A 72,089-nucleotide genomic window follows, 5' to 3' on the forward strand; every position below is an offset into this window, starting at 1 on the left:
CATAGTAGCATTATTTAAACACGTGCTTAGTTCAACATACTTCTTATTTCATGACCAATATTTTGAACAAGAGGACGGTGTCGCTATGGGAAGCCCTCTGTCTCCTGTGGTGGCCAATTATTTTATGGAGGACTTTGAAGAAAAAGCATAACAGTTAGCCACTCTCAAACCCTCAAGTTTTCTGCGTTATGTGGATGATACATTTGTGGTGTGGCCACATGGACTTGATACTCTACCTACGTTTCTTCAGCATCGGAATTGGCTCCATCCGAATACAAATTTCACATTGGAAGTGGAAAAAATGGTACTTTACCTTTCCTTTATGTTTTGGTACGAAGGAAAGCAGATGGAACCTTGGAACACAGCGTCTACCGCAAGTCAACGCATACAGATCTATATCTGCAGGCCACAAGCTGCCATCATCCTGCACAATGCGGTAGTGCATTACGTATGTTAGTTGGCAGAGCTCATGTCGTATCTGATCCTGAAAGCCTATCGAGTGAAATACAACATTTGAAGACAGTGTTCCGACAAAACAGTTATTCTGAGAGACAGATATGTAATGCATTCAGGCCCAGGCGAGTTCAATTTATGGAGCAGAATGAAGATAAGAAGGCACCCACCACTTTGGCTTTTTTGCCATATTTTGGTGCCATGTCGTCAAGAACCGGAAGATTCCTCCGAAGATATGGAATTCATACGGTTAAAATGGCTCTAAACACTATGGACTTAACATCTGAGGTCATCAGTCCCCTAGGCTTAGAACGAATTAAACCTAATCAACCTAATGACATCACACACATCCATGCCCGAGGCAGCATTCGAACTGCGACCGTAGCAGCAGCGCGGTTCCGGACTGAAGCGCCTAGAACCGCTCGGCCACAGCGGCCGGCGAAGTGGAATTAAGTGTGTTTTTCAACCATCTGCAAAATTGAAAAACCTTTTGGGTTCAGTTAAGGATGACCTTGGCCTGAGGAAATGTGGTGTGTACAAGATTCCTTGTCAGTGTGGGGCAGCGTATATAGGTCAGACGTGCCGCACAGTACAAGAACGCTGCGATGAACATCAGTGTCATACACGCCTTCGTCAACCGGAAAAGTCGGCAATTGCGGAACACTGTCTGATTACAGGACATCGCATGATTTATGAAAAGACGGAAGTTTTATCCGCGGCATCATCTTCCTTGCATTGCGCCGGCCGAAGTGGCCGTGCGGTTCTAGGCGCTGCGGTCTGGAGCCGCGAGACCACTACGGTCGAAGGTTCGAATCCTGCCTCGGGCATGGATGTGTGTGATGTCCTTAGGTTAGTTAGGTTTAACTAGTTCTAAGTTCTAGGGGACTAATGACCTCAGAAGTTGGGTCCCATAGTGCTCAAAGCCATTTGAACCATTTGAACCTTGCATTGCGTCATTAAGGAAGCAATACATATCCGTACAGCCGATAATCTCATCAACAAGGATACGGGACTTCAACTGAGCACAGCCTTGAACTCTTCATTGGCTGCTATTAAATCACGAAACGATAATCAAGATTCTTCGATAACAGGCCCGTCATAACATTGGTCTAGTACAGCCGGTGGTGAGTAACGTCTGGCCACAATTTTGGCAAACGTAGCGTACAGCGCACATGCAGGAGTGCCGCTCTGCAATTTTCGGCAGAGGGAGTTTGAATATGATATCATCTACCTGAAATCATTGCGCATGCCAGATTTCCGCGCCTGCGCATTCTTCGCGCGCGTGTTCTAGAAACGGGGCGTCGACGTGCGGATACCGTTAGTCGTACCTAGCCACCAGCAAGGTTGAACCACCTGAAGATGTCGGACAGTTGCTCCGAGGAAATATTGTGGAATTTGCACAACGTGATCCGGCAGCAAACCCGTGAAGACTATTTACAACACATCCACCGGGAAAGCCTGAAGAGTCACGACATGTGTTTACATCATTTATTGAACCCATTCACTATGTAACTGTTATAGAACTTAGAATGACTTTGTTTTCCTCTAATTATTTTTTAGCATAAATATAAGGAAACTTCCATCTTTTGAAACTGCAATTTCAGTAGCAAAAGGCGGAAATTTTTATCTTTATGATAAAATACAATTGAAGTTATCAACTGAAGAAAATTGTTGCAAATACTAGCTACATGTCTTTCCTCTATTAAAGTGCACATATTTAGTGCCATTTCCATCTTGTATATAGTGTCTGCATTAAAGCCCCACATTTTGTTTTGCTAATTCTGACCACTTTCTTTTTGTACTGCTTACTTTTCAAAGTTTATCTGTACTTCAGTCTGATCTTATTAATGTGGGAATTATATAGGATTATTATATGTAGGTGTAGGCAGTAGCCGGCCGAAGTGGCCGTGCGGTTAAAGGCGCTGCAGTCTGGAACCGCGAGACCGCTACGGTCGCAGGTTCGAATCCTGCCTCGGGCATGGATGTTTGTGATGTCCTTAGGTTAGTTAGGTTTAACTAGTTCTAAGTTCTAGGGGACTAATGACCTCAGCAGTTGAGTCCCATAGTGCTCAGAGCTATTTTTGTAGGCAGTAAAATATGACTGTTATGTTATGGAGAATTTGTGAGTAACGGAATTAGAGTTTTTCCATAAGATCCGTCGGTACGTGGTATGACAATTGTTGGATGGTAGCAGGAAGTGAGCATCTGGCTTGTCAAGTTAATTTTGACGCAAATTCAGGGCCATATAGTTTCCTGATTCAGAAGTGGATTTTTATTTGCTCTAAGGGGCACAGTTGCATTCTCCAGTGACAGAGGGCTGCCGCAACCAGAATGGGAGCATATGCCCAAAAAATGGAGGAGTGTGGAAACAGGTGCAGTCAGGGCGAGAGCTGACAGGCAAGAGGCCGTCCCAATGGTATCGTGGCGCTCTTGCCAGTCCGCTCCGAGTCCCGATGTGACAATTTCCAGCCCTTCCATTGATATGAAAGTGGTATCTGTTCTTTCGGACATGTCCAAAAGAACAGATACCATCGGCTACCGTGCAGCTCTCTAGAATGAAATGATAATTAAATCAAGACCTTAAGCTGTCGACAGGCGTTGATATACATCAACGGGGAAAGTTGTAAATGTGTGCCCCGACCGGGACTCGAAACCGGGATCTCCTGCTTAAATGGCAGACGCTCTATCCCTCTGAGCCACCGAGGGCACGGAGGATAGTGCGACTACAGGGATTTATCCCTTGCACGCTCCCCGTGAGACCCACATTCCCAACTTAATGTCCACTCATTACATTCGTAGTGCCCCTGCCCATTACACTCATTACTCGCGGCAGACAATCTTACCGAGTCCCGTAAGAGTTCGGGCAATGCGTGTGCATCCAGCACAGAAGAAGAAGGTCAATGGCCGGTTAGCCTTAAAGATATGAAGATGGTATCTGTTCTTTCGGAAAGAATTGGGAAATGAGGTTTACAAACGTATTTTTTTCGCATATAGTCTAATGTAGTAAAAGACCTCCAACCCATCATTTTTTATAAGTACGCGAACATGTGATCAGTCTCTGTTAGTGAATGACGACATCTTGTATTCGCCATTCGTATCAATATTTTATCCATATACCAATAGTGTGTTTAAAGTAATTGCTTGCACATCGTCAATGGCCAGTTTCTTTCAAGTCGCAGTTTATAGCTTTCCTTCATGGCAAGTGCTTTCGCAAAAAAAATATATTTTACGTTCGAACCTTACTCCGGGTGAAGGCAGGGCATCCTAAATTAGTGATAAGTACTGTCACAAAATAGGAGCGATAGAGCCACGGTTATGGCACGTGAAGTGGTGTGGCAGTCATTACAACACAGGCCTTTTTCGTTGCGGCAGGATTTTCTCATGAAATTTCAGTCACAAAGTTTCTCCTCAGAGTGTGAGAACATTTTGTTGACGCCTATCTGCGAAGGGGGAATTATCATTATAATAACATAAGAGAAATTCGAGCTCGCACAGTAAGATTTAAATGTTCGTTTTTCTTACGCGCTGTTCGAGAGTTGTTCGGTAGAGAAATGAACCCTCTGCTAGACACATAACAGTGAATTGGATAGTAACTCTGTAGATGTCCCAGATAAGGATGTCAGATCATAAATTGTCTGTGTCAGAATTGCCTTTGCTCCGTACTGACCACACTAAGGTAGTGTCACAAAATATTCTGCATCATCTCACTCACTGATGGCGATGAAGCCACGTATTTCTACTATCTGCTTTGCGCTTTTGCCTCGGGCTCATAGCGACAAGCCCAGACCTCCTTCGTGGAAATTAAATATGTCTGGCCTGACACAGCTGCAAACTGCCGCTGCTGTGTCGGCCTGGCAGACTGTTTGAATAGGTGAGAGTGGTCGGAAAACCCACCGGATGGCGACCTTTGTCTTGTCCAGAGTGTCATGTAAGATGTGAAAACTGATCCATGATTGTTTTCCTCTTTTTCCAAGTATCACCTCTTCGTTCTACGACATTCAGAATCGTTTACCACACTCTAAAAGTCTACACTGTCTAACCACTGTGTCATGTGATGGTACATTGTCGCCGTACTCCTCCTCCAGCTTAGCATGGACTGTTGCACCGTTGTAACCCTTCAAATGCAGCAAAGACAAATTACCGCTCGATGCTCCACTTCATCGGTTGGCTGTGTCATGATGCTGAGGCCTTTCTAGCGATGTACTACGGTACTATGTCGCGGGGATTTCAATCGATATCAGGACTGCAGGTGAAAAAAAAGGTTACGTACCTTTTTTTGAGATTATACTTAAAACTACCCTCGTTTGTTATACACAAATAAGGAATTGTGCGACATAAATGAAAGTTGAAAGTTAATGGTTGTGTTTCTACATCTAAAAGATGCTGTTTATTCAAATTTCACACTAGTCACGTGAGAATGATGCTAATAGCGCCGCTATGATCAAGCACATCAGGTTTTTATTAAATACGGGTTGTAACAGTCCTCAGCGATAGTTACCTTTGAGATTCGACGTGGTGAGTTGATATTAGTCATGAACGTCTTTACGGCTACAAAGACGCCATAATCAAGACTTCACTTTGTACGAGGTCGTATAATTGGGCTTGATGTTCCCTCTGCGATACTGTAGAAAGACTTGCCAGGATTATAGCCAGTATACATTATTGCTAGCAGCGGTGGTCACGAGAATGTGTGGTCTGGACGACCACGAAGCACTACCGGAAGGGAAGACCATCGTGTTCGGCGTGTGGTGGTATCACATCGTAGTGATCTGCAACAGCAATATGACCAGCAATTGGCACCTCATTGAGACAACAGACTGTTACAAATCGGTTACTTCAAGCACAGCTCAAAGCCAGACAAGCTGTTGCGTACATTCCACTATGCCCGAACCACGCCATTTGCGACTTCAGTGGTGTCAAGGGAGAACCCATTGGAGGGCAAGGTGGAGGTCTGTTGTGTCTTCGGATGAAAGCTGGTTCTGTCTCGGTGCCAGTGATGGCAATGGACCTTCACGTGGAGTTATGGTGTACGATGCGATATCGTATGACAGCAGGATCACTCTCGTGGTTATCCCACGCTCTCTGACTGCAGATCTATATGTCTGTCAGGTGATTAGACCTGTTGCTGCCATTTATGAACAGCATTGCATGAACAGTTTTCCAACAGGATAACCCTCGCTCACATACCAACCCAAAATGCTCTACGGAGTGTCGACTTGTTGTCTTGGCCTGCTCGATCACGAGATCTGTGTACAATCTAACACTCATGGGAAATAATCGGACAGCACTCCAGCGTCACCAACAAAGAGAAAAAAAAATGGTTCAAATGGCTCTGAGCACTATGGGACTTAACATCTGAGGTCATCAGTCCCCTAGAACTTAGAACTACTTAAACCTAACTAACCTAAGGACATCACGCACATCCATGCCCGAGGCAGGATTCGAAACTGCGACCGTAGCGGTCGCGCGGTTCCAGACTGAAGCGCCTAGAACCGCTCGGCCACTCGGGCCGGCAACAAAGAGCATTAACCGTCCATGCAGTGACCAACAAGCGCAACAGGCATGGACCTCCATCCCACAAGCTGATATCCGGCACCTGTAGAACAAAATGCATCCACATCTGCAAGCTTGCTTTCAATATTCTGGCTGTTACAGCTTTATTAATGTAACACCATTTCGCGCTAACACTAACCTGTTATCTTGTAATGTTAATCATTTAAATGTGTTACCTAGACAAACGTTTTTCGGAATTTCATTACGCTCCATTAATTACTTTTCTGATGTTGCGACTTTTTTTCGTCATTGTAACTAGCCCTCTTATATTGTATTTTCCAAAGCTTGAGTGGGTGGTAAGCATTTCAGGCAAGAAGAAAATAGCAGCTTTTGGAATGTGGCACTGCAAAAGAATGCAGAAGATATAAATAGGTAGACCGCAAAGCAGAATCTAATTGGGCAAAACAGAATTTGTGACACAAAAGCAGGGATCGGTTGACAGGACACGTCCTGAGATAATAAGCAATAGTCAGTTTCGGAACTGAGGATGTTTCTTTATTTTGGGTGGGGGGGGGGGGGGAATTAAAATTGTAGAGGGAGACTAACAAGGAGACGGCACGACCGTGGGGTCGGGGATTTGTCCGAAATTTTGTGTGGTGAAAGAGGACCCCTAACACCTCACGTGGTTAATGTATTAGGACGCACTACTCGGAAAATCCCGAGAAAAAGTGATCCAAAGTTTCTTAGGTGCCGTATGAATATAAAATGTTAGTCCATTCCCGAGTCGCCGTTTGGCCTACATGGATAGCGCTCGGACCCTTACGCCAGAGGTCTCGGGTTCGATTTCTCCTCCGGCACTTTTTTTTCCTTCTGTTTCTTGCAAAATTGCAGCGCATTGTTACATGAAAATCGTGAAATTAATTCCCGTGGAGATTGTATAAAAATTCGTTCTATAATTCACCATCAATTATCGTCACCAATATTCCGAGACACGATTCAATATTCCTGGTTTGCCTCAAAATTATCAGAAACTCAAAACATTTTCGTAAATGTTAATGAGGCATGTTCTTGTAGAGATTTATTGCAACCGCCCTGTGATTGTGAAAAATCCGCTTTTATATGTTGCGCAAGATGTCACAAAAAATTATTGCTTTGTTTGTTTTTACGATAATTACCACTGCGGTTCTTGTTTATAATTATTATATGAATAAAAATTGAATGTTTCCCAATCGACTTTGTTATTCTGATTAAAAACCAATGTTTTTTCCTCATATACTTTACAATGATAAATGGAAAACCCAACGCCATGAATTGTGTTGTTGGACAAAAAGAAAATAATTTTTATTCAATAGTGTAACTAATTTGTTAAAGATAATGTAGGTTTGGGAAAATTTCTGAATAACTGGTGGGATAACAAAAGAAAATGAAACAGAAGGGAAAAAAGTACCGGAAGAGGAATCGAACCCGAGACCTCTGGCGTAAGAGTCCGAGCCCTAAACATCTACGACAGACATCGGCTCGGCAATGCACTAACATTTTATACTCATATGGCACCTAAGAAACTTTCGATCGATTTTTCTCGGGATTTTCCGGATAGTGCGTCCTAATATTTTAACCACGTGATGTTTAGGGGTCCTCTTTCACCACACAAAATTTCGGACAAATCCCCGACCCCACGGTCGTGCCGTCTCCTTGTAAGACATGAATAGCATAAGCAGGTTCAAAAGAAACTTCCGACTGAACATCACAATTAAAAACAACAGTAAGTACCCTGATTTGCAAACTTCATATTCGGACCGTTTTTTGCTGATACAAGGAGAGTTGTATTACGATTTCGCCACCAGTGGGTAGTTAGCACTGAGATTAAATGCAGACGTACTGACGCTGTTGCTGTCTGACACGATGTCTATCACGTCTGTCAGAAAACCCAAACGGCGTACGGCGGAATGTGAGGCGGGCGGTCGGGTGCGGCAAGTGGCTGCGCTGCGGCGCCCTCGGCTGGCGCGGAGTGGCGACGCCTTCGGCCGTCACCTGGCGGCCGCTCCTCAGTGACGGGCCGGCCACGTGCCGTATTGATCGGCGTTGTAGCGCCAGTTTGATTTGACAGCGGCGTGGGTGGGTCGAGCCAGCCAGCCCGCCCGGCCGCCGGCTCGGCGCGCCTCACACGGCCGGCGCCGGGGCTGCCCTCAGCGCCGAGGCTCACGTTTCGCCGCCCCCACGCCTCCAGCGGAGGCCGCTGGGGCCGCCGAGTGCTCTACAGGGTCTTTGCAACACCTAGAAACTGCGTAACACACGGCTAAATTTCCGAGTGGCTGTATACCATCTGAGCTGTCTGTCTGTGTTTCACGTGAAAACACCAGTTCACCAATATCGGACTAGTATTACGTGCAAAAACACAATCCTTTAAAGACCTTTCCCCAAACACTGTTAGCCTTTTTTTTGTCATCATCAGTAGGGCTTTAATATACTTCATATTGTGGTGAAAACAACGGTGTTGAAGAATTAAAATTAACGCATTATTTATTCACGACGCTCGTTTCGCCATATACAAGGCATCTTCAGATTGACCTACATTAATTACAGTTATATTACAAAGGCTTGATCCTAATTTACAACTGGAAACATTACAAATTTCTCTTGTTTTTTTTTTAATTAAAAACTTACCAGTTTAGTGTTGATAAGCGGGTTTTTGGTGCCACGATTAATGCATCATCAAAAATATGCTGCCCTCGCCACACACAGTAAAATAAATCGAAGCAAGTACGTGCTCGTGTCATGTATTAATAACGTAACACACGAAAACCTATGGATAATCAAAATAAATCAAAACATAGGAAAAAATTATATCGGATGGTATTATAATAAGGCTTAGAAACAACAGCCGTAACACTACGCTACTGAACTGACGGTGCACCAACGCCATCTGCTGTGAAAAACGGACACTAGCAACAGGAACAATGTGTCACGGTGCTTTGCAGAGTGCATCACAGCGGAGAACGGAGAACGCTGCCTCCAGCGTATTGACGGTGTGACGGATGATGTAGAGGCCTGATTCTGTCTTGAATCCACTGGTCTAAGGCACACAGACCTACAAAGTAATCAATTTACATCTTCTTCCGTTTTCTTACAGGTACGAACCATAGCCATCGTAAAACCGCCCGCTATTAATTTTCAATAAAACTTTTTTTTGTATATTTATAGACGCAATCACATTCTTATGACATAGTCATAACCGATTTCTACCATACAATGACCATCTTTACCTTCTATAACAATACAAAAGAAAATTTATATTACAACCTAAAAATAAGTGCAATATTTAACCAGGCTTGTTAATAATCTACCTGAATTTGTGCGACATAGTTATAGTTCATACCTTTAAGTGGGAGGAGCGTGCCATTCACCTGCAGCAGAGTACTACACTTGTCATCCTGCCCATGTCGTCCCTGCCGTAATAATGGACAACGGCCGGCCGTTGTGGCCGAGTGGTTCTAGGCGCTTGAGTCCGCAACCGCGCGACCGCTACGGTCGCACGTTCGAATCCTGCCTCGGGCATGGATATGTGTGATGTCCTTTGGTTGGTTAGGTTTAAGTAGTTCTAAGTTCTAGGCGACTGATGACCTCAGAAGTTAAGTCCCATAGTGCTCAGAGCCATTTGAACCATTTTTGAATGGACAACGGCATAAACAGGCAATATCTTGAAATATAGCGCCATCGGGCGTCAGAAATACATTCTAAAAGTGCTATTACTATTTTCATCTATAGCAATGTTTTCGCCTTGTTCTGAAATGTTATTTCACTGATTTAACGATTTATTCTGTAACTTTGAATTTTATATACATTTGACCTAAATATTAATAGTAAATTTGTCATATTTTAGGCTTTTGAAAAATAAAGACTATCTTATAGAGGACGAGCGCATCCAGCCCAAAGAGGGGGTACAAAATCTAACAATTTTTTATATCTATATAAGACTGGTGTTTTGCATTTTATAGCTAATTTGAAAACGCATGAACCTGTGTTCAGTGTATGCCGCCTTTAGGTATGAACTATAAGTATTTCGCACTAATTCAGGTAGATTACTAATAAGCCTGGTTAAATATTGCACTTATTTTTAGGTTTTAATATAAATTTTCTTTTGTATTGTTATAGAATCTGAAGATGGTCATTGTATGACCGAAACCGGATATGACTGTGTCATAAGAATGTGATTGCGTCTATAAATAAACAAAAAATTTTTACAAAATGATCAATCACTCACCCCATTGACAAAATATTGTTTCTTCCAAAATTAATTTTCAGTATTTTAATTTATTTATTTGTGCATAGATTTTTGGGTGTTGCTCTCTTAATATATTACGTGAGAATATACTTGCTTCGATTTCTTGTACTATATATGCCAGGACGATCTATTTTTGCCGACGCTCTGATCGTGCCACCCAAAACCCAACTGCCAACACAATACTGTTAACTTAAAAAAAAGGAGTCTTTACAGTTCTAAGTTGGGATCAAGCCTTTCTAATAAAATTGTAATTAATGTAGGTCAATCTGAAGATATCTTAAATTTGGTGAAACGCACATTATGGATAAATGAAGCAATAAAATCAATTTTGCAACCAAGACTGCAGTTTTCACCATATTCTGCATACTAGTTGCCATTAAGTGGAAATCCTTTCCTGTATTTCATATTGTCTGATTACCTGTCGTTGGCCAGTTACTTACTTATCTCAATCTTTAGGAAAATGTATGAATGAAATCTGTGTACGGTGTAAAAATCTTTGTTGAGTTGTGGTTAAAAGTGTACATATAAAATAAGTTACAAATTAAAATATATACAAATTCGTTGGAGTAATATTCGTAGTTTTAAATTAATTAAGCGTCAGCCCCTTCTCATCCCCACAACTACAGCACTCCCAGTAATAAAATGTCATAGGAACAGTCACCAATCACATCGACTCTGAAAACAGTTCAACTGACATTGATCACACTTCTTACGGAATATTTTCGCCTGTCATTCCGTACCCATTCATACACACAGCCTGAGAGGTAAAATGTCAGCAGCACCGTTACCCGTAACTTAAACAACGCCGACAACAACAAACTCGACATTGTTAACAAGTTCTCCAGTAATTTTGACACAGCACCTTCCTTGTAATCTCACACCAGCTGTTTACTGTGCTAGGGGCCTGCTATTTTTACCGAATTGCGCTATCTGATTAAAAACATCCGGGTCCCTATTAGTGGACATTAATATGGAGTGTGTCCATCCTTCGCCTCTGTGATGGTTTGAACTCTGCTGGAGACACTTTCAATGAGGCGCCTGAATGTCTGCCATTCTTCCTAAAGAGCCGAAGCGAAGTCAACGTCCTAACCCATCCCCAAGGTGTTACAGTGGATTCAGATCGGGGCTGTGGATAGCCCAGCCCATTTCAGGAATGTTGTTATCCACAAACCATTGTCCCACAGATGCTTCCTTACGACAGGGTGCATTTTCGTGCTGATAAAATCAACCACTGTCTCCGAACTGTTGCTCTGCTGTACGTAGTACACAATGCTGTAAAATTTGTTTACATCGTCTCGTATTCAGTGTTTACTTAAACAATAGCTGGACCACGTCCTGACCACGAAAAGTACTCCCTTTGCATACTTCACTGTTGGCACGGCACGTGATGACAGGTAACGTTTTCTAGGCATCCGCCGAACCAGAACCCTTCCATCGGATGTCCACAGGAAAGAGCGTGATTCATCACTCCAAATTACTCGTTTCTTATCATCCACTGTCCAGGGGAAACTGCACGATTTGTCGGGTGTTCGAGGAGTGCTGTGGTGAGTGTCTTCAACACGTAGCGAAACGTGGAACCTCGTCGAAACGTCGTGGGGTTTCACGGTCATCCCTCATTAGAGATGTCGGACGGACGTCGTACGTTGGGCAGACTGGCAAAACAGGACAGGCGGCAAACTGTGGCGGGACTAACGTCTGACTTTAATGCTGGGTGTAGTACTGAACTCAGTGCACCAAACACTTCTAACGATGGGCCTCCACAGCCAGCGACCCATGCATGTGTCAATGTTAACACCACGACACGGGCAACTACGACTGAAATGGGCACATGATCATCGGCACTGGACGTTGGCGCAGTGGCAGGACGTTACATGGTTTTATGAACCCCGAAATGTTCTTCATCAATCCGACGGGAGGGCACGAATCCGTCGTCTTCCATAGGAACAGCTCCTTGGCACCTGTACTGCGGGATGGAGACAAACTGGCGGCGGCCCTATTACAGTCTGGGGAACATTCACGTGAGCATCCATGGGTCCAGTAGAGCTCGTGCAAGGTACCGTGACGACCAAGACCTATCGTACACTGGTTGCAGACCACGTTCACCAGTTCATGACGATCATGTTTCCGGACGGCTGTGGCGTTTTCAAGAAGATAATACGCCATCTCACAAGTCCAGGAGTGTGGTGGAGTGGTTCAAGGAACACAGTGGCGAGTTCCAATTGACGTGGTGCCCCCCCCCCCCCCCCAACTCGCCATGTCTGAATCCGATCGAACACACCTTGGATGTGATTGAACGTGGCGTCAGAGCACATGGCCCCCTTCTCCGGAATATGCGGGAATTACTAATGATCCATTGTAGGCGCGGAACAACGGCTGGTCAACTATTTAACAAGGAAATGAGCCAAACAGCTGCGAAATTTGAAAGATTATTTTATTCTATTTTCACAACCAGTTTCGCCAATTCAGTATTCCATCTTCATGCACCTTATGGACCTCGTGTAAAGACATTCAAACATGTCGATATTGGCATACTGGAGCCATCAGTATTTGGATGTCGTGTATTCATATTTCAAGTGTGTCCTTCCAAGACTTTGCAACAAGTGCATACTGGAGCCGTCAGTGTCTAGATGTCGTGAATTCGTATTATAACGTTTCCTTTGAAGACTTGACAACAAGTTATTGTCAGATCTTTGAAGGCAACAATTGAAACACGAATTCACGACATCCAGATACCGATGGCTCCAATATGCCAATGCTGCAAGTTTGAATGTCTATACAAGAGATGCATATGAGGCCTAAAGATGGATGCCGAGACTGGTTGTGAAAATAAAATAAAATGACGTCCCAAATCGTACGGCTGTTCGACGATTTTCCTTGTTAAAAACTGTAATTAGGTGACTTTTGTGTGCAGATGTGGTGCCAACTCCCTCCAGCGACCTGCCAAAACATCACTGTTTCCATGCCACGACAAGTCGCCGCTGTTATCCGTGGCAAAGGTGGATATAACGGCTGATAGGTAGGTGGTCACAGTGTTCCAGGCTGATCAGTGTCTTTACTGGATGTATTCCAATCTCTGTATTCCTCTACAATTTTTACCTTCTACAGCTACCTCTAATATCATGATAGTTATTCCCAGATGTCTTAACAAATGTCCTACCATCCAGTCCCTTCTTCTTGTCAGTGTTTTCCATGTATTCCTTTCCTCGCTGATTCTCCGGTACATCCCCTGATTTCTTACCTTATCAGTCCACCTTATTTTCAACATTCTCCTGTAGCACCACATTTCAAATGCTTCAGTTCCTTTTTGTTCCGGTTTCCCTCAGTCCGTATGCAACTACCAAAGAATGCTGTGCTCCAAACGTTCATTCACAGAAATTTCTTCCTCAAATTAAGGCCAATGTTTGATACTAATAGACTTCTTTTGGCCATGAATACCCTTTGTACCAGCGCTAATCTGTTCTCCTTCCTCCGTGCGTCATTAGCTATTTTGCTGTCTAGCAGAATTCCTTAACTTCATCTACTTGGTGATCACCAATTTTGGTGATAGAGGTTGTCACTGTTCTCATTTCTGCTACTTCTCCTTACTTTTGGTCTTCGATTTATTCTCAATCCATATTCTGAACTCATTAGACTGTCCATTCCATTCAGAAAAACTTGTATTCTTCCTCACTTTCACAGAGGACAGCAATGTCATCAGCGAATCTCATAGTTGATATCCTTCCACCTTGAATTTTAATTCCACTCTTGAACCTTTCTTTTATTTCTGTCATTGCTTCTTCGATCCATGGAATGAACATTAGGGGCGAAACACTATTTCCCTGTCTCACAACATTTTTTATCGGATCACTTCGTTCTGGGACTTCTCTTATTGTTCACTCACTTATGATTAACTACACAAATATGTGACTTATGAGAGGCTAGTCGACCTTTGTACCCCATTATCTTTAACCCCCATTGCGCAGCCATGCTAGCTGGACTGCTGTAGAACCCGATGCAGAGGGCCAATGTGGAGACTGCCCGCCTTGAGTGAGTGGACAGGTAAACGCTCCTTCAGCATGATCCGAGCTGGCACACGGTGGGAGCTAGTTACTGGGAGCTCCAGTGTTAGGTGCGTTTTGGAGCTCTTTAGCCAGATAGCGTTCAGTGCTGGAAAGAAAGCCAATATCCACTCGGTATTTCCGCGGGGAGCCTCATCTGAGATGTTGAGGCGGCCTTGTCTGTGGCTATCGAGCGTGCAGGGTTCTGAGGAGATCCCCAATTCGTAAAGGCGGCTGGTGGAGGTGGTGAAAACTGCTGGCCTCGCGCGCGGGGTGCATGCAGGGCTCGCAATTTGCAGCATTCTTTCCGGAGTTGATTGGGGCCCTTTGGTTTGGAACCGACTGGAGCGCCTCAACCAAAAGGTTTCGTCGACTCTGTGACGGTCTTGGCTGCAGCTTTCTAGATTTTCTCTGTGGAGGGCACAGGAAGATTATTTTAGGCTAGAAGGAACTGTAAGGTGCTTTGATGAACACTCGCCGTCGATTCAAAGCAAGGGAGGTCAAACAGCGTTCAGAGTAAAGACATTTCGACTGTCACAATTTTATCAGTAAATTGTCGGATTATTCGTAAGGAAGTTTCTGAATTTACTGCCCTCCAGGAAAGTTCTAGCGCTCAAGTAACTCTTGGGACCGATAGCTGGCTGAAACCCGAAGTACAATCCTCTGAACTATTTAGCGAGTCTTGGAAAGTATATCGGAAAGAAAGATTAGAGGCCATATGAGGGTGAGTGTTAACTGCAGTTGACAAAAATATTGTCTCCATTGAGGCCGCAGTTGAGAGTGACAGTGAAGTTATCTGGTCGCGTTTAACAGGTGTAGGTGGAACAACGTAATTTAATTGTTGGATTTTTTTAACGGCCACCTAATTCTGCTGTGACAGTTCTAGAGTCATTCAAAGGGAGTCCACGGTCAATAGCGCATAAATACGCAGATCATGCAATACTAGTTGGAGGCGACTTTAACCTACCAAGTATAGACTTGCATGCGAAATACGTTTGAACATGTTTTCCGAAAATTGTCTTCAGCATCTAACTCCGCAGCCCACACGCAGTCGAAATATCTTCGACCTTGTAGCTAAAAATCGGACGGAGCTTATCTAAAATGTCAGTACAGAAACGGGGAGTAGCGGTTATGATATCAATATACCAACTGTGATTACGAAAGTTAATAAATCAATCAAGAAGGCTAGGATAGTGTTTTTGCTAGATAGAGCAGATAAGCAGTTATTAACATCTCACTCAGAGAATTAATGGGCATTAATTAGTTCCAGTAAGATGGATGTAGAAGAATTTTGGACAAAGTTTAAGCAGACTGTAAATCGTGAACTGGAGAATTACGTGCCCAACTAGTGAATGGAAAAAATCACAACTGTTTAATAACGAAATTCGGCAGATGCTGAAGAAGCGGAGGCTGTTGGAATCTCTGTTCAAAAATTAGTAGAGATTAGTGCGTCTGTGAAAAGGTCTATGAGTGAAGCATAGAAGAACTACCACCGCCGCATCTTCAGCAGAAGATCTGGCAGAGAACTCGAGAAAAATCTGGTCGTATGTAAAATCGCTAAGCGGGTCTAAGGATTCCATTCAGTCCCTTGTTGATCAGACTGGTGTGGCAGAGCAAAACAAAAGCCGAACGTTTAAATTACATGTTCAAGAAATCGTTCACTTAGGAGACTCGCAAAAAACATACCCTCGTTTGATCATTGGAAAGACTTCCGTATGGACGACATGGTAATAAGCATACTTGGAGTAGGGAAAGAACTGAAAGATATCAAAGCAAATAAATCACCAGGTCCGGATGGAATCCCAGTTAGAGTTTACAAAGGGTGGTCTACGGCATTGGTCCCGTACCTAACTTACATTTGCCGTGAATCTGTCCCCAAACACAAAGTCACAAGTGACCGCAAAAAGGCGCAGTTGACTCCAGTGTAGAAGAAAGGTAAAAGAACGGTCCCGCAAAATTACAGACCAATACCACTAAATTCTGTTTGCTGCAGACTGCTTGAACATATTCGCATTCAAATATTACGAAACTTTCTTGAGACTGAGAAGCTTATGTCCACGATTCAGAATGGTTTTAGAAAGCATCGCTTGTGCGAAACTCAGCTTGCCCTTCTCTCACATGATATACTGAAAACTATGGATAAAGGGCAACAGGCACATTCCACATTTCTAGAGTTCCGGAAAGCATTTGACACGGTGCCCCATTGCAGGCTGTTAACGAGGGTACGAGCATAGGGGATAAGTTCACAGATACGTGAGTGTTTCGAAGACTTCTTAAATAATAGAACCCAGTAGGTTGTCCTCGACGGCGAGTGTTCATCACAGACAATGGTTTCATCAGCTGTGCCCCAGGGGAGTGTTATAGAATCGATGTTGTTCTCTATACACATAAATGATTTGACGGACCGGATTGGCAGCAATTTGCGGTTGTTTGTTGATGATGCCGTGGTGTACTGTAAGGTGTCGAAGTTGAATGACTGTAGGAAGATACTAGACGAGTTAGACAAAATTTCCAGTTGGCGCCTTGAATGGCAGCTAGCTCTACATGCGGTTGAGCGGAAAAACAAACCCGTAATGTTCAGTTACAGCATCAGCAGTGTCCCCCTTGACTCAGTCATGTCGTCTAAATGTCTGGGCGTAACGTTGCAAAGCGATATAAAATGGAACGAGACTTTGAGGATTGTAGTAGGAAAGACGAATGGTCGATTTAGGTTTACTGGGAGAATTCTAGGAACTTGTGGTTCATCTGTAAAGAAGACAGCACACACGACGCTAGTACGATCTACTCTTGAGTATTACTCGAGTGTTTGGGATCCGTACCTGATCGAATTAAAGGAAGACATGGAAGCAGTTCAGAGGCGGGCTGCTAAATTTGATATCGGTAAGTTAGAATAACACGTAAGTGTTACGGAGATGCCTCGGGAACTCAAGTGGGAATCCGTGAAGGAAAGGCGACGTTCTTTTCGAGAAACATTGTTGAGAAAATTTGAAGCTGACTGCCGAATGATTCTACTGCCATCAACATTCATTGAGTGTAAGGATAACTGAGATAAGATACGAGAAATTAGAGCTCACATGGAGGCGTACAGACAATCGTTGTTCCCTCGCTCTGTTTGCGAGCGGAACAGGAGGTGACAAGTAGTGGTACAGGGTACCCTCCGCCACGCAACATACGGTGGCTTGCGGATTATCTATGTAGATGTAGAACTATGGCAGTCAGGGCTGATTCTTTCCTCTGATTCATGTGATTTTTTACAACTACTCTTCGGAGTGCTTGAGGAGCCCTGTCCTTCATTAAATGAGGTCTGTGTCTGGCCTTGGTTTAGCTGCCACTGTTGCCAATCGTTTCCTCTTCTCAGTCACATCACTAATAGTCGACTTGGACAGCTTTAGAAAGGCTGAAATTTCCAAGAAATAAGTTCACGATTGCGAATATGATTGGACGGTAACTGCACAATGTACGAAGTGCGACAATAAAGTAATGAAACTGTCGTGAAAAAAATGTTGCTTACCGTTTTAGTCAAGTTTAGTGTTGTCTCCTTCAAAGTCGTTCCCTTCTGATAGCACACACTTTTTCCAGCGGTTCTGCCATTGATGGCAACTTTTCTGGAACTCATCTTTTGTAATATCATCCAAGACCCTCGTCACAGCTTTTTGGACATGTTGTGTTGTTTGAAAATGGGGTCCCGTTTTGACTCTTGGAAGTAGAAAGTCGCACGGAGCGGTATCTGGTGATTAAGGTGGCTGTGGTAGTACTGAAATTTGCTTTGAGGTTAAAAATTGCTGTACTGACAGAGCAGTGTGGGATGGGACATTATCGGGATGCATATCTTCAGGTATTATTAGACGAACCGTTTCTCGATTGATGTCCAGTTCTTCTGCAATCATTTTCACGGATAATCTTCGATCAGATTGTACGAGTTCACGCACCCTGGCCAAGTTGACATCCGTCCGTGAGGTTGATGGTTGTACACTACGGTCTTCATCGTCAACATTCGTCCTGCCTTCACTAAACATTTTATGCCAACGAAAAACTTGAGCTCTTCACATAACGTCCTCTCCAAAAGCCTTCTGAAGCTTACTGTGAGTTGTCGCGTTTTCACCCAATTTGACGCAAAAAGAAATGGCATACCGTTGCGCAATATTATGCGGTTCCATTTCCGTGACAAGTGACAGTAACACGTGTTAACTTATTACAGCACAACTCACGACTGAGCAGTTGCATCGATGTGTCACTTGGACGAGAAGCAGCTTATAGACCAAGGTCAAAGATATTGTGCCTACGCAAGCCTGCAGGGTAATACTGGCGGATCCACCTCTCGTGACATCGTAGTCAGTTCGGCATTACGTAGGCACGTCTGGACACTGTTGTGCATTGTGTATTGAACTGGGGACCTAGAAACGACGGAGAGGCTTCGTCCCGCCGTAACCCTCAGTGGTTCACAACCCCAAAAACAGCCCACAGCAGTCCATCCACCTCACCGCCGCCCCACACCGAACTCAGCGTTATTGTGCGGTTCGACCCCCTGTGAACGTCTCATACCAGAAGAGTGTGATCCCAATGCTTGCGTGGTAGAGTAATTATGGTGTACGCGTACGTGGAGACAGTGTTAGCGCAACATCGCCGACATAGTGTAACTGAGGTGGAATAACGGGAACCAGCCAGGATTGGCCGAGGGAGATGGAAAGCCGCCTTAAACATAATCCACATGCTGGCCGGCACTCCGGACCTCGACACTAATCCGCCGGGCGGATTCGTGCCAAGGACCGGCACGTCTTCCCGCTCGGGAAGCAGCGCGTTAGACCGCGCGGCTAGCCACTTGGGCCTCTGAATATTGTTGACCAGACAGTGTAGTAAGTGGCACGTGTACTAAATTTGATTCCAGTTTCTCCAGGATATCTTGCAAGCCGCCTCTTTTTACCATCACGCTCACCACTAATCGTTAAATATCATTAGGAGCGCCACGAATCCATCTACAGACCCGACACTGATGTATCTGACTTTCTTTTTTTACACCCATATTTCCACATTTACGAGAGTTCTGGGTGTCTTACCCCCAGCTATTAGTGCAAAGTCACTTGTGTGTTAAGTCCGGTCGAAACTGTTCTAGCGGTTGAGATACGCACTATCACCGTCTCCCCACCACTCACCCCCACTCATCCCCTCCACCCCCCACCCAGCCCACTCCAACACACATATCGATTTCTAAATATTATGGTGTTTATCGCGTGAAAACGCGATGCCCCCTACCCGCCAGAATTCTTTTTATCAATAGAACTCGAAATCGTTAATGTCTTTTATGCATTACCATTCGTGTGTACTACTCGCGTGATCGTAGTAAATAAAGTAAGGTCGTTATGACCAGTGCCCACTATGACGTTGAATACCTCTTGATGGTGTTGTGTGCACTTGAGGCGCAAAGAAAGACATGTAACCTGAGACGAAAGGGGAATTATTGTATCGAAGATACGGGCACTGAAATAAGTGACTTTCAGAACGGGCAGACCGTTACGGCCAGGCGCCTGGAAATGTCTCCCTCGGCAACGGCGAAGCAGTTGGTCTGTTCACGTGCTTCTGTGGAGTTTGCTACCTGGAGTGGCCCGTAAGTTTTCCGTTTATCCGCATTCATACACGCTTTGAATATTACACCATGTCTTGCACATTACTTCTTGCAAATTATTTGTCCCTTCGAGTTAATGACGGAGATACATTTGTACTATCCTCAACAGCGAACATAGCGTCAGCTTGTGATGCCTTATCCGCTTGTCAAAACACTCAAGCCGAGTACCTGTAATGTTAGGTTTAAAAGTTAGTGTGATCAAATATTTTTTCCATTATTATTCCACCCGGTGCGACCCAACAATCCAAGCAATTACGGGTCTTAGGGCCATTAATTTCATATTCCGCTGACGAGGAGTGCTGGCTCACATCTTACTGGCCTATACCTACACAAAGAGAAAAATAGTTATGTTCTCGGGGACAGGCAGAGAGAATGAAGTAGGAAGCTCCTTACGATCTAGTGCAATGTAGTGGAACGGCGCACCATTGTACGATCTGAAAAAGAAAACTTCTAAGAATTACAAGTCTCAAAAAAGTTGAAGTAGATACACGGTGAAGTGCAACAGCATTTAGTGGAAAATTCTGTCGCAAGATTATTTACAACTTTCTATGAACTAAACTCGTTGTCTAGGAGTAGCGTCTTTGATTGGCAATCAATACGTCCTCCGTCCCGGATTCGAGACCCATCATCGCTTAAATTTTGATTAATAAGACTTTCGGCATAAGAAGTCACCCTCATTCGGCCAACGGCCTTGTCAAAGAAGGCGGAGGACCGGACGGAGGTTCAGAGCACTCTTGCCCTGAGGTGGGAAACTGCCTCTAAAGGCGGAATAATTAGAAATTATCAACGGCATGAGGATGCAGAAGGCAATGGAAACCCCTACATTAAAGACACATAACGTGTATCCACAGGTCAGGTGGCCTGTAATTGAAACAGTGTAATGATGATCGCTCCATTGGCAAAAGATTATTTCGGAATAGTCCCCATTCGGATTTCTGGGAGGGGCCTGCTAAGGGGGAATGACCTGAGAATGGAAAGGGGCAGGATGATAGGACATCTGTTAAGACATCAGGGGATAACTTCCATGGTACTAGAGGGAGCTGTGGAGCGCAAAAATTGTAGAGGTTGGCACAGGAGAGGGATTCGTGATGGGTCGCATCAAAGCAGTCAGAAGATTATAATGAGGACATAATCCACGTAACAGAGGGATGTGGACTATGTTATTCAGAGAAAGGAGAGAAAGGAATTGCCCGAGAGGAAGTTTTTCAGTTCAGTCTTAAACGGCACCTCATTCCCCATAAGACAGCAGATTGGTAAAGAAAAGTGTAACCACGTGTTTCACTACTTTCTGTAATAATGTTAAGATCTTGAAATCTTGTTAGAGATTGCTTTGGTCTTAATATTAGGGTTATCTTAATGTTCTGAACCGTTTGTTGAGCAAAGAGAAATACTGTTAAAGGAAACGAGATGTATGGTGAAACAATTCTTTGGTGCTTCTCTGCAGAATGTTGTAGAAATAACAGCAGTTAATTCTTATATCATGCGTCTGTAGGTGACATGTCAAGTCACAAAGCATTGTCAGTGGTAATAATGTCTGGTTCACTGACTTTTGTAAATCATGTGGAAAGATAACTGCAGCCTTCGTAGCTGGAAGGTTTTTCTCTGAAAATCAAATGTTTAACAGCTGAGATTGTGTGAACTTTTACAACTGATATTCTTCTTCTTCACAAATTAGGTTAATGAAGAATAAAGAAAGAGCAAATGTGAACGGAACTGCACTTAAAGTGGTATTAAAAGTTTCGGTGGTCCTTACAGACGCACACATCGCTGACAAAAATACGAGGCATCAACACTTTGCTTGTTCTGTAATTAACCTATTACGGCAGGTGCGCTCACTGCTGTTGCATGTGGGGTGTAATTACAAACGTTGCCATTAGAGATGGTCAGGTGATGCGGTTGACCTGTAGCGAAATTGGAGATCTCGACCAGTGAGATGTACTAACGTGGGTGAAGAAATGAGGAAACCGGAGCACAGCCAGAGAGACTCGTGGATACAGCAAAGACAACGGACGCACTTCGTCACATGACAGGCTGGGCTATGGCGGGTAAAAGCACCTTGAAGAGTCAAGTTAGACTTTATGTGAGTATGCGCAGCTCTTTGTAAGAATACTCTGTAGTCAGCTGAACGGAATGGGTAGTGCCTTAGAAAGAGATTATAAGATTACCATCCACAACAAAACAAGGATAATGGAATACCTGTACTAATATATAAAGACAAGTTGTAGTTTAACGTAGTTACGAAAAATCTCAAAAAGTTCTCGACCGAGCTGTTTTAAATTTTTACGCGATAGTCAATGACCGTTCGGATGAACTTAGACTACACGTTTTTGTGTATATGGTTTGTAAATATGTATGTATATGTTGTATGAAAGGGAAAAGTGCTTAGCAAAATTCTCGTAAAGTTCTTGAGCGATTTACTTCAGATTTATCCCGGATAATCAAATAAACGTCCGGACAGACAGAGGATACATATTTTTAAATATAGCAGAGGAGTTATTGTTTGAATAGTTCTTGAGCGGTTTACTTTACATTTTTACGTAATACTCTAATAAACGCTCTGACGGACATAGGCTGCATATTTTTCAATTGATATGGAATATTAACGTAAGTACGTACTACATCAAGAGGAAACGTTTTTTAGTCAAAGTGTCGAAAAGCTCTTAACCGATTTGGTTCAAATATTTACACAAAGCTCTAACACGTTTGGAAGGACGTAGGCTACTTATTTCTTTAGTACATTTGATATATAAATGTATATATAATACACTCCTGGAAATTGAAATAAGAACACCGTGAATTCATTGTCCCAGGAAGGGGAAACTTTATTGACACATTCCTGGGGTCAGATACATCACATGATCGCACTGACAGAACCACAGGCACATAGACACAGGCAACAGAGCATGCACAATGTCGGCACTAGTACAGTGTATATCCACCTTTCGCAGCAATGCAGGCTGCTATTCTCCCATGGAGACGATCGTAGAGATGCTGGATGTAGTCCTGTGGAACGGCTTGCCATGCCATTTCCACCTGGCGCCTCAGTTGGACCAGCGTTCGTGCTGGACGTGCAGACCGCGTGAGACGACGCTTCATCCAGTCCCAAACATGCACAATAGGGAACAGATCCGGAGATCTTGCTGGCCAGGGTCGTTGACTTACACCTTCTAGAGCACGTTGGGTGGCACGGGATACATGCGGACGTGCATTGTCCTGTTGGAACAGCAAGTTCCCTTGCCGGTCTAGGAATGGTAGAACGATGGGTTCGATGACGGTTTGGATGTACCGTGCACTATTCAGTGTCCCCTCGACGATCACCAGTGGTGTACGGCCAGTGTAGGAGATCGCTCCCCACACCATGATGCCGGGTGTTGGCCCTGTGTGCCTCGGTCGTATGCAGTCCTGATTGTGGCGCTCACCTGCACGGCGCCAAACACGCATACGACCATCATTGGCACCAAGGCAGAAGCGACTCTCATCGCTGAAGACGACACGTCTCCATTCGTCCCTCCATTCACGCCTGTCGCGACACCACTGGAGGCGGGCTGCACGATTTTGGGGCGTGAGCGGAAGACGGCCTAACGGTGTGCGGGACCGTAGCCCAGCTTCATGGAGACGGTTGCGAATGGTCCTCGCCGATACCCCAGGAGCAACAGTGTCCCTAATTTGCTGGGAAGTGGCGGTGCGGTCCCCTACGGCACTGCGTAGGATCCTACGGTCTTGGCGTGCATCTGTGCGTCGCTGCGGTCCGGTCCCAGGTCGACGGGCACGTGCACCTTCCGCCGACCACTGGCGACAACATCGATGTACTGTGGAGACCTCACGCCCCACGTGTTCAGCAATTCGGCGGTACGTCCACCCGGCCTCCTGCATGCCCACTATACGCCCTCGCTCAAAGTCCGTCAACTGCACATACGGTTCACGTCCACGCTGTCGCGGCATGCTACCAGTGTTGAAGACTGCGATGGAGCTCCGTATGCCACGGCAAACGGGCTGACACTGACGGCGGCGGTGCACAAATGCTGCGCAGCTAGCGCCATTCGACGGCCAACACCGCGGTTCCTGGTGTGTCCGCTGTGCCGTGCGTGTGATCATTGCTTGTACAGCCCTCTCGCAGTGTCCGGAGCAAGTATGGTGGGTCTGACACACCGGTGTCAATGTGTTGTTTTTTCCATTTCCAGGAGTGTACATACAGAGGAAACTTTGTTAGTAAAAGACTCTTCAAAATGAATGTCATTGGATTTATATGTTTTAAATGCATGTGATACGTATATTTAATATATAAAGGGGAACCGTTGTGAGCAAAACACCCTAAAAGTTCTTGATTGTTTCTATGTCAAATTATTACAAAATGCTCTTGTCACATTCACACGGACATTGAATGTATATTGTTTTCAACAACAGTGTACAGATTTTCTATTGAAATTGACTGCGAGAAAGAAAATGCTGTGCTGCGAAAAAGCTTTAGTCCGGTTTCTTTCTCAAAGTCAGTTTTAACTTAGATATCCGGACATTTAAACCACGATACAAATGCTTCTTCCACATATAATTCTCCCTACATATAATTTTAAACTGAAATTGTGTCCACAACAGTGTGCTGTTTTGATTTCTTCCTCGCCGTCAGTTTTAAGAGGAAAGTTGTACTTATGGCGCCGGCCGCTGTGGCCGAGCGGTTCTAGGCCCTTCAGTCCGGAACCGCGCGACTGCTACGGTCGCGGGTTCGAATCCTGCCTCGGGCATGGGTGTGTGTGATGTCCTTAGGTTAGTTAGGTTTAAGTAGTTCTAAGTTCTAGGGGACTGATGACCTCAGATGTTTAGTCCCATGTGCTTAGAGCCATTTGAACCATATGAATTTATGGCATATCAGATTGTGATTAGAATGCTACTATGGAATGTGGATCATCCGAAACTTTGCAATCCTACCTGTTCATTAATTAAAACTATGAGAAAGACTATTGCTGAAGCTACTATCCTCACAGACACAGTAGCTTATATTAATAATCCCTACCCATTTATTTGCAGTGACTTCGTTTCCAAATCAAGGTTCCTGTTGCAGTAACAATAAACGAGGCTCAGGGTGAGAGATAGAGGGTAAGAGGAGATGTGCAAAGACAGAAAGAGAGAGAGATAGAGAGAGAGAGAGAGAGAGAGAGAGAGAGAGAGAGAGAGTTCAAATGGCTCTGAGCACTATGGGACTCAACTGCTGAGGTCATTAGTCCCCTAGAACTTAGAACTAGTTAAACCTAACTAACCTAAGAGCATCACAAATATCCATGCCCGAGGCAGGATTCGAACTTGCGACCGTAGCGGTCTTGCGGATCCAGACTGCAGCGCCTTTAACCGCACGGCCACTTCGGCCGGCAGAGAGAGAGAGAGAGAGAGAGAGAGAGAGAGAGAGAGAGAGAGAGAGGGGGGGGGGGGGGGAGGAGAAAATGGAGATAAACTGGGGTGAGGAGGAGATGGACAGAGAGAAGAGGGAGAAGCAGATTAGGATATATGTACCATTCCAGTACATATTTATAAATTACGAAGCATTTTCGGGCTCGCTTGTGATCAAATAAAATTAAGCGATGCAGAAGCGGTTACATCATGAAATGAGACACTAATATTAATAAACGAGTTCTACGATTTGCAAAGCAAAATTGCTGTCCATCGCAGAAATAGATAGGAAATGAAGTGCAGATTGGTAATCCCAGGAAAAGAATTTCTGAAAAAGAGAAATTTGTTAATATCGAATATAAATTTAAGTGATAGGAAATCTTTTATGCACGTATTTGTATGTATGTACCTTGCTCGAAAGTGAAATGTGGACCATAGATCAGGCAAGAAGAGAACGTAAGCATTTGAAATGTAGTGTTAGAGAAGAATTCTGAAGATTAAGTGGATTGATAGAATAAGTAATAAGGAGCTAGTGAATCTCATTGCGTAGAAAAAGAATTGTGGCACAACTTAACTAAATGTTGGGATGGGCTGATAACGCACATTCTGACGCATCAAGGTATTGTCAATTTGGTAATGAAGGGAAATGGGGATGGGGTGAGGGAGGGGGCAAAAATTGTAGATTGATGCCTACGCTAGACTACAATAAGCAGGCTAAAGTGATTGTAGGTTGCTGTAGATATGTAGAGATGAAGGGTCTCGCACTGAGTAGACTAGCGTAGAGAAGTGCATCAGACCACTCGGCTTGAAGGCCACGATAGGAACACCCTAGAAGTGTTTTCGTTAAAATAAATGACTATTGGGTGTCCCATAATGGCTGTGTAGCGTAGATTTTTCTAACCGTGTGACTGAAACTTAAATTTCACACTAGTAATGACTACCGCAGAATGCCACTGAAAGGCTGAGTGACATTCCTGCATGGTACTTGTGCCATAGCGGCCTTCCGAGGTGCCTCAGCACTCTGTCATATGCCTTCTCAAGATCGATAAAGGTCACATGCAGTTCGGCTTGTACTTCTCTGTGGCTTGCCATCAGTTGCTTAGCGCAAATATTTGTTCCTCTTTCCGGCATAAACGCAATCTGTTCCTCACATACTGCGTCTAGAAACTGATGTATGCGAAGAACAGTTTGGGTTTATGCGGGGAAGAGGAACAACCGACGCAATATTTGCACTAAGGCAACTGATGGCGAGGCACAGAGAAGTATAAGCCGAACTTCAGATGACGTTTATCGACCTTGAGAAGCCATATGACAGAGTGCCGAGGCAAGAGATATGGAGATACCTGAGAAGTAAATGACTGTCAGAAAAATATATCAGTGTGGTCGAAGACTTGTATGAAGGTGCAATGACACAAGTCAGGAGCAGTACAGGTGCAACAAAGGCATTTCCAGTGAGAGTAGGACTACATCAGAGATCTGCTCTCAGCCCATATCTCTTTGACCTTGTCATGAGTGGACTAGTCAAAGATGTGAAAAAGGAGGCACCTTGGTGCATGATGTTTGCCGATGATGTTGTAATTTATGAACCCATCGAGGAGGCACTTCAAGACAAGCTTGAACAATGGAGAAAAGCTCTAGAGGAAAGGGGAATGAGAATTAGCGGGGTGAAAACAGAGCATATGAGTACAAAGCATGCCTGCAAGGAGAACAACTGACGCTGGTCAAGAAATTTAAATACGTAGGCTCTTACATGCAAAGTGATGGAGGACTGGAGGCCGAAATACAGCACAGGATAAATAGTGGATGGATGAACTGGAGGAAACTGAGCGGAGTACTGTGTGCTAAGAAGGTTAGCTGCAGAATGAAAGGAAAGCTTTACAAGTCTTTGGTGAGGCCTGCGATGCTGTATAGCGCAGGAACGTGGTCAATTACGAAAGCCCAAGAGAAAAAGGTGGAGGTGGCAGAAATGTGAATGTTAAGGTGGATGGGTGGGATGACACGAAAGGATAGACTAAGGAATGAGTACATCAGGGGAACAGTGAAAGTGGGGCCCATAGGGAGGAAGGTCCAAGAAAGTGGGCTAAGATGGTATGGACATGTGCAGAGAAGAGGGGAGTACTACTGGGGAGAGGAATTGAAGACCTAGAAATCGATGGACCAAGGAGAAGAGGAAGACCGAAATGAGATGAAGGACAAGGCAGCAGGAGACCTACAGGAGAAAGGATGGCTCAGAGAAGAAGCACTGGATAGACATTTATGGAAGAGAAGAATCCAGCAAAGCAACACCGACCCCACATGACGTGGGAAAAGGCTGAGATGATGATGATGATGATGATGATGATGATGATGATGAATGAAGTAAAGTTGTGGTATTTTTGCGTTGTCGTTGTTTCTGGTCAAATGCAATTACAAGGACAAGTCCTCTCCCGGGAAGTAAAGGTAGAAAATCGATTTTTTTACGGTAGCCAGCTTTTCTCCTATTTTTTTTAATGAATAGATTGAATTCCGGAAGAGCCAGTCTGTATTGTCTGCACAACATCCAGCTATGGGTATGGTGTCATCACTAGTATCGAAATATTTTTCAGCCCAAGCTTTATATAGATGTGGAAATAGGTGGAATTCAGAGAACACTGAATGTAATGAATAAGAGAGATGTTTTATTAATTCCTAATTGAAATCCACCAGATTTCTCCTTGCCGAGGCACATTTCATTCTTCTAAAAACTCTGCCTTGGAAAACGAGATGAGCTTGAAGTTCGGCAAGTCCGATGTTTACAGTTGCCAATAAAGAATGAGTAATATGGACGGAACCGAGCGAGGCGGCGCAGTGGTTAACACACTCGACTCGCATTCGGGAGGACGACGGTTCCATCCCGCTTCTGGCCATCCTGATTTAGGTTTTCCGTGATTTCCCTAAATCGCTTCAGGCAAATGCTGGATGGTTCCTTTGAAAGGGCACAGCCGACTTCCTTCCCCATCCTTCCTCAATCCAATGAGACCGATGACCTCGCTGTTTGTTCTCTTCCACCAAATCAATCCAACCCAACATGGACGAAATTGGTAAACGGTACAAATAATAATATACAGTTTTCAGAATTGACTATATGGTCATTAATGTAAATTAGCTTTCAGTAGATTAACACGGAATTGGATCGCTACTAGGTTATGGGAGGAGAAGTGAAGCATTATGAAGTATATCCAGTTCCTTCGTCTATTTGTGGACATTTAAAAGAACACAGTGAAATGTAATACAAAGAATTCAATATCTCAGGTGTCCAAATATTTCAACGAGACTATGCTCTAATAAATATGGATAGATTACTATTATTGAAGAATGAGTGCCATAATAGCTCTCCAACTGTCTTAAGACACCATTTCAGTCACTCGACTTAAACTCACACAACATCTCTGAGCGGTACTGGAGAGAAAAGTAGTCGTGCATAAACCAAATAGCACGGTGAGGAGAACTATAACCCTCAGCTCACACGTGCAAACGTCTTGTTTAGCAAATCCAGCGTTGGTACTGGTGTGTCCCGTTCTAGGGAGACATCCAAAAAAGAAGGCAAGTAATCAGAGTAACGCAAACTTATTGATAAACACAGTTTCAAAACTTCTAAAGTTCCTGTGAGTCTGAATAGAACAGAAGTCTTCAGAAACAAAATAAATGAAAATTCTTCATCAGTGAAATTAGTTCAAAGTTGCAAGTTCACAGAACAAATAATTAAGTTCCACAGTACATGAAACAGTTCATCACTTTAAAAAACCAACAAACAGAGAAAAGGCTTTCCTCAGCTCGGTTTTAGTAAAATAGTCTGCAGATAAGCTCAGTTTATAGGGAGAACAAACACTTCACGAAATCTTATGTAAGTACTTCACTTGCTGTATTATCAAGAGTACAACAGTAAAGAAAAGTAAATGTCAGTACGACAAGTATAGAAAACTTTAAGCCTAACATATCTTGTAAGTCAGTAGAACAATAGAACAAATGATGCAAAGTCCCAGCGGGCACGTCACCAAATACTTTAGAGTCCCAGGGCAGTGGATGGTGCTGAGACGCTGGCGAGATGTAGGCGAAGGTCTTCCACTTGCTGGCTGCGACGGAACTGCTGTCTGGATCTCGTTCACCGGCCTAAATGCCCGCCTTACGGATGGATGCTTCAGGGCCTATTTTCAGCACGTGACGCGGTGGATGCATGAAGAGGTGCAGTTTCTCAACGACCTCGATTGCCACTGTGTGCGCCTCCTGGCCGGAGCGCTGCTCACGCCGTCTGCTGGCCTGGCTGCTGAGCTCCGGGGTTCCGAAGGGGTGGAGCTTGCTGCAACCCGCACAACGTATACGTTGCGCGTAGTGTTGTTGGCGCCTACTGTCTAGGTCGCCAGGACAGGTTCCACATATTCAATGATGAAAATATGTAACCTTCTCCTCATTGTGATCTGCAAGGACTAAACAGTCTGGCCCAGTGCTTGGTCTTGCCGGTTCTCTCCTGCCCGTAAGTCGGTATCTACAACCTTTGAGACAGAGACGACGATATACAGTCAGTTCCGCAAGTAAGAGTACGCCGTTATCTGCATGAAATAAAAGGCACTATTATAATATATGTTTATACAAAAATACGTTATATTACTAACTGCACAATTACCTAATAGTTAATCCAGTCCCCGCCATCATCGCTTATAGCTTGGAACCTTAGCCCTCTCTCCGATAAATCATTCACGTTTACAACCTCTAAATATCGTTTGACCCACATAGCAACGAATGTCTCTGACTTTCTAAGAATATTAGCGGCATCTCCATATGAAAGTTTCACTCCCTTTGGATGATTTACAAGGAACGCTGCCTCGTGAAGCTTCAAATACCGACAGTACGAAACATTCAACTCTTTCATTTTTTAGCTATTCACTGTCCAAAAGCGCATTGATTACAGATTCTTCGAGACCACTACCAGGGACGTAGCTGCAGATTTTACATTTAAGATAATAGCGTACACTTTCTTGTGAAACTGACTGTAAAAGTCACATAATCACTTCTTACATTACCCTTTACAAATGAACATAGTTATTTGTGTGTCTTTATTCTTAGAATATCGCTCAGCCTGTAGACGAAACATCATTCCAGAAGACCGAATTTTTGCAGTTTGTTTTCATAAGTGTCTTTGTTTCTCAATAGTACAATGCTTGTGTCATTGTTTAGTACTGCACTGTTCCGAAAATTTGACAGAAAATTACCGGTTTTTATCATGGTATCACCATCGCTATTTTCACGTAATGTCCATTCTAGATACTTGAATTCTGTCTTTTGTATAGCAGCATACAGACGATTACCCTGGAAGGAAATTACTTGTTTTTTATGGGTAAGTTCAAGAAAATTATAACTGTGCAGATGTGGGTATCCCACTGAAACAAAATATTCGTACATCCACAAATCAACGACTTCTATCTCTTGAGCTTTCAGTTTGTTGTCTGTTGTGGATATTCGGGTCCATGACAGTTTTTCAAGTTTTGGATGTTGGTTTCTTGTTGTGTGACTTGTTTATTTCTCATTTCCAAACATGTGTAATCTGTAACACGACATATTACCAGAATCTTTCCAACATAAAATCTCTGCCATGTGTAACGCCTGTGGCAATCATAAGGCCTCACCCTGTCGTGACATGTACTACCTACATTCAGTTGAGATATCTTCTTTTATTCTGACACCTACATCAGTTATTAATTAATACGATGTTAATTTAGGTGAAGACTATTTTACTGTTTGGTTTAGCACTCCATAATAAAAAATAGGACTCTTCCACAAGTTCCAGTGCTATAAGTAGGAAAATCATGTGTGTAAGACACTGACTCAATCGGATTCATGTATTCGTAAGGATACACTATATGACCAGTAGCATCCAGAGACCCCTATGTAATGCGGAATTGACACTAGATATCACGAGAGCTGCACCCGGCAGTATAAAAGGAGACGGGGAGTATTTTGGTATCAGTAGAGAAATAATAACTATACAATGAATGTGTCAGGACAGTTCTGTGACTTCGAATGTGGACTAGTGTTACGATATCGGGGCACTATTCGTATTAGGATGTGGTCTCTTTATTGCGCTTAAGAAAATGCTAAATGCGGTAAGATGTGAGCAGATTCCACCGTACTGTGCACAGTCCCGTAGCGAAAATTATGGAATGATTTGATATGAGTCAGAATGTTGACTTCGCTCCAGACCCCAGCGTCCAACATAAATATCTTTGCTGTTTTCTGCTGTTGAGGAAGAATGGGTTGTCATTGCTCCACACAGACAGACAACTCGTTGAAAGTGTCCGCAGTAGAATTCAAGCCGTTATAAAGGCGATGAGGGACACACCCTGTATTAGTGACTTCTAACAAGTGTCCTATTACTTTTGGTCAGATAGGGTTCAAGTGCTGAAAACACAAAGAAGAAATTGTACCGTAACATTATCCAAATGAAAATTGAATGGAATGTTGTAGCATGGGATCTAATGGTATAATCAAGACAAAATGAAACTGGAATCAGACTTTGCCTAGGCAATGTGCATGAGCAGTAATTTATGTTTTCATGGTGACGTTCTAATTTACTTACATTCATTTAAATGTGATCTTTTGTAGGAAACTAGGTATCTTAGTTGAGGTATTTTTAACCTTCTGTTTCGATTCAGGTAGGTCAGTTACTTCAAAAGATGGTGTATAAAATACATCTAAAACCAAATAGGTTTGGCGAAATTACCGCCTGGAAGCTGTCTCCACAAAAACTCTTACCTCACTGCAAATAAAAGGTACTACTGAGCACCAATGAGTGTGAAAACCGTTAGCCATAATTTATGAGAAGCGAACCAAAAACATAAAAGTTAGTCATATGATAATTAATGGATTAAATATGTGCAAAAAGTTGTATTTTGAGATAGGAGATTAATTTCATCCATCTCTCCACTTTCTGTTTGTTTCTCTTAATCATTGAATACAACGATGTATTTCCCCCTTGCTTTCAGCCGTGTCACGGTGCCAACGTAGCAAGACCATGATGGCTAATACTATATGGAAGGTTCACTCAATTCACTAGATTGTAGACTCTTATATCCTTGTAGCTACTGAAAGCTGCACAGTAGGTATGACTATCTGAACTGTTCAAGGACCCAAACCTCACCTCCAGGTGAGATACATGGTTCATGGCGTCGATTTGAATTGCGGCATGAAAGAGAGAGATAATTTTGACCCATATTAAGTAGCACCAGAAAGTGTGTATTATGTTATAACTTTAACTGTGTGAAAATGTAGAGAACCAATGAACTTCTTCTGTGAAACAGTCGGTCAGTTATCGTTCGAGAGTTTGTTAAAGATTTTTTAATGTTGACACCAGTGGGTGCATGAGGATTACATCACAGCATGATGCACTTTCGTGGGAATCACAGAATGCAGGAACAGGACAGGCGAATTGAATTTTCAGCCGCAGTCCTCCTGAATGAGACTTCATGGACTAAACTACCACTGTATACCTCTTGGTGTCTGGCAGGTAGGCACTTATATCAGTTACGTATCGCGTGATAATTGATTTTCTTAACAACGTTGCGGGCTTTTAAAAATAAATGATGAAAGGATGTGAGGTGGTGATGTTGGAATGAGGTGGCCCTCAGAGTTGCAATATTAAAATTTTTAGCTGGTTTCTTTGCCTAGGGACTGGGATACGTAGTTGCCGCATTACAGGCCAAATACTGCTGAGTCTACAGTATACGATAAGAATCCACAAATGAATCGGATGGTCGAAGGTTTCTATCACTCGGCAATTGTGAATTCTGAATGTAACATATAAATTTATAAATGAAAGATTGCAATTAGATAAAACCTGCAGGTACTACCTTAACGACTTTAAATGGTGAGTACGATAAGTAGTACTTTTGAGAATGAGGTATATTTCTGCAAAACACTTTTTGGTGTCGATGGTCCAGCAATTAAATAAAATATTAGTTGAATAACAGGAAAACAATAGATTCCTACTTCACGTAATTAGTTATGAACAACAAGATAGCTCACGAGATATTCACTTCTGAACGCATACTATGTCTTCACTGCAGAAGCCACGGAAAGCACACAGGAGCACAGGACGGCACTCCGAAATATTTCTATCCTCCACGACCACGCGCGAACTGCTCCACTGTCCAAGTCTTTCCGCCGACTGTCCCTCTGTCGCGCCGTCACGTCCAGGACCTCCCGTGTCCTGTGCCGTACTGTCCCGAACTGCCGCACTGCCCAGAACTCCCTCGTGTCTCCAGAAACGATGCTCCTCCCCAGCCTCCATACGTCTCTCTTAGTAATGAGCGCTGTGATTGGCTAGAGCGCTCTCTCCAAGTCTCCAAGCCAACGTGCACTCACAAACATATTGAAACACATAAGAAATACTAGATTTAAATTTAAATAACTTGAAATTATATAAACATTCCTACGGATGGACCATAAACACGCTCTAACACACATTATTAAATATATAAACAAATTAAATAAACATATATCAAAGGAATAGCAACAAAAGGTATGCCAGTAGCCTAATGTCTCTGTGCTTTCTAAAACACAGTAAATATTTAACCAATTTCTTCATGAATAGTTTATATCGGATACAAACAAAGACCCAGCTGAATAAATATATTTATAAGCATGCTGCTACCGTTTTTTAGTGTGACTGTGGAGTACTTATGGCATGACGCGATCGATAGTAATCGGCCACTTTGACCTCCAATAACTAATGTACTATTTACGTTATGTGCCTGTAATTCATACCAGTTTAGGCTTAAATTAATAACTTTCTAAACACCCGTAGATCGACGAAATCGGACGAACTGTTTAGATTCTGGAAATTCGTTGCTGGGTGTTACTTGTATAATTTATCGTCAGATACTAAACTTTAAACTTATAAATATATTGAAAATCTGATTACACCATCAGAATCGTCGTGCAAATAATGGTAATGTACATGTTTCTTTTTGAGGTATCATGATTCATCTGGCTACTATTAATTTCTATACGAACTGTGAAATGTCTGCCATTAAGGTTTCACAAAGTCCGCCATCATTGGCACTCCCAGCGTGTCTCTTTCATCGACACAGCGTCACAATGGAATTCCCAGCCACGTGGATGGACCGTGCGCTGGGGCTACCCCTCTCGTCCGGCTAACGTTCTGCACCACGTGTTTTCTGCCGGGGCCCGGCTTGCCGAGCGGCCCGTGCGGCCACACCAACTCCGAATGAGACAGAGATTGAGAAACTAGATATTAAACCGCAAAACATTTCCAGGATCAGATGTTGACCCTGACTACAATTTCCTTGTTATGAACTCGAAATTAAATCTGAAGAAATTGCAAAAAGGTTGAATATTATGGAGATGGGACCTAAATACGTTGAAAGAACCAGAGGTTTTTGAGAGGTACATAGGAAGCGTTAGGTAAAGATTGACTAAAACAAGCAAAAAGAATGCAGTAGATACTGGGTATCTTTGACAGATGTAATAGTCAACGCAGCAGAGGAGCAAATAGATAAAAAGACAAGACCTAGTAGAAATCTTGGATACCACAAGGGATTTGAATTTAACTGATGAAAGAAGAAAATATAAAAATACAGCAAGAGAAGCAGACGAAAGGGAATACAGACGTTTGAAAAGGAGATTGACAAGAAATGTAGAGTGGCTAGATGATAAATGTAAGGATTTAGAACCATATATCAATGGAGGCAAGATATATCTACAATTAGAAAGGCCTTTGAAGAACAGAGGAGCAGTTGTAGGAATATCAAGAGCTCAGATGGAAAACCAGGTCTAAGTGAAGAAGGAAAACCTTTAAGCTGGAGGGGTATGTAGAGGGTCTATGCGAGGAGATGAAGTGGTAGGCAGTATTATAGAAAGGGAAGACAACTTAGATCAAAATGAGATTGGAAATACGACACTGTGAAAAGAATTTAACAGACACCTAAGCCGAAAGAAGGCCTCTAGACAAGGCGACGTTCCATCAGAACTACTGATCCCTCGGGAGTGCCAGCCAGAACTAAACTATTATATCTGGCATTCAAAATGTACGAGACAGGCGAAATAAACACAGACTCCAAGAAGGATGTAATAATTCCAATTCTAGAAAGCAGGTGGTGGCAGGTGTAAATATTACCGAAGTGCCAATTTAAAAATTACGGTTGAATAATACCGACGCGAATTTTTTACAGAAGGATGGGTAAAAACTGGTAGAAGCCGACCTCTGGCAAATGTAGGATGCACGAGGCAGTTCTGACCCTACGACTTAGAAGAAGAAAAGCTAAGAAAAGGCAGATCTCCATTTATAGGATTTGCAGACTTAGAGAAAGCGTTTCACAGTGTTAACTGGAAAACTCTCTTCGAAATTATGAAGTATCATGGGTAAAGTAGAGGGTGCGAAAGGCTATCTACAGCTTACACAGAAACCAGACAGCAGTAATAAGAGTCGAGGGGCATGAAAGGGAGGCAGTGGTTAAGAAGGGAGTGAGACAGTATCGTAGCCCATACTCGATGTTATTCAGTCTGTACATTGAGCCATGTATGTAAGTGAAGAAAATCAAAGAAAAATTTGGAATGGGAATTAAAGTTCAGCTAGAAGAAATAAAAACTTTGAGGTTTGCCAATGAGAATGTAATTGTATCAAAGGCAGCGAAGTTCTTGGAAGAGCAGCTGAACGGAATGGACAGTATCTTTAAAGGAGTATAGAACATGAATAACGAGAAAACCAAGACAAGTATAAAGGAGTGTAGTGGAATTGAATCAGGTCATGCCGAGGGAATTAGATTAAGAGACGAAACACTTAAAGTAGTAGATGAGTTTTGCTATTTGGGCTTCAAAATGACTGATGTCGGGTGAAGTAGACACAGTATAAAATGAAGACTGACAATGACAAGAAAAGCGCTTCTGAAGAAGAGAAATTTGTTAACATCGAATATAGATTTAAATGGTAGGAATGTTTTTCTGAATGTATTTGTCTGGAGTGTAGCCATGTATGTAAGTGAAAACTGGACGGTAAGCAGTTCAGGCCAGAGGAGAATAGAGGCTTTTTATATGGGTTGCTATAGCAGAATGCTGAAAATTAGGTGGGTAGATCAGTTAAGTAATGGGAGAAAAGAAATTTGTGGCACAACTTGACTAAATTAAGGGATTGGTTGAGAGGTCACATTCTGAAACATCAAAGGACGACGAATTTGGTGTTGGAGGGACGTGTGAATGGGTAAAAATCGTAGAGGGGGACCAAGAGATGAAACCAGTAAGCAGGTTCAGAACGATGTAGGCTGTAGTAGCTATTGTGAGACGAAGAGGCTTGCACAGAATAGAGTAACATGGAAAGAGGCATCAAACCAGTCGTCGGACTAAAGACAAGCACAGCAATAACAACAACAACAACAACAACAACAAGTACAACTACTGCTTCTACTTCTTTGCACAGCGATATGAAATCCAATGAGTACGCAAGGTCGGTAGTCGGGAGACAAAAGGCTGATTTCGTTTTACTGGGAGAATATGAAGAAAGTGCGCTCATTTATAAACAGTATCGCGTGTACAGCATTACAGCAATCCATTCGTGAGGACTGCTCGAGTGTTTGCTGTCATCCATTCTTGAGCATTGCTCGAGTGTTTGCGATCCCCGTAAGATGGGATTAAAGAAAGACATCGAAGTAATTCGGAGGCGTGCTGCAAGATTTCTCATCGGTAGGTTCGAGTAACTCGCGGGTGTTATTTAGGTGCTTCTTGAAGTCAAATGAGAAACTCTAGAGGCAATGCGGCTATCTTATCACGAAGTACTACTGAGAAAGTTTAGAGAATAGGCATCTGCAGCTGACTGCAGAGTGATTCTACTGTGACTAGCATAGCTTTCACATAAGGACCACGAAGACAAGATAGGAAAAATCACCACTCGTACGGAGGCATGTAGACAGTAGTTTCTCCTTCGCTGCATTGGCGAGTAGGGGAGGATAGGAAATGACCTGTAGTGCTACAAGATACCCTCCGCCATAAACCGTATGGTGGCTTGCGAAGATATATGTAGCTGTAGATGGAGACAAAACTTAATTCATCCGCGAAAGGAGTGGCTCGCAACATATTCCTTTGATCAGTGCTTGAGTATTGTCGGTCAGCTTGGACCTTTACCAGTTAGAACTCATAAAAGAGGTAGAAAATAGCCAACGAAGAGCGTCGCGTTTCATCGCGGGATCGTTTGGCCTGTGCAAGACCATAATGGAGTTGCTCAAAAACTCCAGTTGCAGACGCTAAAAGAGAGTAGAGTACGTTTAAAGGATAGTAGGGAAACATGTACTGAGGAGACAAAGAAACTGGTTTACCTGCCTAATGTCTTGTAGCGTCCTATCGAGCAAGCAGAAGTGCCGCATCACGACGTGGCATGGAATCGACTAATGTCTGAAGTAGTAACAGAGGGAACTGACACCATGAATCCTGCAGGGCTGTCTATAAATCCGTATGAGTATGAGGTGGTTGGAGATCTCTTCTGAACAGCACGTTGCAAGGCATCCCACATATGCTCAATAATGTTCATGTCTGGGGAGTTTGGTGGCCAGCGGAAGTGTTGAAACTTAGAAGAGTGGTCCCGGAGCCACTCTATAGCAATTCTGGACGTGTGTCGTATTGTCCTGCTGGAATTGCCCAAATTCCTCGGAATCCCGAATGCACAGTGGACATGAAGGCATGCAGGTGATCAGACTATCTAGACGTATCAGGGGTCCCCTATCACTTCACTACACACGCCCCACACCATTACAGAGCCTCCACGAGCTTGAACAGTCCCCTGCTGACATGCAGGGTCCGTGGATTCATGAGGTTGTCTCCATACCCGTTCATGTCCATACATGCGATACAATTTGAAACGAGACTCTTCCGACAAGGCAAATTGTTTCCAGTCATCAGCAGTTCAATATCGATGTTGATGGGCCCTGGTGAGGCGTAAAACTTCGTGTCGTGAAGTCATCAAGGGTACACGAGTGGGTCTTCGGCTCCGAAAGCACATATAAATGATATTTCGTTGTACGGTTCGTGCGCTGACACTTGTTGATGGTCTAGCATTGAAATCTGCAGCAATTTGCCGTAAGGTAGCACTTCTGTCACGTTGAACGATTCTCTTCAGTCGTCGTTGGTCCCGTTCTTGCAGGATCTTTTTCTGTCCGCAGCGATATCGGAGATTTGATGTTTTACCGGATTCCTGATAATTACGATACACCTGTGAAATGGTCGTGCGCCGACTGTAACACCACTTTCAGACTTACTTAAATCTTTATCACCTACCATTGTTGCAGCGGTAACCGATCTAACAATGCGCCAGACACTTGTTGTCTTACATAGGCGTTGCCGACCGCAGCGCCGTATTCTGCCAGTTTACATATCTCTGTATTTGAATACGCGTGCCTATACCAGTTTCTTTGGCGCTTAAGTGTATTACTTACACACGCGTTGATGAATAAAACACGACAGAAAATCAGAAACATTTGAGAACGTATGCAGATTTACTGAGAGTCAGTCTTCACACGCACCAGCCCCAAAGGCCTTAGCAAAGAAGGGGATTGATAGAGGTGTTGAAAGTGCCCTCCGCTACTCACCGTAAGGGGCTTGGGAGGTATAGATGTAGAAGTAAACGTATGACAGGGACGAACTTGCTAAATGGGATGCAAGCTGCAACAATCTTAGTATGAAGGGGAGATGACTGCGTGGATTCTCGAGGACGGAGGTAGTCATCTGACCTGCAGGCGGTGGATCAGTAGCTGATCCTCTCCTCCTGTCCGCCTCCCACACTTTCAGCACGCCGCCTTTCCTCCGCTATTTCCGAGGCTGCTGGCTGCTCCGTTAAGTAAGCCGGAGCTTATAAATGAAGGCCCGGCCACAGTACATCCACCGACGCGGACCTCAAACCGCTGTCCGACCTCGGCGGCCCGAAACAACACGCAGACGAGCTGCGGGCGGACACGGGCCCACTCTCTCTACTGCGGATTTTAATAATATATTTTGCTTGCATTCGTACATGAGGGAAATCACAGAGCCCGCATTAAAAGTTTCATTTCGCCGTGCGGAATCATGTTTTGGATAATTAAAATGTTTCGTTTCGCCTTTCTGGCCGGGACCCGTCTCTCTCTCTCTCTCTCTCTCTCTCTCTCTCTCTCTCTCTTTCTTTCTCCCCCCCCCCTCCTTTTTCCCTTCTCTTTTTTTCTCGACTTCCCGTTCTTCATCTCGGTGCTTCCGGTGCGATTCTGCGGAGACCACAGCCGGCAGGCAAGGTTGCAGCGCGAGCGGCATTAAAGAGGATGGTCGAAGCGGAAGCATCACAGGTACTGGCGAAACTACCTGCCACTCCTCGCGGAAAGTGTATGACACGTCGCCCCACTGCAGACTGCTAACGGCAGTCCGAGCATAAGTATTAGGTTCCACGATACGTGACTGGCTTGAAGAGTTCCTAAGAAATAGAACTCCGTACGTTATCCTCGACGGCTAGTGTTCATAAATGACAAGGGTATCGTCAGGAATGCCCCAGGGACGTGTGGTAGGAGTGCTCTTATTCTCTATGTGCATGAATGATCTGAGCGATAGGGTGAACAGCAACCTATAGTTACCTAGTGATTGTGGTGTGGTGTACAGGAAGGTTCCTCGTTAAAAGACTTTCGGGGGGTAGCAAATGACCTACAAGAGGACCGAAGGGCAATCTGAAGTTCGGAATTTTTTATATGTTGTTGTTGTTGTGGTCTTCAGTCCTGAGACTGGTTTGATGCAGCTCTCCATGCTACTCTATCCTGTGCAAGCCTCTTCATCTCCCAGTACCTACTGCAGCCTACATCCTTCTGAATCTGCTTAGTGTATTCATCTCTTGGTCTCCCTCTACGATTTTTACCATCCACGCTGCCCTCCAGTTCTAAATTTGTGATCCCTTGATGCCTCAGAACATGTCCTAACAACCGATCCCTTCTTCTAGTCAAGTTGTGCCACAAACTCCTCTTCTCTCCAATTCTATTCAATAACTCCTCATTAGTTATGTGATCAACCCATCTAATCTTCAGCATTCTTCTGTAGCACCACATTTCGAAAGCTTCTATTCTCCTCTTGTCTAAACTATTTATCGTCCACGTTTCACTTCCATACATGGCTACTCTCCATACAAATACTTTCAGAAATGACTTCCTGACACTTAAATCTACACTAGATGTTAACAAATTTCTCTTGTTCAGAAACGCTTTCCTTGCCATTGCCAGTCACAATTTTATATACTCTCTACTTCGACCACCATCAGTTATTTTACTCCCCAAATAGCAAAACTCCTTTACTATTTTAAGTGTCTCATTTCCTAATCTAATTCCCGCAGCATCACGCGACTTAATGCTACTACATTCCATTATCCTCGTTTTGCTTTTGTTGATATTCATCTTCCCTCCTTTCAAGACACTGTCCATTCCGTTCAACTGCTCTTCCAAGTCCTCTGACAGAATTACAATGTCATACACTGTCCGTAGTGGGCATATGTATAGTACGTGAAGTTCAGATCTCAAATATTAATCCCCAGGTAAAGTTCGATGCTGCCATAAAAAATGTTCACGAGAAAATCGGCTTTGAAGTTTACAGACCGTCTTCAATAATATCTTAAAGGAAGGTCAATTTTTCTCGGTAGGCTGTCAGACCGTGTGACAGAACGCTCGTCTGCCACCTATGGGTTTTAGGTTCGATTCCTGGCTAATGCAAATGGTTAAACGGAGGTGCCTGACCTGATAACAGGTCCGTGAAGTTTAAAATACATAAAGATGCAAAAACATCAGGAGTGCTCGAGACTGGTAATGCTGCTTTCAGTCTAGTTTTTGTCATTTTTTTCGTCTCGGTTTCATTCAGTTCGAATATCTACGTTATTTAAATATAAAAATCATTAATTATATTCTGACAGATAACTAAGATCTATATGTGGTGTCTGTTCTTTCAGACATGTTCGAATGAAAGGACATGGAAGAACTAATGACATTGGCTGTGAGTGGGCATTGATTTAAATCATTGGGGGAAGTTGAAAATTTCTGCCGGGCTGGGATTCGAATCCGGGTCTCGTGGTCAGATCACAGTGTAGGACCAACGAGTTGTTAAACTTTCAGATGGCCTTTTATTGTTGTAAATGTCGAGGTCATACCTCAAGAGAACAGTTTGTTAAACTGTGCATCAAGTGGTGCTTTCATTATCAATGAATTTGTAAATTATCAAGCAATCCTGTGGTAAATAACTGTGTCAAAGTTAAGTAAATCTTTTATTGATGTATGTAGTAAAGTAAACTAATATTTCAAACGTTTAATGGGCTTTCTCCCACAGCAGTCAAATAACACACAGCTATGGCCGAACGAAACTAGTTCTTCCGGTCACAGCAATAATAATGAATGTATTTCCTCGACCGTACTGCCGTTTGTCCTTCGTTAAGTGCGAATAATGTGTCGTAAACGTAACTGTTTCCTTCTCTTCTCTTCTATCATGGGTTTGAGCGGATTTAAAAGCGGATCGTTTGAAATTCAGTCCACCATAGAGCTTCAGTTCTTTTTAGACAAATGCTAATTTATTGCTGTCCATTGTCAGAAAGAGATAGATAGATAGATAGATAGAGAGAGAGAGAGAGAGAGAGAGAGAGAGAGAGAAGAGGAGGACTCGAAAAATGAGACCCAGAACCAGTAAGTAAGCTGTTCCTCTTAAATAGGACGAAAGACGCTGGTAAGTTAAACGTCTCCATCCGACAGCTGGCTTATCACCTACAGTGGTTAATGATTCACTCTGAGAGCCACTACTAAAAGGTTTAGTGTTTAATAGAGGATTTTCCTTGCTGATGGATTAACGTTGAACTTCTCACAGCCCAGTTTCGTAAGTCGGGAGGATGGAAGGAAGAAAGGAAGGAAGGAAACAAGGAATAAGGTAATAAAGATGAGGGTTTAGCGTCCCGTCGATGAGTTCCTTAAAGAAGAATGAGCACAGACTCGGAGCGCAGAAATTTAAACGTTTAACTGTTCCTGACAAGCTCACTGGATTGCAGCTTAGGTTCATTGTTAAGCTCACTGACTGGTCAATGCGAACACATTAGGAACTCGGTGGACTAATTACGCCTCTTGCAGGCGTTGTGAATATTTTTTAATGACAACTGAAAATTTGTGCCACGCCATGACTCGGAAACAGATAACCTGCTTTCCTCGAGTGATCACCTCACCTCCAGTCCTGACAGGTTCAACATTTATAACCGATTTGAAATGAAGAATTTCATATCATCGCATCTTCACTGATTTTATCGTCTGCGACCTATTCATTTCATTTCAGTGCGTTTAATTGATTTACTCGTAATTAGTAGGCTATGACGTTATTTTTCGCTTTACCCGAATCGCTCTGACTGAGTCGCTGATTTTAAATGAGAGTAAAACTTGGCGAATCACTAGCAAATTAGGAAATACTTACTGGATGAAAGGCCGGATGTCAGCACAAATTATGATGTCAACGTGGTCGCTTGCCAATAAATATAATGCATATTGGACGCATGAAATAACGCCAGGAGAAGCTGAAGAATTACACTAAGAAATTTGTTTCTCCATGTATTGACCTCCACTCTTCTGTCTTGCAGTCAGCTATTTGAACACGCTTACGGTGTGACAACAACCTTGTCTCCCATAGTCGTCCATATTTTTATGGATTATGTTGTTGAATGGTAGCTTTAGTCTTCGAATTTAAAATTTTAGAGTTTCTGGAAATACATCGATAACGCATTTGTGATATGGCCTTCAAGTAGTGAGACTTGTAAAGATTTTCGACCATTCTAAACACCCTCCATCTTTGTATTAGATTCGTTAAAGGAGCTGAGAAAGATGGATGTCTCCTCTTGATCGAGGTGGACGTACGTTGGGGGCATGGCATGTATGGGATTGTCTCACACACGTATCTGTGACTTCATGACAGCAGTTGCCAGCACCCCATAATACGGAAAGGAGTGCTCCGTACGTTGAAGCACAGGGCTAATACTATCTCTGACCTTCAAACTCTGCCGAGTTGGCCAAACTTAAGAGCACCTTCTGGCAGGACGTTCACACTGAACGACAGCTATGAAGCGCTTCGTATTATCGGCCCAGTGAAATTCTAAAGATGAAACGGTGTAGGAGGAAGCTTGTAAGTAGGCTGTTTATGTTTTCTCTATGTAAGTAGGCTGTTTATGTTTTCTTATTGGCAATGTTACGTAGCGCTCAATATGAAAATCACTGGCTGTGCTGTGTGCAGTCTGTGGCTGCTTTGCATTGTTGTCTGCCATTGTTGTGTTGGGCAGCGGCAGCTGGATGTGAACAGCGCGTAGCGTTGCGCAGTTGGAGGTGAGCCGCCAGCAGTGGTGGATGTGGGGAGAGAGATGGCGGAGATCTGTAATTTGTCATGAACTGCTATATTTATACATGATGATATCAAGGTAAATACATTGTTTGTTCTCTATTAATATCTTTTATTTGCTAACTATCCCTATCAGTAGTTAGTGCCTTCAGTAGTTTGAATCTTTCATTTAGCTGGCAGTAGTGGCGCTCCTGTATTGCAGTAGCTTGAGCAGCGAAGATTTTTGTGAGGTAAGTGATTTGTGAAAGGTATAGTTTAATGTTAGTCAGGGCCATTCTTTTGTAGGGATTTTTGAAAGTCAGATTGCGTTGCGCTAAAAAAAAAAAAAAAATATTGTGTGTCAGTTTAAGCACAGTCATGTAAAATTGTTCTAAGGGGACGTTTCATATGTCGACCCTTAGCCTAGGATACCTCACTGGAATCTTCTGATTTTTTCTTGTAGTTTGTGTATTTAGTGTAGCTTTTGTTTATTGCTAGCGCGTAATTGTAGAGAGAATCCCCTTTGTAGTTGTAGCCTTTCATTGTTGTACAGTAAAACAGTTGTGGCATGCATATAGATTTGCACCAAGTATTTCGCAGCTACGCTTGCAATTAACTAGATATTATTTTCAGTGCTATGTTAATGTGTTCTCCTATTTTTACACTTCAAATTGTGCTTTTCTGTGTTATCGTGTGAAATATTGTGACAATTATGGCGTGTGAAAAACGTAACACTAGGCTCCAGAGTAAATTGAGAAATGATAGTGACGACGAGCGTACCTTGCCAGCATCACTGGGTAATGAATTAACTAATGTTCAAAGTAGTAATTTGGTAATTGCGCATAGGGAAATGGAGCGGGCGGCAAACAATGGTGTAGACAGTGAAACAGGTAGTGAACAGGGAAGCGTTATCGATAGATTGGTCGGCAACAGCTCGCCTCAGGAATCGGGAATGACAGAACACAATATTGCAAATACTGCAGACTCAGGTTTTGGGTTCTCACCGTTTTCTCAAATGAGTCAAGACACATTTTCCGCTTGTCAAAATGTGAATGTTGCCGGTGCAAATTCACTGCCGAAAAGCACTGAGGAACATGTTTCAGACACCAGTGCATTGTTATTACAATTAATGCAACAAATGGGACAAAAGCTTGAAAAGTTAGACACAATGGAACAACACCAGAGACAAACACAGCAACAGTTAGACGCAATGGGACAAAATCTTCAAAAGTTAGACACCACACTTGAACAAACACGTGAAGATTTAACTAGTGAGTTACATAACATTGAATCGAAATGTCAAAAAGTCTGTAATGACATAAAAACACAAATTTGTGAGCATTTTCAACCCATTTTTTCGCGGCATGTAAATGTTTTACAGAATCACGAAGCAGCCATAAAAGAACTGCAAACCATTGTTCATGAAAATCACAAGACCTTGCAAGCTAAAATTGACTCAGTTGCATCTACCGATTCGGTTACGCAACTTGCAAAAACTCAAGAAAACTTAAAGGACACAGTAGATACGATTTCAACACAAATGGACACTCTGAAACTTGGTTCAGAAAAACACTCTGAGGAAATGTGTTCACTATCGGAGAAAGTAGCCGAACTTTCGGATAAGGTCACTAACTTATCTACAAAGGTAGATGATGATCTGAATGACACAAGACCTGTAGCCTTCACTGACACAGAAGAGTATGAACAAATTAGAAAATTCAAACAGAATCAAAATCAAATCAATACACAGTACAAAAGAGAAATCCGAGAAGTACAAGATCAGCTGACACAGGTAATACAAGAATTACGTATTTCAGAGGATACTCGCGCCCCAATACGGGAAGAGGGACACAGAAATACGGAACAGCCACAAAATAATAACACAGGGCATTTCGGAAGTTATGAAAGAAATTGGCAATGTGCACCGAATTTTGAGATGGAACGGCCGACACGACCTAACAGTGACCGATATGCGACTCGCCGACATGATGATTTTGACTATAAGCTGTTCATTACTACACGTAAATTCAAAACATTTAAGAATTCTGGCAACGACATTCATCCACAAGCATGGCTTCATCAATTCTCGCATTTTTTTCCTCCCAACTGGTCGTTAGAACACAGATTAGAATTTATGTGTGGCTACTTGGAGAATGAACCAGCTGTAAGAATGCGATCGGTAATTCACGATTGCCACAGTGAAGGAGAGTTTTACCATGCCTTCCTCTCAGCATATTGGTCTCAAGCCACACAAGATCGAGTAAAACATAGCATCATAATGATGAAACGTTTCGAACAATCTGAATTTTCCAGTCTTATGAAATATTTTGAAGACATGTTGCACAAGAATCAGTACCTGTCAAACCCATACAGCCCCTCAGAACTCATCCGCATTTGCTTAATCAAATTGCCTGAACATTTACGACACATTATTTTGGCAGGACGTTGCAAAGACGACATTGAAGCATTTCAGGGACTTTTACAAGAATTTGAAATTGACACTGACAATCGCGGAACGCGAAACCGGGAACACAACAATTACAGGTCATATCCGTCGCAATTCCGCGATGAAAGAAGTAATAACTTGACACGACAAGGCTATTCTTACAACGCAAATCGTGACCAATACAGACACCACCCATATGACAACCACTGGCAGAGTAATAATAGTTACAGAGAAAGATCGCATTTCTGTAGTAATGAATATGACAGAGATAACCACAGAAACAGACAATATGGGAACCAAAACAATTATTACCAGGGGAGACAGAATAACTTCAGACGCAACAGTTCAGCGCGGAGTTACGATTCAGGGAGAAATTCTCCGCCACGTGTACGACAAGGAAGAAACTACGGAATCTACCGACATGACGACAGACGATATGATCATAACGACAGACGTCAATTTCATCAGAACTGGCGGGGTTCTAACACGGCTGGGCCCTCTCGTCACGGTGAATTTGTAGAAGTTAAGTCTCCAAATCCCAATAACGACGCGCGCCAATAAAGAGACAGACAATGACTCGCACCGCCGGCAGCCGCGTGCGCCGGCTGGCTCAGAGAAAAATAACAAAGACGCGAACCTTGAGAAAAGATTTAGCATTCCTTACCGACGTGTAAAACATGACAATTGCTTTGCAGTTGAAAGTCTGCGTACCAGGAAGAGTAAAGGTTTACACGACATTTCACATGTAAAACCGTTTATTGAAAGATAATCTGCTTTTTAACTTTGTCATTGCCTTAAAACTTTTCACTTTACATTACTAGTATGCTTGTCAGACTTAGAATCTGTTAACATGCAACAATGTTTGAAGTTAAATATCCAGTCAAGAACCAAGAGAACTTATTGAAACAGAAATGACGAATGCATTGTTATAGTGAACAAACGTCACAGTGTTATTGTGTGTGTACATTCTTGCTTGTTAGTTGAACGATTATGGAACGACTATAAGGCTTACATACTTAGAACATTTACCAGTACTGCTAATGAGATTTTAATGCAACATTTTGGTTTACTTGAAAATATATTCAGGATTTAAAGTACTTTCAGTGAGATACCAGATGGCACAGTGGTTAGTTTATGTGACAGCTACACGATTTTAACACGACGCTACTAATGAGTGACAATTTACAATGTTGCTTTTGCAGTGTTTCTATTTTATATCTGCACAGTTTTCTGTTTTATTCTGGAAAGTAAAACAGGTTTTAGTAGTAACTTTTGTGGTATAGCTACAATGAAACTGCCTTTTCCGTAGCACAACAATACGTTACAGCACAGTACTTTCCTCATCACGGCAATAAGCGTAATAACTAAGACATTTATACGCAAAGCATTTCACTTTTGTGTATTATGAGGTAAGTACATTGACTTCTGCAGAACTTAGCTTTCGGAGGACGATAACTACGACACTTCCACACAGATTATGTTGCAACAAGACGCACATTTAGCGCTACAGTACACGTATTTGAGTGATTAATTTTGTACTTAAAACATTTATTTTTAAAGGTTTTTGAATTACAAAGAAAGTTTTCCGTGATACATTTCATTCCATTGCTGTAATCTGTAACACCTGAGGGTATAATTACATTAATCCTCAGGGGGGTTCACGCTTACTTTGTGTACCATGTGTGTGGCAACCACAAGGAACCCTAGCTAATATGGTATTTGCTTATACAACTTTACACATCGGTACCATATTTCTCTAACACACAAATTACACAGCTATCTGATCATGTAACTGAGAGATAAACTTTTTTTTATTACATCAGTGACAGATGTTTACGCAATTACACAGTTGGATAACTTCACACTTATGAAATTGTATTTTGTCTGTACTTTGTGAAATGCTCATATTTTTTCGGAACCATTGTGATACTATGAGAGCTTTGAATGATATATTTGGTAAGGGAGCATGATTTTAAAGTACGTTTGAGGTAGATGACACTATTGAAATGAGCAGAGAATTTTTTTTAGGTTTTGAAATTATTGCAGAAAGATACGACGTTTTTGAGATTTGACTGAGGTGTTATGATGTTATTATTACGACGACGATGTGTACTAGCCTGTTGAGATATGTTTATGATCAATAACATGATGCTACCGTATATGAGGAATAAGAAGTATGTTGAAAACCAAGAATCGTACTTTAAGAGTTATGAAATGTGCGTAAATGCGTGACTGTATCACAATGCTGACGAATATTTTATTTGGACACTTATATTTATAGGATTTTCTTTCTACAGATTTGCAACGCTAATTCTTGACCTGTGAAATATTTTTATGTGAGACTGTCACTGTAGCGGAAACTGTTGTCGTAAATATTTCCGTAAGAAAGTTAAGTGACCACCTGCACGTAATGCGTCGCGGGCACCCACCTGGGCGACAGCCGCCCGAAAAATAGCCATTAGCCTTTCAGCGGCACAGGTAGAAAAAAAAAGGGGGAGGCCATTATCCTCGCTATTGACATTTCCTTGTTGAAAGCATACTGTGGAGCTCGTAATTTATGATATTTACTGAAATGCCTAATGAAATGACGAGAAATATTTTTACATCTGCACACCTGATTACGACAAGCATCTTTCTACGAGAGTTGAGAGAATTTCTACTAACTTATGAAATGTCACATGACTATTGAATGATATTTTTATGCTTTGGTTTGCGTAATTGCTTATTTCATTTGATACCTGTTTTCCAGCTGTGTTACAGCATTAGTTTTATAAAATAAACTTAGATGCATTTGCTAATGTGAACACTTTCTGTCAACAGATCTATTAAATGATAATTTTGTAATCCACATTCTTTTAAAAAAAGGAGCACTTGGAAAGGAAAGAACAATAAGAAGGGACTAGTAACAGTAACTGGACACATAATTTTCTTTTCAAGTACATGGTAATATTTTTTTTACAATAAGTTGTTGTGGTGCACCACTTTAATTTACATAGACATTAAGATGTGAATATACACTTCCCTTATCTGCATTGTTGTTTTTACTGTAATATCTTTTCTGCTTGAGCTTTGTCATGTATAGATATAAGTTTTATATTTTTTATATTTTTTATATTTGCTGCTGCTGTTTGCCAGGCATAGTGCTACTGAATTTTAAATTGTGTTACTCTGTTAAGCTAGTTTTACTACTGACTTATTTTTCTTGCTACTGTACATTGGCTCATATTAGTTGTAATGTTGCATTGCTTGGTAATTTATATTTACTGTAGCTTGCTTTGCAATTTTCCATTTTTTTGCATTGCTGTTTGTGTTAATTTGTTATGTGCTGCTGCATTGCCTCGTCCCTTAGTTTAGCATCTGAGCTCAGTAGATTTAAGTTAGCTGAAGAGGGGTAGACTATATAAGAAACTGACTATGGAGAGTAGGTAAAGAATGCGTTGCGAAGTTATATGAAACAGACTTGGGCCAAAATGAGTATTGTGCACTGAGAAATAATTATATTAAAAAAAATATGAATAGAATACAGAAAGCAGGTATAGATAGGACTTTTGGGAATAATGATGAATGAAGGGAGATCTCCAAGAAGCAAAGAAAGTTTTGTTTGCAATATACTGCAATGAAACAAACCCTGTCCTTTCCTTTTGTGTTATCCCACTATATGTTTGTGTTCCCTTGTGTATTTGTGTTTTTCCTGTCGTTATGTGTGTAGCTAATACGATTTATGTTGTAGAATTTTTCTAGTACTAAGCTATATTCACTATGATGAGGAATACTGTTATCCTCGAATATAATTGGCATTAATTATATGTTATTTACCTTATAAATATGCTTACACATTATTAATTCTGTTTTGTTTCAATGTTCATGTGTGAAATTAATGTTTCAAAAACTATTCTCATTATTTTATATATTTACTTATGTCATAATTCCTCTAACACTGACGTATATGTTTATTTCTATTCTTTTGTAAAGCCCCTATTACTACAAATGTTATCTGTATTATTATGTTTTTAATGATGTATTTTGTACCATTGTTATTTTATTCTTATTTTATAAAACTGAAATTGACACCAGTTCATGTTATTATTAACTTGTAAGTTACATTTCACTGCACACGTTTCTGTTGGTCATAGTATATGGACAATATGTGAGAAGTAGGGACTGTTAGTGTTTGCACGTGTGTTAATAATTCAGCAAGGGACTGGATAACAGCATTGCTGGTTCTAAGGACAATTCCAAAAACTTTGTGAGTGCACAAGTGGTGGTTATGGACTTGCTATATCATCCGCAAGACTCTTCAATGGTGATTGTGCACCTGCACAGTCACAACAGATGGCTGCTGGCTATCTCTACAAGGACTACAGTGGGTCTGCATCTTTGATGACCCACCAATACCATTATCTCTACAAGGACTACAGTGGGTCTGCACCTCTGGTGGCCCACCAATACCACAATCTCTACCAGGACTCCAGTGGGTCTGCTCTGTGATGACCTAACTACCAATATTCTTCAAAACGTCGACTGACTCTGCTGTGGGTTTACTCTGTTGTGGCCCATTACCTGTCTGCATGTCGAGTCAGCACTGTCTTTCTGTTGGAAGGACAACACTACTTCTTCAAGACTGCATGGAAATCCACTACTTCTGTGTGCATTTTCTTTTACTGCTCAGACTTTGAGAAAAACTCTGCATTTTTACTGTGATGAACAATCTGGACTGTCTTTATGGACTGTGAGAAATTTTTAGCTTTTGACCAACATTGTATCAATAAGTGTGTGCATTTGATATCTTTGTTATTGCAATTATGAAAAATTTTTTCAAATCTGTATTGGCCACTGCCCAACCCAATTTGTAAAATTTTTTGTGGGGAGCATGGGGGCTATGTGAGTAGGCTGTTTATGTTTTCTCTATGTAAGTAGGCTGTTTAGGTTTTCTTATTGGCAATGTTACGTAGCGCTCAATATGAAAATCACTGGCTGTGCTGTGTGCAGTCTGTGGCTGCTTTGCATTGTTGTCTGCCATTGTTGTGTTGGGCAGCGGCAGCTGGATGTGAACAGCGCGTAGCGTTGCGCAGTTGGAGGTGAGCCGCCAGCAGTGGTGGATGTGGGGAGAGAGATGGCGGAGATTTGTAATTTGTCATGAACTGCTATATTTATACATGATGATATCAAGGTAAATACATTGTTTGTTCTCTATTAATATCTTTTATTTGCTAACTATCCCTATCAGTAGTTAGTGCCTTCAGTAGTTTGAATCTTTCATTTAGCTGGCAGTAGTGGCGCTCCTGTATTGCAGTAGCTTGAGCAGCGAAGATTTTTGTGAGGTAAGTGATTTGTGAAAGGTATAGTTTAATGTTAGTCAGGGCCATTCTTCTGTAGGGATTTTTGAAAGTCAGATTGCGTGCGCTAAAAAAAAAAATATTGTGTGTCAGTTTAAGCACAGTCATGTAAAATTGTTCTAAGGGGACGTTTCAAGCTTCCAAGACACTTGGAATGGAATTGATACTCAAGAAACGATAAGAACCAGTTTCTTTTAAACGATGCCCTAGAGCAAGTGGAAATACACACTTTTTCAATTCATTTATAAGTCATGTTTCTGATTGACTGATCGTCTCCTGTCACGCCTAACATTAAGTAGTCATTAACAGAACAAGTAAGCCTCTGAATAAATGCTTCTGATATCATTTCTTGTCAGTAACAGCGTGTTGTCCCTGTACATCCAGAGAATAACCTCAGATGGCTTACAAGAAACGGTAAGAAGCAAGCATAATTTCAGGAAGTTTAAGAAAAATGGAAACGTTGCCATCTACTGCTATAAAGCTCATAGTAGTAAAGTAATCTGTTTTGACATTAGAATCTCATTCATTCAGAATAACCGCAGTCCTATGCTCTTTTCCCACCGGTTTTCTTCGGCCAAGATCTACCCATGTGACTTGCTAAATATGCAACCAGCCTTGTTGCTGTAGTTGGAACCCTTTCAACTCTCTCTCCGTTGATTCATTGACAGAAGGAAAATCTGTGGTGCAGACACTTAGATACTCTTGGACTGACAGCTTGACTTAACACAGACCTCGTCCTGCGTATTTTACAGACTTTCTAAAATTCATCGAATCACTTTGTCACTTCTATCCTTGTCAAATGTGAGTTAGCTCTCCATTCGGAGTCATCTCGCTTCCGTCGGAACTTGCACATCTCATCTTTCCATCGCTCTGACAACAAATTCAGCACTTACATTAAGCCAAAATTCCGGCGTTTATATTTGTTCAACTTTCAAAGATGACGATTTTTCATGACGATGACTTGAATGTCGCGATATGGTTTCTAAAAGAGGGAGTGGAACTTTTTAACGCCAAAATATTACAATTGATAAATCTGGTATAAGTGGTTGATGAAACCTGGTTATTACGACAAAAGAGGAAGACCAAGAGGAAGAGGAGGAGGTGGAGAACTAGAGGAAGAGGGGAAGAGAAGAAGAGAGGAAAAGAGGAAGACTAGAGTTTGTTTCGTCGACGATGCAGGCATTAATGACAGGACACAACCTCGGATTTGGGAGAGTGGGAAAGACTGTACACCATATCCTTCTCCATGATCTCGGCATTTACCACCAGAGGTTTAAAGAAACCTTAGCTAATCTAAATCTGAATGGCCACACAGAGATGTGAACGAAGATCCTCCCAAATGTAAATCCAAGTCACAGTCTCAGTGCGACCTCGCTAATTGTGGATATCTGATACAAGCAGTAAGTAAGACAAAACAACTTTTTGACCTAGACTCTACAGGGTGTTACAAAAAGGTACGGCCAAACTTTCAGGAAACATTGCTCACACACAAATAAAGAAAAGATGTTATGTGGACATGTGTCCGGAAACGCTTAATTTCCATGTTAGAGCTCATTTTAGTTTCGTCAGTATGTACTGTACTTCCTCGATTCACCGCCAGTTGGCCGAATTGAAGGAAGGTAATGTTGACTTCGGTGCTTGTGTTGACATGCGACTCATTGCTCTACAGTACTAGCATCAAACACATCAGTACGCAGTATCAACAGGTTAGTGTTCATCACGAACGTAGTTTTGCAGTCAGTGCAATGTTTACAAATGCGGAGTTGGCAGATGCCCATTTGATGTATGGATTAGCACGAGGCAATAGCCGTGGCGCGGTACGTTTGTATCGAGACAGATTTCCAGAACGAAGGTGTCCCGACGGGAAGACGTTCGAAGCAATTGATCGCAGTCTTAGGGGAGCACGGAACATTCCAGCCTATGACTCGCGACTGGGGAAGACCTAGAACGACGAGGACACCTGCAATGGACGAGGCAATTCTTCGTGCAGTTGACGAAAGCCCTAATATCAGCGTCAGAGAAGTTGCTGCTGTACAAGGTAACGTTGACCACGTCACTGTATGGAGAGTGCTATGGGAGAACCAGTTGTTTCCGTACCATGTACAGCGTGTGCAGGCACTATCAGCAGCTGAATGGCCTCCACGGGTACACTTCTGCGAATGGTTCATCCAACAATGTGTCAATCCTCATTTCAGTACAAATGTTCTATTTACGGACGAGGCTTCATTCCAACGTGATCAAATTGTAAATTTTCACAATCAACATGTGAGGGCTGACGAGAATCCGCACGCAATTGTGCAGTCACGTCATCAACACAGATTTTCTGTGAACGTTTGGGCAGGCATTGTTGGTGATGTCTTGATTGGACCCCATGTTCTTCCACCTATGCTCAATGGAGCACGCTATCATGATTTAATACGGGATACTCTACCTGTGCTGCTAGAACATGTGCCTTTACAAGTAAGACACAACATGTGGTTCATGCACGATGGAGCTCCTGCACATTTCAGTCGAAGTGTTCGTACGCTTCTCAACAACAGATTCGGTGACCGATGGATTGGTTGAGGCGGACCAATTCCATGGCCTCCACGCTCTCCTGATCTCAACCCTCTTGACTTTCATTTATGGGGGCATTTGAAAGCTTTTGTCTACGCAATCCCGGTACCAAATGTAGAGACTCTTCGTGCTCGTATTGTGGACGGCTGTGATACAATACGCCATTCTCCAGGGCTGCACCAGCCCATCAGGGATTCCATGCAACGGAGGGTGGATGCATGTATCCTCGCTAACGGAGGACATTTTGAACATTTCCTGTAACAAAGTGTTTGAAGTCACGCTGGTACGTTCTGTTGCTGTGTGTTTCCATTCAATGATTAATGTGATTTGAAGAGAAGTAATAAAATGAGCTGTAACATGGAAAGTAAGCGTTTCCGGACACATATCCACATAACATATTTTCTTTCTTTGTGTGTGAGGAATGTTTCCTGAAAGTTTGGCCGTACCTTTTTGTAACACCCTGTATATGAGATCACTAACTTTCATGTGTTTAAAGGAACTATACAGGGTGTTAGGTGTGTAGTTACAAATATTGCGATAGCTGGAATCTTAATATGTAACTATTTCAATGTGTTATTTGTTTCTCCTCTGCATCGTACAATCGTCCCGCAAACACGTCACATATTTTACTAGCATATGTTTCCTGCATGCTCGTAAGTGTACCGTGAAGTGGACTAAACCTGTAATTATACACTATCAATTTTGTATCCATGTATCCACACTTCAGTGCTTGACCTGCTGCTTTTGCCACTCTGACTTGGAGATAATAAGCACCCTAAAAACCTTCTGCTGGTAGTAGCTGTAATTATTAGTCTATAAATGAAGTAAATACATACGTAATGTTGTTCAGTACATTTTCCTCAGTTGTCAGTAGAAATATCTGCACCTTACTTATAACGCTCCATATATTACAGGGTATACTGAAAGAGAGAACGTGATTGTAATTTGTGTAAAGTACATTCAAATCTGCATTTATTTATAGCGTTTATAGTTTTGCAGTATTTTTGTGACTCACTCCAGATTTTGAGAGGTCAGCTAACAAACCTCACATAGTTTTGTTCCAAACCATCTTTAATCCTGGCATGCCCTATAAACCATCACCTGTCTTCTTCTGACTTTATTTCCAACACAGCCGAGACATGAGTTGTGGAAAAAAATTTAATTTTTGTCTAAAGGAATCTTTTATATGGCAACATAGTATAATCAGTGATGGTTGCTTCTGACGGAATGAAATTAAATTCCAAACTGGTAATCGGATCCAGACTACCATAGACTTCGAATCTGTAGAGACCCTCTAACCTTTTTTTTTTTAGGTTAGAGGGTACCAGAGCTCCAAGCGCTAATAGAAAGCACTGATGCTCAAATCGTTATAGGCACTGAAAGCTGGCTAAAACCGGAGATATGCTCAGCCGAAATTTTTGCAAAGAACCTAACGGTGTTCCAAATGTATAAGCTAAACACAGTTGGCGGTGGCGTGTTTCTTGCTGTTAGAAGTAGTTTATCTTGTCGCGAAATTGAAGTAGATAGTTCCTGTGAGTTAGTATGGGCAGAGGTCATTGTTGGCAACCGGAATAAAATAATAATTGGATCCTTATACCGACGTCCCAGTTCAGATGATACAGTTGCTGAAAGGTTCAAAGAAAACTTGAGTTTGATTACAATTACGTACCCGACTCATACGATTATAGTTGGTGGTGACTTTAATTGTTGGAGAAAATACACGTTTAATTCCGGAGGTACGCATAAAACATCATCCGAAATTGTGCTAAGCGCTTTCTCAGAAAATTATTTCGAGCAGTTGGGTCATGAGCCCACGCCAATAGTAAACGGTTGTGAAAACACACTTGACCTCTTAGCAAAAAATAATTCTGAGTTCATAGCGAGGATCAAAACAGATACATGGATTAGTGACACAGGGTTGTCGTAGCGAGACTGAAAATTATAACCCCCAAATGCTCCAAAAATAAACGAAAAATATACCTGTTAAAAAAAAGCAGATAAAAATTCACTCGACGCATTTCTGAGAGACAATCTTCACTCCTTCCAAATTAACAATATGAGTGTAAACCAGATGTGGCTTAAATTCAAAGAAATAGTATCGGTAGTAATTGAAAGATTTATACCAAATAAATTAACAAAAGACGGAGCTGAACCTGTTTGGTACACAAAACGACTCAGAACACTGTTGCAGAAACAACGAAACAAACATGCCAAACTGAAACAGACCTAAAATCCCCAAGATTGGCGATCTTTTACAGAAGCTCGAAATTTAGCGCGGACTTCAGTGCGAGATACTTATAATAGTTTCCACAACGAAACTTTGTCTCGAAATCTGACAGAAAATCCAAAGAGATTCTGGTCATATGTGAAGTACGCTAGCGGCAAGACGCAATCAATGCCTTCTCTGTGCGATAGAAATGGAGATACTATCGAAGAAAGTGCTGCCAAAGCAGAGTTACTGAACACATTCTTCCGGAATGCCTTCACAAAAGACGACGAAGTATATATTCCAGAATTCGAATCAAGAACAGCTGCTAACGTAAGTAACGTGGAACTAAATATCCTCGGAGTAGTGAAGCAACTTAAATCACTTAATAAAAGCAAGTCTTCTGGTCCAGACTGTTTACCAATTAGGTTCCTTTAAGAGTATGCTGATGCATAGCTCCATATTTAACAATCATATAAACCGTTCACTGGACGAAAGATCAGTACCCAAAGACCGGAAAGTTGCACAGGTCACACCAGTATTTAAGAAAGGTAGTAGGAGTAATCTCTAAATTAAAGACCCATACCGTTAACTCCGATATGCAGCAGGATTTTGGAGCATATATTGTTTTCGAACATTATGACTTACCTCAAAGAAAACTGTCTATTGACACAATGTAAACATGGATTTGGAAAACATCGTTCTTGTGAAACACAACTAACTCATTACTCGCATGAAGTGTTGGGTGCTATTGACAAAGGATTTCAGATTGATTCCATATTTCTGGATTTCCGGAAGGCTTTCGGCACTGTACCACACAAGCGGCTTGTATTGAAATTGCGTGCTTCTCAGTTATGTGACTGGATTAGTGATTTCCTGACAGAGAGGTCACAGTTCATAGTAATTGACGGAAAGTCGTCGAATGAAACAGAAGTGATTTGCTCTCCAAGGTAGTGTTATAGGCCCTTTACTGTTCCTTATCTATATAATTGATTTGGGACACAATCTGAGCACCGCTCTTAGGTTGTTTGCAGATGACGTTGTCGTTTATTGACTAATAGTCGTCATAAGATCAAAACAAATTGCAAAACGATTCAAAAAAGACATCTGAATAGTGCGAAAATTGACAACTGACCCTAAATGACGAAAAGTGTGAGGTCATCACATGAGTGCTAAAAGGAGTCCGCTAACCTTCTGTTACAAGATACATCAGTCAAATCTAAAGGCCGTAAATTGAACTGAATACTTAGGAATTACAATTACGAACAACTTAAATTGGAAGGAACACACAGACAATGTTGTGTGGAAGGGTAACCAAAGACTGCGTTTTATTGGCAGGACATTTAGAAAATTTAAAAGATCTACTGAGAAGACTGCCTACACTGCGCTTGTCCACCCTCTTTTAGAATACTGCTGCGCGGTGTGGGATCTTCACCAGATAGGACTGACGGAGTACCTCGAAAAGATCAAAGAGGGGCATCACGTTTTGTATTATCGCGAAAGAGGGGGGAGAGTGTCACTGCAATAATACAGGATTTAGGGTTGGACATCATTAAAACAAAGGCGTTTTTCGTTGCGGTGGAGTCTTGTCACAAATTTCAATCACCAGCTTTCTGCTCCGAATGCGAAAATACTTTTTGACACCGACCTGCATAGGGAGAAACGATCACCATGATAAAATAAGGAAAATCAGATCTCGTACGGAAAGGTATAGGTGTTCGTTCTTTCCGCGCGCTGTACGAGATTTGAATAATAGAGAATTGTGAAGGTGGTTCGATGAACCCTCTGCCAGGCACTTAAATGTGATTTGGAGAGTATCCATGTAGATGTAGAGAAAGTTTGCAGGGAGATGGATTGTATTTGGAACTGTGGCTAATCCAGTGCTGGTTACACCCATTCTCAGCCACTTTGCCAAATCCGTTCTGCACCATGCTCCTTCTCCATCAAGTCCACAGGCGACAATCACTGCCAAGTCCATTCCCTGCTGGACCCATTTCCTGCCAGGCCCGTTCCCTTCCAGCCCCATTGCCTACCAGGACCATTCCCTATTGGATTCATTTCCTGTTGCGCCAATTCCGTTTTTGTCATGACCTTTCCTTTCTCTCGCGTGCACACTGCTTTCGTTGCACTAGGTCAATTCTCTCCCTTGGCATAGTCGAGCATTCCTCGCCAAGCCCCTCCTCGACAAGTCCGCCGATGGAGGCAGATCGTTCTCTACAATGCTCTTTCTCTTCTCTGGAATACCCTTCCCCTTTTGCAACACACTGCTGCTACACTTGTCCACTTTCCCAGTAGTATACAAAACACCCTCTGTCTTGCGCTGTAGAGTAAGAGATACTTCCAGAATGAGCTTCAAATTGATCCAGTGATTAAAGGCGTTTGCATGCCTCAGGTGGTGGAGAACTGCCTCCAAAGGTAAAAGATCCTAGTCAGAATCCAAATTTAACTCATACGTTTATACGAACTTTAAACCAAAAATTAGCAATATATGGTGTCAATAAATGTCTACCCTGATTTCAGGATTAAATATTAATTATATATACGGTGGTAACGTATGTTTTTGGTTAAAGGTCTAATACGGAACCCATGGAGTTTCTGTACAACTGTGTCTCATTCAAGACTTTAGCCATGAGGAGCGCTTTGACAGCTACACTGCTTGCCACCGTAAATGCAACACCAAGAAAGATAAGAGGTAGCACAACAAGATTTATTTTGTAGATAACATGTTGACCAAGTATCAAATGATTACGTTTACAGACGTTTGTGACATGTGGTTATTGCCAGAATCAGTAGCCAGAGTAGCCGCCATTGTTGGAGATCACCGCTGCCACACGTCTCGGCATTGAGTCAAAGAGACGTTGGATGTGTTCCTGGGGTACAGCAGCCCAAGCAGCTTCCACACGTTGCCAAAGATCATCTGGTGTGGCAGCTGGGGATGTAATCCGGGTCACTCGTTGAGCAACCATGGACCACATGTTTTCTATCGGCGAAAGATCCGGAGAGCGAGCCGGCCAGGGAAGCAATTCAATCTGGTTATTGACGAAGAACCTTTGGACAATTCGTGCCACGTGTGGTCACGCATTATCCTGTTGAAATATGGCTGTGGTCGAGCCCTGAAGGTAAGGAAGGACAACTGGCTCCAGCACCTCGGATGTGTAGCGCCGGCTATTTAAAGTACCGGCAATGCGTACTAGAGGCGTGCGAGAGTAATACCCAATACCTCCCCATACCATAATACACGGTGCAAGACCAGTGTGGCGGTGCATAATGCAGCTGTCCAGCATCCTCTCTCTACGGTGTCTCCACACTCGAATCCGACCATCGTGGTGCTGCAGACAGAAGCGTGCCTCGTCAGTAAAGACAACGTCATTCCATTCTGCCGTCCACATCCGTCTGTCATCACACCATTGGCGACGGAGACGTCTGTGGTTCTGCGTCAATGGTAGACGAAGCAATGGACGTCTTGCGGACAGACCACTCTGCTGTAAACGGCATCGAATGGTACGCGCAGACACTGGATGATGCGTTACAGACGCAATGTGCTGTGCTGTGGTTCGGGATATCACTGAGCGATCCGTCACTGCCATGCGCACAATTTGCCTATCAGCACGTGCAGTGGTGCACCGAGGTGAATGCAATCGACCACGTCGGTACGTCGTACCCTCCTGCATCCAACGGTCACATATCCGCATTACAGTTGTTTGGTTTCGTCCAACACGACTAGCGATTTCTCTGTATGATAATCCACAATCTCGGTAAGCCACTATCCTTCCTCTGTCGAACTCGGATACTTGATCAAAAGATATTCGCTGTTGTCTACGAGGCATAACTGATCGTCTTGTGAAACAACCACACGGTAAACACACGTGCCGAACGTACACTCGTCGAAATCGCCAAGCCTTAAATGGCGCTGTGAGGTGGCGCCACAGTCGCGCGTGATGTGCGTCTGTGCAGAAATTCTAATCAGTTGCATATCTCATCGCTGCAAACCCATGGTGTAAATTTCACTTGATTCGGATGCTTCCTTCAGGGTGTTGCATTTACTGTGGCCAGCAGTGTATATAGTAAACATGGCTTCCTCCCAGGAGAAAGCTCAATATGTCGTGTGGATAACAGGAACCAAATCTCCGATTACTGTGCAGCGAAAGTTTATGTCCCATTATGGAAAGAAAGCATCTGATGTCAAATTAATGACAACAAGGCTGGAAACTTTCTTAGCAACGGTATCGGTCTAGGAAAGGACAAGTAGTGGCAGACCATCTATTTTGGAGAAGACCGTGCAGGCAGTTGAGACGGCATTCACGAGGTCGCCACAGAAATCATTTAGACAAGCTTCCGTGAGCTTCCAGTGTCAAAGAGTAAAGTACATAAAGTGGTTCCGCAAACGTCTTAAATTCTATGCGTGCAAGATCAAAATTGTTCAGACTTCACAGCCAGATGATCGACCAAAATGTGAGCAATTTACAGTGGACTTGCTGAACCGTTTGACTAAGCATTTGTATTTTTCCGATGAGGCTACATGTCATGTTTGTGGGTCACTTAACCTCCATGACGTCCGGATCTGGGGATCAGAGAATCCTGATGCGCGAAAACACATTCGGGACAGTCCAAGGCTTAATGTGTGGTGTGGGTTTCTTGAAAGCAATCTAAGGGGATATGTTTACCTATACAGGTTGGTGAATATGCCATTGCCCAGCTACAGGATATGGAAGCAAGACACTGTCATTTTTCAGCAAGATGGCGGTTCTCGTCATTGGACTCTAGAAGTCAGCGATTTTCTTAAGGAAACCTTCCCCAACAGGTGGATTGCCAGAGACGGCCCAGTTCTCTGACCCTCGAGGTCACCTGACGTTATTCCCTTATATTTCTTAATTTGGCGGTATGTGAAAGATATTGTGTACAATGCAGCAGTTCCTGATGTAGTGATATTGCAACAACGCGTCAGACATGCCATTGGCACAATCACACCAGACATGTTGCAAAATGTGTGGCAAGAGATTGAACACCGGCTTGATATTTTTCGTGTTACCAGGTGTGGACATGTTGAAGTGAGTTAAATGTTTAGATGTACTACCTGTATTGAATGTTTATGTAAGCTTCAAAACTTAATAAATAGAGGCGTATGCGGTATAAAGCATGTTCCTCTTACTGTATCCAATAAGAGGGTCATTGTTTTGTTATCAGGGTAAACATTTACGAACTATCACAACTCACAATATTAAGCATTTTTCCTGCTACACCCTGAAAACATAAATGTTTCGGCAACACAACGAGCAGAGAAGCTAGAGAAAAATATCGACCTGCAGGAACAGTAATATCGGCGCACAGATAAGCCTCTTTAACAGATGCGCCGCTGTGCTGAGCTGTTTGACTTGGTGTTTGACTTCGCGCGCGACATCGATCGCGAAAGTTTGCGGCGCTGCTTCTTCCACTCGGGAGTCCTCTCATTACTCTGGGGCTCAGTTCTGGGTCACTTGCGGCAGAGTCTGTGCGCCGGAGACGCCGACGGAAATTCTCGGTCAGCTGTACACACAGCAGACCGCGGGAAGCAGTAAGGTGCGACAAGGTCAGTGAGTGGGTTTCTGTCAGCCCTCATGGTCATCGGTGACGGAGAATTAGGAGCATTCGGCTTTGCTATTTCTGTAGTTGAAGTCTCAGGAATTCCAAAGAAGTTTTCTCCTCACTGTTTCCATCAGTGACTGTGCTTCTTCCGATAGTGACCAAATTTATAAATTTTTCTGGTGTCAGTACATAGAGATTCCATTCCTTGCAAGCGAGTTTGACCGTCCTCGCAGCTACGCTATCAGTTCGGGATCTGGATTCGAAGAGTGATCCTGGGCACTATCAAACACGGTAGCGCCTTACTGCCATTCTATGAAGCCTGAACATCGTCCCACCTTACGGCACTGATTCAGTACAACTGGTTGGCACATACACACCACATTACTGCCATAACTTAGACGTCAGCGGTGAAGAATAACATGACCGCCTGAAACCAGTTCTATACCATCGCAAAGCCGCTGGAAAATGGTCATTATGCTCTTTTACACCCAGATAATGGGTTACTTGGTTGATTTTTAACCCCCTTATCAATAATTCTCAGCTGTTTAGCTGTATACAGTGAGGTGACAAAAGTCATGGGGTACCTCTTAAAATCGCACTCCAACCCTACCATCAGCTCTTAACGACATAAATCGTCGTTCATCTGACCAGGCCACGGTTTTCCATCCGTCCAAGGTCTAACCGATATTGTAACAGGCCCAGGAGAGGCGCTGTTGGCGGTCACGCTGTTAGCAAAGGCACTCGCGACTGCCTTATACCAGTAACGCCAAATTTCGCCACCCTGTGCCAACGGATACTTTCATCGTTAGTCCGACATCATATCTGCGCTTGTTTCACGCAATGCTGTTTATCTCTTAGCACTGACAACTCTTCCTCAAACACTACTGCTCTCGATCATTGAAAGCCGCCCGGTGTGGTCGAGCGGTTCTAGGCGCTTCAGTCTGGAACCGCGCGACCGCTATGGTCACAGGTTCGAATCCTGTCTCGGGCATGGATGTGTGTGATGTCCTTAGATTAGTTAGGTTTAAGTAGTTCTAAGTTCCAGGGAGCTGATGACCTCAGACATTAAGTCCCATAGTGCTCAGAGCCATTTGAACCATTTTTTTCGATCATTAAATGAAGGCAATCGGCCACTACGTTGTCCGTGGACCGTGGTTAGAGGTAATGCCTGAAATTTGATGTTCTCGGCACTCTCTTGACACTGTGGATCTCGGAATACTGAATTCCTCATCGTTCCATTTCCGAAACGGAATGTCCCATGCGTCTAGCTCCAATTACCATTCAGCGTTCAAAGTCTGTTAATCCCCATCGCTCGGCCATGATCACAGCGGACACTTTTCACATGAATCACCTCAGCACAAATGACAGCTCCCCGAATGCACTGCCCTTTTATATCTTGTGTACGTGATACTACCGACATCTGTATATAGGCGTATCGCTATCCCATTAATTTTGTCACACAAAGAAAAGCCTTCATATTTGAATACTGTTAGAATTATCAAAACAACCTTCATTCCTTGTTGCATAGTGAATAGCACTGCATTATTAATATGATTTAGTGGGAAAAATATATTTAACTTGCACTATCAGGTAGAAGTATTACACTAACAATGTCTCATTTGATTCGTGTATGTTACACTGTATTTCGTATTATCGGTTTCTCTAGTAGTCTGGGAGACATTACTATTACTTGAACACGAAATCCGTTGGGTATGACGTGTAAAATAAAATAGTCGTGAAATCGAGAGAAATAAAATGTTTGTTCTTATGTAATAATTACACTGTTGCGCTAGAAACCTACAGTTAGGTTAAAATCTTACAGAATTATAGAGTAAAATTAACGATGAAGGTGATAATGATAAAATAATTTTATACTACAAGCGCGTAACAATTTTTAAGAATGGAGAAGAAAAGAGGGAGGTGACGGCCTTTTCGTATTGATAGAAACACCCTTTGCATTTGCATACCGCGTAGTTATAATTAATGTGCAACTACTCGCGGTGGTCCAGTGTGGGCTGTAATTATCCTATGGCAGCGAAACTTGGTACATATGCTAAAGCCTTATTGCGGAAGTGATTTACGCTGAAAAACGAATTAGTTCCAATTTTGGCCACCATGTGCAAATCTGGCGCTTTACACTGTTCGTATGACGATATGACTTGCAGGCTGTCATTTAACAAGCCTTGACACGAGTCAACAATATGGCTATCGAGAAGAGTGACCATGCGCTGTTAGTGAAATTGTTTTACGAAAATGCTAGTAATTGCAGTGCCGTATTAAGAGATTACGGCTGACTGAAAGATCTGAGGAGAGATCTGATGTTATTGAATGGTTTAAAGTGGATGTTAATGAAATTAGGCCGGTGGGAGTTGCTGACGAGGTTGCTGTTGCTGTAACTGACTACGCAGTGGGGGCCCGGGTAGTGCCAGAGCTCGTGCAGTGTCACGAGAACTGTCCATCCCATGGTCAACAGTACGGAAAGTTTTGTAATATTTTTACAGTGGTACCCGCACAAGATGCAGGCTGTGCAACAACTGAAACCTCATAATCTGCAGTAATGTTCTGAATTTGCTCTTCAGTTCCTGGCACGTATCGAAGTTGTTGATATGTGGCCGAGCAATATTCTTTGAATGACGAGGCATATTTTACACTAAAAGCTGCACTGAATACACAGAACTGCCAAATATGGAGTCCTGTTAAACCGCTTATTGTGCATGCATAGTCATTGCACACATCGTACGTGACACTGTTGTATGGATTTACTAGAACGTGAATTCTCGGTTTGGTTTTTGAAGAGAATACGCCCAGAGGGCCACTCGGGTGTACCATGACGCTTGCACGTTATCGATATCTCCGTGTTCAGCATTTTATTCCTGCTTTGGAAGAGAGCTACTGTGTGGAAGTCACTATATCCATAGAGGATGGGGCAACACCTCATGTCGCTCGCCGAATGAAAGATCTGCCTCATCCAACATTCCACGACTGTGTTATCTCCAGATGTTTTAGAGATACATGTGGCTTGCACGATCACATGATCTCAATCCACGTTCTTGGCTCTGGCGATATGTAGAAGAACGCGTTTACCAGGAAACTATCGGTCTTTACCTGGTCTGAAGGCCAGTATACAGGAACACGTTGCTCAGATTCCACCGGATGCAGCATCTCGTCGACGTGCTCGTATTGACAAACTGTGTAAGCAACGGTTAATAATAAAATCAGTACGCCTTTCTCATCTGTTTGACTTTTCCTGCGTACATCTCGTTCCTCATCCATTACACAGGGAAACTTTGCTGTACCTCTTTCTTGCATTCAGAGCATCAGATTTGCACCTGGTGGCCAAAATTGGAACGACCTTTCTTCCAACGCAAATCCGTTCCGCATTAACGCGTTAGCATACTTACCAAACTGATCTGCTGTACGATAACTATAGCCCACACTGGACGCTTCTGACAAGCTGCACTTTGATTATAACCACCCAGTAATTATAATCAATTTTTCACATTCAATTCATTTTAGTGAGTTACAGTTCCCGTAAAAAATCCGAGCGGACATAAAATATGTAATGAAAAACTGTTTGAAATTTAATAGGACGCTCTGGCATTCTGTCACTGTGATTCGTGGGGCTAAATATGATTTCCGCGGTGCACTGATATCCATTAATAGCAATTCAAATGCACATGAAGACCACTGTTGCCGTCTTCGGATTTCTGTGTTTGGGTTACATTCATCGGCGCTGAGAGCTTGAATTGCTGTCTTCGGGTAGTTTCTGATTAGAGAGGAATTGGAAAATCAGGAATACTAACACTTTTTCTATTATTTGTTTGCATATTCACACTTTTGTTGTTGTAATTATCACAAATAAGATTAGCTCAACATTTGTTTGAATTCAAATTTACGAGCTAGGACATAAAATACCCCTTTTGTACGTGGTAAATGTAACTCAGATGACGGAATAAGCTGAAGCATAATATGTATCAGTAACTTCTCAATATGAATGTTATCTTTATAATGAAGCTCGCCATACCAATATAGTTAAAAAAGGTCTAATCTTAAATTTTCACTTTCACTTTGTTTCTTATGTTTGTTTACAGATGTGGAAGCAGACAGATTCTACAAGAAGTGTCTTGTTTACTTGTTTCATGGATTTCTAAGATTTGTCTTTTTCTTCCGCTTGGAGTGAGGTTCGTACCACAGAACATTTGTTAAGAACGCCATTTGGAAGGTTGTTGTAATTCCTTGGATCAAACAGCAAGAGAGACAATATTCTTGTGAACATATGTCACACAATGCGCAACGCAACGTAGCATGATAATATGTGTGTTCTGGAGATAGCTGTAACATACAACATGCAGCACAAAGCAAACGTTTCTCAGAGTGTAGTATATAGATGGCGCTTACGGTAACTCACAGTCTGCTTGCGGCGTGGAGGTGGGATTGCACTTTACCACATGGCCAGCGAGGAATGAGTGGTGCAACAGATCAGGCAGCTGGTAAGGTGAGAGAAATGGTGACTTATCCACACCGAGGAGAAAGCGTCATTCTGTTGATATTTTGTTGTACAGATGCGAACGAGAAGTAGACATCATTATCTGGAGCATTTCATACAGAGATACCAAGCGTCATACAAAACAATTGCCGCAATGTCTAGTCTCATGACTGATACAAGCTTACTCATTCATTAATTCAATCAGACAGTCAGTCATTATTTTATTTTATTCATTCAGACATTACGTTCCATAAATACCATTTGGAGAGAGTCTTCAGGAATAAGGAACAGTGAACTTCTATTGGATGAACACAAAATCTCTATGTCTTTCTGTGCAATTATAGCTGAATCGATTCAGTTCAATCTGAAGTGACAAAATGATCAGAACAGAAAAACGAACAGCTGTTGTTTGTGACCGTTTGCATGGGATGATGTAGGCACAAGTGCTGAAGGATATTTCCGGAATGAATTTTTACTCTGCAGAAGAATGTGCACTGATATAAAACCCCATGGTAGATTAAAAACTGTATGCCGGGGATCTTTGTAGGAGAACTTCTGTGAAGTTTGGAAAGTAGAAGACGAGGTACTGGAGGAAGTAAAGTTGTGAGGAAGGTTCATGAGTCGTGCTTGGATAGCTCAGTTGATAGAGCGCTTGCCCACTAAAGGAAAACGTCCCGATTTGGAATCTCAGTCCGGCACACAGTTTTAATCTGCTAGGAAGTTTCAAGTGCTGAAGGAATTCATCTTAAATTTAGAAAGTCTTGTCCAGCGCGACTGTCAGTTAAGAATTTGGTTAGCAAATTCAAACATTAGTGTAAAACTGGCAATGAGACGAGGTACTGGCAGAAGTAAAGCTGTGAGTACCGGGCGTGAGTCGTACTTCGGTAGCTCAGATGGTAGAGCACTTGGCCGCGAAAGGCAAAGGTCCCGAGTTTGAGTTTCCGTCGGGCACACAGTTTTAATCTGCCAGGAAGTTTCAATGAACAACATTCTGGGAATCCATCGTAACTTGAGGAAAGGTGCGACTCATAGAGGTTGCGATCGATCGGTTTGGAAAACCATGCGAAACGTATTTGAAAAAAATGCGCATTCTGATACGTTGAGCACCGCAGGAACCGCAATGAGAATGCTGCCCAGGTAACCAGTGAGGAATAGTTCTACTGGAATATTAAAGAACATGAACGAATATCCGCTCGTGGAATAAGTTGGTTACAAGTGAAGAAAATGATTAATAAGATTCCGAAGGCAAGAACAACAGAGGCTTGTTGGTTTAGTTGTTTTAGGGAGGGAGACCAGACAGCGAGGTCATTGGTCTCATCGGATTAGGGAAGGACGGGGAAGTGAGTCGGCCGTGCCCTTTCAAAGGAACCATCCCGGCATTTGCCTGGAGCGATTTAGGGAAATCACGGAAAACCTAAATCAGGATGGCCGGACGCGGCATTGAACAGTCGTCCTCCCAAATGCGAGTCCAGTGTGCTAGCCACTGCGCCACCTCGCTCGGTGGGTTTGTTGTCTAGATTCACTGAGTTGGACTTAACTAGATTCAGTGCAGACTATCATTGAAAATGTTCAGAAGCTAACCACACCATCAGTACTTAGTTAGCTTATGGAAAAGTCTGATGAAGTAAATTCACTCTCGTAAGCTCGATAGAGATTCGACGATAAAGCGACTGTACCGTGATGATTCCATAGAGAGCTTGTGATTGATGCGCTACAGAGCAGTCGACGTCTGACGCAGAAAGCTCCAAGAAATAGCTGGCTCCTTCTGGGTGTGAAAGGTGTAAGGCCAGTGTTTATCCTTGAGCATTTACTGCATCTGCAATGTGAAGTACGGCTCATTTATGTCTTCAGTGTCATCTCGTGAGCGCTATTGACATGGACTGCAGAATCCCAGTCTGTCTGTCTCAAATGAGGCTACGGACTGCCGAATGTGGTCTCGGTCGTCATTACGTCACCCAGTTTTGCAGATGGGCGGGGAGGGCGGATTACCTTGTCTTCTCGTACGTCCTGCTGGCGTGATGTTGGAAACTGGCCCTACATTTCTTGTGTTTCGTCATCTAGAGGCTTTGGCAGAAACAATCGAGGTACATCAAATACCTCCTGCAGTGCGGCGTTCTGCGTCTGTTATAGAGAGCGTAGTATTGGTCACTGTGCCCCATGCCACGCCAGTGATCATCGATTCTTAGGGGAGGCGGTGTCATCTACATAAACCACCCGAGTAACTTGAAACTCCCTGTGCAGATCCGAAGAGTAGAGTGAATAGAGGAGCAACCTAAGGACTGATCCTTGCGGGACATGTGCCTCGACGTGGCTGACTGTAGATGCGGCCTCATCTGCTTGGACTAGGAAAGTCCTCCCCTGGAGATAACTTTCCACCAGCGAACACAGTGACCATGAAACCCAAAGACGAAAACTTTGTACAGTAGACCTGGTTGCAATATGCTGTTAGACGCTCCCTTGACGCTGAAAAAGGGGGCACTGCAATATTCCCTACAGTTGAAGGAGGTCGTGATCTCTTCAACCACTCGAAGGAGTTGGAGCGCGGTTATCATTCTCTGAACCCAAATTGTTCCAGGAGTAGAAATCCGTCTTCCATAAGTTTCTGCGAGATCCGTAACAGGGGGATTCGTTTACTCAGAACGAGATGTAGGCAAACAAACAACAAACCTATAGTTCTTTGCCTGGTTTTAGAACAGCAGCTGTGAGAGTATGTAACCAGGGCTGAGTGAACGTCTTGCTACAGTTGATGGGGGTAAATGCAATTACGGCGTCCCTCGCTAGCGCCCTCAGTGCCCGACTCGGTACTGTATCATGGCCAGAGGCCTTGGAGATGGGCAGAAGCTGAAGATAGAAGTGAAATCCCTGCAGAGCAACACCCGGGGAAGCAAGGTACGTGGTGAGCCTGCCCTCAACCATTTGTACATGTCGAACGTACTATGTTTCATCGATAGGGCGGTAGTTTGCTTCAGATATGTCCACAAAAGCATTCGTCTTGTCCTGTGGCTCCCAGACTGGGCCAACTGGCGTCTGAAGCGGTGGTAGGCGTGCTTGTGAGCGCAGAAAGAAGCGCAACATTTCTCAAAATGTGACGTCGGCTTTCAAGTTAGCGACTTTGTTTCCCCGTTGATGGTTTCTAACTTCTTCATAGTAGGATCGTGTGTGAGTCGCCAGTCATTCTGGAGGCGGTTCGTGTCACGGATCATGGCGAGAACTTCCTGTGGCAGCTATGGAACTGTGCGGTTAAGTCTTCTGGTGGCGGCGGCGCACCCTTGACGCCGGTCGTGAAGAAGCTGGTCACCAGCCGTCCACATCCTCGGCGTTGACTGGTCATCACTCTTGCAGATTGTGGAGGACATCGTCACGAAAACAGAATGGGTCGATTCTCCCAAAGTACAAGCTCTTCAGCAACCTGGAAGACGACTGGGAGATTGTCTTGGGACAGCTCATGGATCATTTCGGTGGAGATGAGGTTGCGAAAACCGCTCGCATTACCGAAGTAATAGACGTTTGGTTACGTGCCATTTCTCAGGTAGTGCGTGGGTTCATCGGGGCCAATGACTTGAGCCGCAGCGTGGTTCGCACCGTGGAAAGCGCGGCATCTGTGGCTGTTCGTCAAGCGGTAGTTCCAAGCCGCGTGTTTCGGGTTGAAATTGCCTGCAGCAAACAGTCCACCCTGCCACGGGAACAGTGCTCCCGCGTCGTCGACATTAAGTGGTTTTCCAGACCTAGTAGACAGATAGGGACGTCACATTGACTAAGAGGTCATCACGTGTACTCTGCAGCCCCCATCGCTTGCAAGCAGGTGGTGGACTAGTACAGTGTTGTGGCGAGGAGCGCACATAGATAGCCATGCCAGCGCTCGCCGTGAGTCTGTTGTTGCGAAAATAGACGTAGTTCGCAATATTGACGCGGGTCCCTGGCTTGAGATCGTTTCTGTCACCAATTATATGTCGGCATCATGTTCCATCTCCAATCGTCACCTGAGGTTGCCACTATTTTGCAGGAAGAATTGTGTAAGACTCCCTCGAAAATCGTAGAAGGCCCCTATTTGTCCATTCCGAGACCAGTGGAAGCTGCTCTGAATGCCAACGGTTTCAACACATTATACTAGACAAAATAATGTGTTGTGTACTTGGTGTTTCCATATATTTGTTCACTCTCTCTGCACTCTATATACACACGTTGCCCTAACTACTTGTAATATTAGCGTGACACAAAAAGATAAAGCGGCTGGAAGCAAGGTCCATACAAGACCAGAATCGTAGCCGAGAGTTATCGTAACATAGCTGTCGGCGCATCGATTGTTCCGTGAGTCCGAACCCAGAAGATAGCGCTCGCTCCCGTCTGGGGAAGCAGAGTCACAGAGTCCGGCCACATTACGTGACGCGACGTGATGTCCAGGACCGTGGCGTAGGCAGAGAGCGCCGCCTGAGGTCAACGCCCGCTGACCGCGGAGCTCCCCGGTGGTAAGGAGCGCGTGTGACGGTCGATCTGCGACAGCTGAGGCAATTCCATACCGCTGTCGGTGTAGGTTCGACTACGAATATACGCGTGTGTGTTTGGTAATAGCTTATTTGGTTAGACTTGCTCGGATTGTTATTTTTCTGTACTCCTAATACTAACAGTCTTTTGTTTCAGATTTTATGTTTACACTCCTCCTTCTGCATGAAAGTTTCTTTCTATTCTACATGGCGAGAATTGGAGTAAATGAAATCGAAAATAATAAAGTTAGTTAACTTTGGTTTGAACCGCCGACTGATGTTAAATGCTATTATATTTGCTTACCGAACGGTCCTCCTATGATCTAAGGAATCCTGCTATTTTTTGATCCATTGGTCATAAACGATAAATTTCGATTTCCTACAGGTGCCAATACTAAGAAATTACTGCGGACAAGTTAAGCTCTTGTACGACGCCTATCTCTTACGTCTATAGCCGCCTCACGTAATTTATTTGGTTACCAAAAAAAAAAAAAAAAAAACAAAGAAATTACGATGCAAACAACACGCATTTATCAGGTCTTGAACATTACTAGCATAAAAAACACTGCTTTTGATACTCGTGTCTCTTCCCGAAATCAAAAAACTTCCGTGCCGCCTACACGGACGAATTGTCTCGCGCCGACAGTACCTCCCGTTCCATAACAATAGCGGTGTTGCTTCGTTGGCTAATAACATTAATTTCTATCTTTAAGTTTCCACGAACGGCTTTTTAGAGTCTGAGAAGGTAGGGATAATGGATTTGCAGAACAGGGATGACGTTTGTGATATACTAGAAGTCTATCTGTCGTCAACGCCATTAATTAAATCACCGGCTGAGCGGCACAAAAGTTCTATACAAGGTTCAAAAATAGTAAATCAGATTCTTCTCTTTTAGTTTTATCTTCGAGTGTCTGAGTAGTTAATTAAACTTTGGTCGTACGAAAGACCCGAGATGATGATTTCGGTTTGCGGGGCGCTCAACATCGTGGTCATCAGCGCCCGTACAAGTTCCAGTCTTTCCATTGCCAATCTCGCCACTACCCGAATGATGATAATGATGATCATGAGATGATGAGGACAACACAGACACCCAGTCCCTGGGCGGAGAAAATTCCCGATCCGGCCGTGAATCGAATCCGGCACCTGCGAAAGAAGCAAGAAAACATCTCTTTGGGCTCCGCTGTATAGCAAAATTTACAACGCGTTTTTCTAATAAAAGTTAATTTCCGTCTCCTACACAAGATTCAGTAAATACAAATCCAGAGCAACTATTGTTTTCAAGTTTTAATAAAGATTTATTTGTGTTATGAGCTTAGTACATCAGAATGAACAAGACAATGTGATAAACGTAGCTCCATTAAAGCCAGTTCCAATTAACGTTCGTTACTAATCTTAAAATAAAGAATTCGCGGA

This window comes from Schistocerca piceifrons, chromosome 1 (genome assembly GCF_021461385.2).
Source record: "Schistocerca piceifrons isolate TAMUIC-IGC-003096 chromosome 1, iqSchPice1.1, whole genome shotgun sequence".
NCBI lineage: Eukaryota > Metazoa > Arthropoda > Insecta > Orthoptera > Acrididae > Schistocerca > Schistocerca piceifrons.